This window comes from Ipomoea nil, unplaced genomic scaffold (genome assembly GCF_001879475.1).
Source record: "Ipomoea nil cultivar Tokyo-kokei standard unplaced genomic scaffold, Asagao_1.1 scaffold0755, whole genome shotgun sequence".
NCBI lineage: Eukaryota > Viridiplantae > Streptophyta > Magnoliopsida > Solanales > Convolvulaceae > Ipomoea > Ipomoea nil.
The window spans coordinates 1,519,712-1,591,800 of NW_017617183.1; the positions used below are offsets into that span (position 1 = coordinate 1,519,712).

A 72,089-nucleotide genomic window follows, 5' to 3' on the forward strand; every position below is an offset into this window, starting at 1 on the left:
TATGTGGGCTAGGTAGAATCGTTCCCGCAGTCGTGTTTTCAGACATTCCCAGTTGAATCCTGGTTCTTGCCTATAAGTGGGTCCCTCGTGGATCCACCAAAGGTCTACCTCGTGTCCGAAGTAAAATGAGGCTACCTCTACACGACGTTCCCCTGGGCATTCTACTAGTCCCAGAATTTTGTCGAAGGTCCGAATCCATTCCTCAAGGATGGCGGGATCTTCTTCTCCTGAGAAGGTGAGTGGTCTATGGTTTGAAACTTGTCGGGCAATTTCTGAGCTTGTATTTGGTGGAGGTGGTGGTGGTCGGTTGTTGCGGAGAGCTATGTCGCTTAGTGCTTGGGCGACTTGGGTTAGTTGTTGTAGGGTCTGAGCCAGGGGGTCTTGTGTAGCGGGTTCCGGAGTCCTTGATTGTCTTCTGGTTGGTGCCATGATGCTGATCTATAGAGCCAATGTTTATAGTAACGTTTGAGTTAGAGTGTTGTACCCTTACCTTGGTGTGATAAGCGAAGGGGAGTCTTTTAAATTAATGAGGGGTACAGTGAGGAGAGGTTACGTGATGATAGGTGGGCTCACAATCTCACCGCGCGTCCTATGATTCCCTAAATCCTATCTTACTGAACTTTTAATGTTTTAAGCCTATTGTCCTAGGGTCTTGGTCTTAAGAGTCTTATCCTAGGGTCAAACTTAGGCTCTGATACCAACTGTAATACCCCGAAATTTTTCAACTTTTAAGACTTATATAATAAAGGTAAATTCTCATTAAATCCCAAAACATAATAAAAGAGTACGGGGTGATATGCCACACCTGAGCTAGAGAACTCAGGTGCACAGGCTAACTAACTAATATTCTCAATAATGTCAATACATAAGCATGGCACGCAGGCCGAAAGGGAACTATCTACTCTACACTTCAATCTCTAGCGCGCTCCAGTGTCTACTCCTCTGTGCCTGAAAGCGAAATATATCTGTTCAGCGAGAGATGATGGTAACCCACTCCAACGCGTTGAAATACAGTATAGATAGATATATATAGATATACAAAAATCATTTCGAAGCAGGAAGATATATACTTAAGAGACACTAGTTTTAAAACCAGGAATAGACTCAGCAAATAGGGATAAGCACATCGGACAACAATAAACAGTTAAGTAGAAATAACATTATAAGGAATACGCATTTACGGTCACAAGCCACTTCTCAATTCCAAACCACATCATCATCCAATCATCATTCATATCACATAATCATTGATGGCGCCACGGGACCAATCGCATGCCCCGAACATGAGGGTTAATGCTTATAGCATTAACACGGCCCCGCAGCACCATACCTCAGTACCGCGGTACGAGGGGAGTTGATCGCAACCAACCCTTTGAGAACCGCTGACGAACTCCCCGTCGAACCACGATCCGGCACACCGCTGACGCGCCCAGTCGGTGGACCGCGATCCCCGTTACAAGGGGGGACTTACGACCCTACACACCGCTGATGCGCACAATCGGTGGACCGTAGCGGATCAAGCCCGACACACCGCTGAGCTAAACTCTGTCGGTGGGCAAAGATCCTCGGAGACTACGGCCCTACATACCGATGTCCCATCACTCGGTGGATCGCAGCCAGCCGTAGCCCTACACACCGCCTGATTACTCAGGTCGGTAGACTACAGCCTTCCTCAGCTTGTTGTCCCTACACACCGCCTGGCGCGACCAGGTCGGTGGGTCATATCACCGAGGCCCATGTGGACCTTCACTCCTATACATAATCTTTATATACCTGACCGGACTCTACCAACCTGGTTAACAATTGGGATGGTTCTTAGCCGATTCAACTGCCAGTATAGTGGACCTCAGTCCTATATAATATTTATATACCTGACCGATCTTAACCGGCCTGGTTAACAGTTGGGATGGTTCTCATCCCATTCAACTGCCCATATAGCCCACTTTGATCATAATCAAGTTGGGGTCATGCATCACGTAACACACAATAGCACATAATAGCACATAGGGAAGGGGGAAACATATAATTAAGCTTACGTGTGATCATTCACATACTAAGAATCGCCCTAAGGGGTTCATACGACTTTCACCTAGGTCGACGGATTACCGATTCGACTAGCATGCAATTCCTAAGACTCTTTTATCCTACGAACGGTACCCGAATGTTAAACTAGACTCAAGCACGACAAACGGGGTCCGTTGGGACACCACAGGGAATGGGGGACATCAAACGGGGAAGCCGGGGACCCGGGAGGGGTCCCGAACCAGCGGGTAGCCGGTGGGTGAAGGATCACCCGCCGGCTGCCCGCCGGAGATCACTGCCCGGCAGCGGGTTGCCGGCGGGCGGACGCCTGCCCGGCGCCTGCCCGCTGCCCGGCGGTGATCTTCGGGCAGCGGGTAGGTGGCGGGTACCCCTACCCCCCACTGACTCATTCATCAATATTTCGTCCCGGGATCCTTTCTGGAACCCGAAATCATGCTTAGACACTTTTAAACGCAATTAACGACACCACGTAGTCAATTAACGGATCAAAAGCAAGAATCACATATAGCTCATCCTATCACGGTTTTTAAATATAAGCAACACCCGAACATGTGAATTTCCCCCCAAATATAAATCAAGAACATTATAACACAAATTCCCAATTCATCCTAGGGCTCTAATCCCTCCCAAATCATCAAAATCCCAATTTTATCAAGAAATATCCAGATTTGTCAAGAATCGTTATATCAACATCAAGAATCTCTTTTCATCATCAAGATCATCAAGAATATCAAGAATACACACAAATCATCCTATCAATCATCAAGAATATATCATAATTAACATGGAGGAATTGCTCAAGACACACACATATATAGAAGGAGGCCAAGGAAGGAGATTATAGCGAAGAAAATAGGTTTTGTTGAGACATGGGTTACCTCTTAGCCTTAATTAATTTCCTTGGCTATGAAGGGTCTTTCTTTAAGATTTCTCCTTTCTTGATTTCTCCTAAGGGAATTCTTGGGACTTCTTGTGTGGTGATTGATTATTTGTGGTGTCAATTCTAGGTGCCTCCTATGCCCCTATTTATATAATTAAGAGTCCTAATTAGGGTCTAGGTGACATGGGTTTACTAATTCTATTTCTTATAGGACTAAGGGGTTGTCTTTAGGGATAAAGGCCCACGGACCATGGTGGACCCCCTTTTAGCTAATTAGTGGATTTTAACTCCCTTTTTGGGCTGAGTAATTAATTAATTAATTTGGTTTTAGGGGTCGTAACACGGGGTGTTACACAGCCGGCGGGTGGTCCTCCACCCGCCGGCCACCCGCTGGTTTTTCCCTACTTCGGGATGGTGGTTTCCCCGTTTGATGTTTCCCCGACCCTCGTGGTGTCCCAACGGACTCTGTTTATCGTGCCTGAGTCTAGTTCGATGTTTCGGGTACCGTTCGTAGGTTAAAAGAATCTTGTATATTGCATGCTAGTGAATTGGTACCCCATTGGCCTAGGTAAAAGAAGTATGAACCCCTTAGGATTATTCCTAGTATGTAGATGACCACACATAGGTTTCATTATACGTTTTCTCCCCTTTCCCAATGTGTTAATGTGGGTTACATGTGCTTGCTATGTGTTATGTGTGCATGACTCCCCAATATTGGCTGCGGTCAAATTGGTTTTACATGAGCTGCAGTTCATAAGCTGGCTACGGTCAGAAATACACTTTTGGGTTGCGGTCCACCGTTTGGCTCGCAAACGATTTACATGAGCTGCGGTTCATTTTCCTGGCTGCGGTCAGAGATTCACTTTTGGGCTGCGGTCCACCGTTTGGCTCACAAACGGTTTGATGAGCTGCGGTTCATCGGTTGGCTACGGTCAACCGCTTCATGCTGCGGTATGAGGCAGGGTGCTGCAAGGCCGTGTTAGCGCTATATGCGCTGACCCTCATGTATGGGCATGCGATTGGTCCTGTGGCGCCACCAAAGTGTGTTTATGTGATAAAGATATTGATTAAAAGATGATATGAATAATGCGAAATTAACCTGTGACCGTAGGATATGTGATAACGTCTTTATATGCTTGTTTATAACTGTTGAATGTGCTTATTCCTACTTGTCGAGTCTATTCCTGGTTTTAAAAGCTAGTGTCTCCTAAGTATATATCTTCCTGCTTCAAAATAGTTTTCCTATATCTCTATATAAATATATATACCTATATTGTATTTTAACACGTTGGAGTGGGTTACCAGCATCATTCGCTGAACAGATATATTTGGCTTTCAGACACAGATGATTAGCTACCGGAGCGCGCTAGAGGACCAAAGGCTTAGATAGTTAGATTTCCTTTCGACCTGCGTGCCTTGATGATGTAATGACGTTGTTTAAAGTTAATTAGTTAGTATAGCATGTGCATCTGAGTTCTCCAGCTCAGGTGTGGCATAACACCCCAGACCCTTATGTTTAGAATGCTCTGTTTGGGATTAATTAATAGAATTGCTTTCCTATTATAAGATTAAAAATTTTTAAAAATTTCGGGGTGTTACACCATACCATAAGGCAAATATTTCCTATTTCTTGTCTTCGAGTAGGACATGTGCTTAAGCATAAAAACTAGATAATTTATCTCAATTGAGTCAATTCCAAACCTGATAAAATAAGCCATGGTACAAGCCCAACTACCAACCTCATTAGAATTGTTCTTGCAAGGAAATAAACATTCTTCTATTAGTAAGACTAGAATTTTCTTCTCACCGTTCAAGGTGGATCTCTCGGGCCTAAACTCTTTGGGAAACTCCTCCCTTCTTCCCGTCATATACCTTAAATATTCAACATACCCCACTCTCTCATGGAAAATCCAATCATCCCTATCATATGTATCTATTCCCTTCAAAGGAAAATCAAACCAATTTGATAACTTTTGCGGGGTTAACTCCACTTTAGTGCCTCTAACATTGGAAGTAAGTACAGTAATTCCCTTCTTTAACTTGGTACACAAATTCTCATAAAATTCGATAATCAAATCGGGATAAATCTCTTCTTGAGTTCTTAGAAATTTTCTTAGAAATTTTCTTAAAAACCCTTGATTTTCCAACAAGTGATTAGTTGCTTCAGAAAAATGCTCAGGGAAGTAAGTTTTACCTCCAATGACCGAGTAGTTTGAGCCCTCATGGCTACTTTCTCCTACTTGTTGCTTCCCTTTTGCCATTTACAATCTCAAACTTCTTGACTTGAACTTGGTTAGAATGAGGTGGATGACTCAAGTAGTATTTTTCTTGCACTTAGAAGAGGTTGTAGAATGCAACTTTGAATTTTCTAGGAGTAGAGATGGAGTTTTGAAGAAGTTGAATTTTTCTTTGAGGGAGACAGTGTTCCACCAAGAATGAAGGAAAGAAGAAGAAGGGTTTCAGCATTTTGATTTTGGGGAAAAACTTGTGAAAAGTCCAAATTATCCTTGGTGGGGCTGTCACGGCACTCCATGCGCTCTGTCTCCCTGCTCCGCTGTCAGCCTCTCTGCTACGGTTCCAGGTCACGGACGGATGTGTGGTCCGTGACCACGTTCCGTCTCACGGAACGGACTCCGTTCCGTTCCGTGGGCGAGGTCCGACCATAGCTCGGGTCCTCAGGTCGAACTTTCCCATCAACCCCAAATTCAATTGGTCTTCCAACTTTGTTCCTTCTTCAATTAGATTCAAAATCAAGAATGGTCCTTGACTTTGCAAAATTCCAAATCTTAATCAAACCCTTGACTTTCCAATTTCTTTTCGGGATCGCTTGGTCCAACTTAAATTTTGAATTAAATTCTTGTCTATTTCTTTCCCGTCACTTCTTACTCTTTCTCGTTTCCACTTTAACCTTGAGGATCTAATCACTATCCTCCATAAACCAACTCTTCTAATTAAACTTTTAATGGTTCTTTAACAATTTCACTTTCACTTGTATCTAACTCATTTTTATAAGGTTTTACTTACTTGTTCTTGGCACTCTTTGTCGATACTTTCTCAAAAGTATATCTAATCCAACGTCTTAATTCTCAAAGTCTTAAACAAATCACAACTTGCACCCAATTTTCAAGCCCATACAATAGAACATGAATCTACACAAGAATCAATAACACTTATTCCAAATTAGAGTGTTACCTTTCTCAAGATTGCGCCCCTCAGCCTGCGTCTTTCCATGACCTTGATCCTCCTTGATCCGGCTCCTCCCGGATGTCCCTACTGAGATCCCCCGCGTCCCTGGTTTCCATTTCTGTGCGGGCCTCCACCTGACTGATTCCCACGATCCATTCCTCGGTTTGGTGCCTGGTTGAACTGGCCTTGTAACACCTCCGATTTTTCAACATTTTTAAAACTTAATTTCAAAGGTAAACATCTAATCATCAAGATAAACAATAGCAGAAACTTAATTAAAATCGGAGAGATGTTATGCCACACCTATATCAAACATAGGTGCACAGGCGGAAACTAGCAAATCATCAAACAATAAACATCTAGGCACACAGGCCACTAGTCTAGGCACACAGGCCGCTAATCTAGGCACACAGGCCAACAAAAGGTAACGTTTAAACATGGGAGCTACTCTATCTAGCGTTCCACATCTAGCGCGCTCAGCATCAACTCAAAACCTGTAAAACATAGGGACAACACCCGGTCAGCTAATAATGCTGGTAACCCATCAATACGCGTTAAATAGCATAGTATAGATAGATATAATCAAAACCATTTGGAACGGGAATAAAATATATATAATTTCAAAACCAAGGAGAGAAGTCAACATCAAAGACCATCACACTCTCAATAACAACGAGGACCATCAACCTCACAACAAAGACTAGACCATAACCAGCATAGACAACACAACTCAGGATGCGTCCTACCATTCACAAGGAAGAACACATCTAGACATGCTCATATGCAAGGAAATCACATTCACACAGTGATAACTACATGTCACAAGTTTCATAGTTCCAACCTTATGCCCTGTTCCAACCTTATGGCTACCCCCGGCCTTATCACAGTTCCAACCGTTACCTCCTAGTGCCACCCTGTACTTCTGAGTCCAACCTTTTGCCTCCTGGGACCGTCGTCCCCCACCAACACTCCTATTCACCGCCGATCTCTCAGTACACGAGGGTACCATTAAATATCATAAACACAAAACCGCCAATCTCGTGAGCAAAGCTCAAGTAACAAACCACCAATCTCAATCATAGTCATACAAGGTCATCATCATCATCATTACCAAGAAGACTAAGGCTCAACAATAGCCTCAATCAAGTATCAACAAAGGGTACAACGATTTGCATACGACCACATCATAGGAATCAATCAAGAGATCACAATAAAGACATGAGACCATACTCAACAACAAAGGATTACAATCCAACACCAAATGATTGCCAACACAAGTTGTCAATCCCCAATACGAAGGAACAAACCACACATACTAGCATATCACACTCAAACTAGAATGCTTATCAACGGGTAAACCAAAATTAGTTCCAAAGAACATTCAAGACTCATATTAGCCCAATAAATCAACATCGGGAGGTCAAAACATCAAAACCAAAAAGAAAGAATCACGAGGAACAAATCCCCGGCCATCACCAATATGGTACCCCGTGGGTGGGGCCACGGGTGGACCTCCACCCGCGGTTCCGCCCGCGGGTACATACCCACTAGGTCACCACTCACCACGTACCCCACGGGTGGGGCGGCAGGTAGGCCTCTACCCGCCGTTCCGCCCACGGGTACAACCTGTACTCCAAATTTCCCTTCGGGGAAAATCAACAATAAGGCCAAGTTCGAGTCCAAAACACCCAAAATCTCACACACAACAATAATATGACTTGAACCCAAGAAATAGCCAAGCAATGGCCTTCAAGAACCATAAGAACAAGCTCTAAACATGCATCACCACAAGATCATGCATCAAATCTAATAAATCATCACAAGAATAACAAGTAGAAGCCAAGAATCATCATATAAGTAAGAAAATAGGTTTTGTATAGCATGGGTTACCTTTGTAGCCTAACAACTTCCTCTTTTCACCCTTAAAGCCTTTCTTAGAGCTCCTCTTCCACACCAACTTCTTACACAAATCAAAACACAACAAAGATCCTAACATTAGATAAAGACACCTAAAAGAAGGTTAAAAACACCAAAAAGCTAAGGATCATACCCTTTCCTATGCTCAAGAAGGAGAAAGTAGGAATCTTGGAAGAAAATCTTGCAACGCTTGAAAGTTCAATTTCTTGCTTGAAGAAGAAGCTAGACTATCTTAGAGAGAAGTTAGAGTGTTTAGGTTTTTGGTTGAAAAGATGAATGAAATGAGAGAGTATTGCTAGGTTAGCTTGAATCACAATTCATAGGTGAAAAGACATATTTACCCTTACTAATGTTGGAAAGACAAGGGAACAAGGGCACAACTCAAGAAGCACAAGGTACAACCTTTTGACTTAACTGACAAGTCAAAATCTAGTCCCTCGACTATCAAATTTCAGGATTTTTAGAAATGGATTGGCAAGGAAACTTAGATTAATTCTTCAATTAATCCTTGATTAGTGTTTAGATTTATGGGTGTCACAAGCCTCTAGACGGCTGACTCTGGGTAGTATCATGGGATTTCTCCATCTTTGGATACCAACAAACGGCGGCTCTGTGCCCTGGCTTCCCGTAATTGAAACATGTGACGGGTCCTCCTCCACAAGTAGCCCGAGGGTGATCCTTGCCACACCTCGTGCAAACCACGCTCCGCACACTCGATAATCCTCCAGCTCCAGCTCCCTATCCTATAACCGGATTCCTTATTTCTCCATTTCAGTTGTCATTTCTCGCAACAGGATTGAATATATGCCCCTTACTTGACTGTGAGTCGTTCCCCTCACTCTTCTTCTTCGGTCCATGTATGGAAATCCGATGTAGTTTTTGAATCCTGGAATGACCGGCATCTGCGTCATAAGCTTCGTTCAAAGTGGCAAATTTGCCGCAGTAAATAACTTCTGAGCATCATAGTGCAATCCACGGACGAACTTCCGGGCTTTGCTAGCCTCATCCGGTGCTATGGTAGAAGCAAAATGAGACAGCACCACAAAGCGGGCGTGATACTCCTGTACTAACATGTTTCCTTGCTCCAGATGCAAGAATTCCTCATACTTAGCAGCCTTGACATGCTCGGGGTAGAATCTTTCTCTCATCACGACCTTGAACATTTCCCAATCGAAGCCTTCTTTTTTCCTTAAGGGTCGGTCCTTCCATCACCCACCAATGGTTAGCTTCTTCTTGAAGATAGTACACAGCGGTCTCCACTCGCTAGTCTGATGGACAGTTGACTACGTCGAACAATTTGTCGAACATACGGATCCAACTCTCAAGGATCTCAGGGTCCTCCTGGCCCAAGTAACTTGGTGGGTTGCGTCCCGTAATCTTCCTCGACACATCTCCGCTACTATTGTTCCCATTCAGTACGACGGCTCCGATGGTCTGGCTCAACTGGGTCAGCTGACGCAAACTCTCTGTCAGATCGGTGGAAGATGAGGCTCCAGGTCTTGAGGAACGAGGAGTCTTTTCCCTGAATCTTTTTGGTGGCATTGCCTTAGCCCTTTAACATGATCAGAACAGATCATCAAGGTTAGATCCTCTAAGATTGACTACCACTAACTTTTCCTTTCTTAAAGCAAGGCTTACAAAAGTAAAGCACGCAAACAAACATAAGTATAACCTCTTATACTTCTTACTTTAACAACTTTCACAAAGTTTTTCTTTCAAACTTTAACTTTCGAAGTCTTGACTTCTAGCTTTTCTTTCAACTTTCAACCTTTAGCTTTTCACTTTCAATTTTCAACTCTTAACTTTCACTTTCACCTTTAACTTTTAACTCTCAGCTTTTACTTCTACTTTCAACTTTTAACTTTTAAATTCTCCACTTTTACTTTCAAAAGATAAGCAAGCTGCACTTTAAACACATTGATAAAACACATAAACAGTTAAGCAAACGTAAGGAAACTCACAACCACATCGCGTTCCTAACTGATACTTAGATTACTTCTTAACTTGGATTCTTACGCTTAGCCACTGAACTTAGAGTCTTTCTCATCTTAGATCTCATAACTTAGAGTTCTTTTCTTAACTTTTCCATCCTAGGACTTCAACATAGAGTTTCTATACTCAATCCTAAGGGTCAATCTACCTAAGTTCCCGCGGTTCGTACCGCTCTGATACCAACTTGTGACACCCCACTTTTCTTAAACCTTAATTACAAGAATTAACTTAAAAGGGAAACTAAACAGTAATAAGATAGCATTAAAAGCTTAACAGTCAAACTACAAGAGGTGTCACCGCCACAATCACCATGCACGATGATTGCACAAGCAAGGAAAAGTTCTAAACAAAGTTAAACTTAAACAACTTCAAGCAAACTTGGGGAAACTCCCCGGTGTCCAACACCATAAAAAACAGCTAGAAAAACTAACTTGCATAGTTTTAACAAACAACTGATAAAGAGTTTAGACTACAACTCGCTCTCTAAGCTAAGCTAGTCTAACTCGATCGCGCTCAGGAACTGGGCCCACCTAAAAGAGGTTAACAACAAGCAAGTAGAAAAACAACTCGTTAGCACGAAGCTAAGTATAACGCCACTCAACCCTGTAAAGTACTATAGAATATACTTTTGGAAAACATTTGCCACGTACACTTAGATCAAGTAAACTTAATAACTTTAAGCAACAATTAAACATACTCAACAATAAGTTCTAGATGCTTGCAACCTAATCATTAAATAGGCATGCCTTCTCAAACATTTAATTCATCAACAAACTCATGCTTTCACAGATATAACTTATCCTGGCGAAATACACTACTCAAGCTCAAACTGATGGATAAAGATATACTTAAATTTTTAACAAGCAATCTCATGCTATCAAGATAATCAATAAATGACAATATAAAGTCATGCTTCTTCTCATACTTTCATGCAACACGTGAAAATCATATAATCATGCAATAAGATGAACATGATGCTTTAGTATAAGTATAAATAGATATACATATACACTCTTTCTTTTGTAACAAGGAACACTTGTTCTGTGGAGGTTTCTATAGAGTCACAATGACTCGCTTTTCTCTTCTTTCACATGAGTCTCTTGACTCGCTTTCTTTCTTTCTTTCTTTCTTTTACTCATGGGCGAGGTAGGAACTTCACCATAATATGAACAGACCTATTTGGGCTCGGCATCTAGCCGGCCTAATACTCATCTCGCCCACAGAACCACTCTCTTGGTTCTTTTCTCAAACTCTATGGAATCAGGTATCGTACTTGTCAGTGTGCACACCCCCTGACCGGGATTCCAAGCCCGGCGGGTAGTATCCAACCTAGTAACTCGGGAATATCGACCTCGTTACTTCACATTGGATCGCAATGTCCGTTTCTTTCTTAACTATCTTTCTTTCTTTTTCTTCCGAAAGGACATAGTCCTAACGGGCCTCCAAAACCTCAGATTACTCACACTAGATACATATAGATATAACTCATGCACTTCTTTCTTATGCAACAAATCTATTTGTACAATCTCATGCACATGGTTTCTCAATAATTCTCTTTTCTCACAAATTGGAAATCAAATATCATGCAACTAGATAATGATTTTCCAAAATAGATATAGATTTTTGAAATGGATCTTAGGCTTACTTAAAGCCACGAATGCACTTTAGTTCATGATATGCTAAACATGTTCTCTACTGTAAAGAATGCTTTAACTTCTCTTTCACTGTGATTTAAGCCAACAAAGTGCTACTTCATGCTTATCACTTAATACTTAGCAAAACTTCTTAGCAAATACTTGACAAGTATTGATCATGCTCTTTGAACTCAAAAATAAACTTAATGCTCTTGTATTTCACTTCATTGTAAATAATTAAGTTCATGTACTGTACAAACCAAATATCTTATATTCTTGACAAAATTCTCAATAACTCACAATGGATATTTAGACATGTTATTCAAGCAAAACTTAACAAACAATGATCATGCTTTTCATTCAGATAGCTAAGCTCAAACTCTTCAACTTTTCTTCACTGTAAATCATTTACATAATACTTCAAATACACTTATCAACACAAAAACTACTTTAAAACAAGCATTTCAACTCCAAAATCAACGAAATCAACTTCTACTAGTGCGTCGTAACGAACCCGAGTGTCCGAGCCTCAAGGGCCCACTAGTCCCGGTCCGATCGACACGTAGCTGAGCCACAGAGGGCCCGACCAAACTTCTTTTTGGCCTGGCGGAGTTTGGTGGCGGGGCTTGAGGAGCCCCGCCACTTGGCTCCGCCAAGTGGCGGCCTTGGGCAACGGTTCTAGCTGAGAACCGTGCCCAAGGGCCGGCTCTCCACGGGACTAGCCAGCGGTCCCTTACTAGAGCCGTTGGCTAGTTCCGTGAACCTGTCTGGTGCATAAAAAGTGTGCACCATAGGGTTTCTTCTTCACCTACAACAACCTTTGAGCAATCCAACACTCCCAAATCCTAAACTCACCATCATAGATCAATAATAGCTCACTATTTGCTCAACAAAAACAATAATCTAGAATTTCTAAGCATTTACACTTCAATCTAGACTTCACAGAGTCAAAATAAAGCTAGTTGGGAGTCCATGGGTTATACCTTTGTTGTCTCCTCTTCTTGTTGGGATTCCTCCTTCTTCCCAACTCAGCCACTACCCCCTTCACCACCTAAATACCTCAAACAGGCCACACAAAAATCCGTAAGAACAAGAATCTTAGAGATGGAAAGCTAAGGAATGGAAGCTAGATGGAAAATGGATGAATGGATGAGATTAAGCCTAAGAACTTACTGTTTTCTTCTTTGTGTTCTTGCAGAGCTCTTGGTAGGGAAGACAAGGATGGAATCAAGAGGAAAATTTCTGATAACTATTCATTTTATATTGGCTCAAACCCCTAGGGAGATCAAAAATGATTGGTGGAAGGCAAAATGATAATTTGGTTGATTCTCTAAAATATCAGGCAAAGGCATTGGAAGCTTGTGGTTCACCATGCAACATGAACCAAAGTCTAGGAAAGTGTTCCTAAATACTTTGGGGGTCAAAATACATTTTTCCAAAAATACTTTCTAGATAACCACTTGGTTTAGGTTTCTCATATTTTTCCCGATTTCACTCAGATTGACTTTTGGGTCAAAAACTTGGCACGCAATGTACCCGAGAATTTAGGATTTCATAAATAGAATAAGTCCCGGTGTTGAATTTATTTAAAATGTAGCTCAAAATAATTAATTCAAACATTGTTTTCATCATAAAACTTTTGTTAGAGTGAAAAATGGCTATTTTGGAATTTCTTAAAACAGAATTTAGAAAATTAAATTTTGGGTTGTTACAACTATGTTCTCCGAACCGAAGAGGCAAAGATATCCCTGTTTGTGATCAGAAGATCGGAAAATTAATGGTCTCCGGACCAGTGAGGCAAAGATATCCTCGTCTGCAATGAATCTATCTCGCTTCTCAGCGATGCCATTCAATAGTGATGCCGCTTTTCTGCGATGAATCTATCCCGCTTCTCAGTGATGTCCCTTTTCAGCGATGAATCTATTTTGCTTCTCGACGATGAATATATCCCACTTCTCATCGATGAATAGATCCCGCTTCTCAGCGATGAATTTATCTCGTTTCTCAGCGATAAATATATCCCGCTCCTCAGTAATGAATCTATCCCGCTTCTTAGTGATGAATATATCCTGCTTCTCAGCGATGCCTCTTCTCAACAATGCCGCTTTTCATCAATGAATGTATCTCGCTTCTCAGCGGTGAATGTATGTCGATTCTCAGCGATGCCACTTTTCAGTGATGAATCTATCCTACTTCTAAGTGGTGCCACTTTTTAGCATGCCGCTTCTCAACGATGAACATATCCCACTTCTTAATGGTGATTGGTATTCTTTATCACTAGATCACACTAAAAATCCAATCTCTTGATTGGTAAAATTCGACCGTAGATCATGAGTAAATCTAATCGCTTGATTGGTAAAATTCGATCCCTATATTGCGAATAAATCCATTCCCTTGATTGGTAAAATCGGGTCTCTAGATCACGGGTAAGTCGATCTCCCGATCGTAACTAAAAATCCAATCCCTAGATCGGTAAAATTCAGACAAACCCCTTATAGTCCAAAAGATTGCACTTATGGTTGTACTCTTTTTCCCTTAGCTAAGTTTTTCCCACTGAGTTTTTCTTAGTTTAAGGTTTTTAACGAGGCAACCAGCGTAAATCACGGACTGTAATTGGATTTTCAGCTCGAACCCTTCCTCATTAGCTCGACGTCAGGGCATGGTCTGGGAGGACTATTTGATAGGGATTATCCTCCGGGTATATCCATATTTTATTCCTGAAAAGTCAAGGTATGCACCTATATAAGGGCCCCTAACCCTTCATTGGAGGGGGGATCCCATCCCCACAATCCATTACACAATTCTTCTCTACTCTCTCTATAACATTGAATGAGAAAGCCTCTTTGAGCAAATTTTCTCTAATCTTCATATATTTTCATACACATTCTATGCATACAAAATACAGTAAATGACTACTTAACAAGAATTTATTCTATATTTTCCTATTGTGATTAACAATCATCTGATTTCTAACTTTTTGCCTAAAGCCAGAACCACAACTTCTATCTTCTTAGCATAGAAATAATCAAGCACTCAAGCAACATGCATATTTTTATAATTTCACTTGAAAATATTGGAATAAGAGTACCCCACATAAATAATCCCTTCTATATGTAGTTAATCTCAGAGTTAATTCCTTTTTTAGTTCTTCCTGGTAGCAATATTTAATTCTGATATTTTAGTTTAGACTATTATTAGTCATTATTATTTGAATTAGTTAATAATGTTTTTAGTCTTCATATTATTATTATTATTATTTTAAAACAGTCTTCATATTAATACTAGTCTTCATGCACGTGGGAACTTGATCCTACTTTTCAGTATATTATCATTGGTCTTTAATCTATATAAAGACATTACTGTAAATAAGTATTCAATAGATAATATAAGAGTTATCTTATCCTCTGCTATAGTATTCTTAGTCTCATGCATTAAGTGTCTTATTACTTCATTTCACACCTAACATTTGGTATCAGAGCCATGAATAATACAACTCAACTTTCAGTTCCTATCTTGGATGGGAAAAATTATAATCGATGGAGTGTCTAATGAAGGTACTATTCGATTACCATGAGTTGCTTGATGTTGTAGAGAATGGGCCAGTCGAGTTAGCTGACAACGCAACTAAAACACATAGAGTTGCCCATCATGAGATGAAGAAAAAGGACAAGAAGGCACTATATTACATCCATCAAGGGATGAGTGATGAGACTTTTGAGTAGATTGAAGGAGCAACTACATCAAATAAAGCGTGGAATGTTTTGCTGACTTCATACAAAGGTGGCGACAAAATTAAAAAAGTGCGGCTCCAAACCTTAATACGTCAATATGAGCTTTTGCATATGGAGCCTTCTGAACCAGTTGATGCCTATGTCAATCGCGTCCTTGCTTTGACAAATGATATGAAAGGAAATGGAGAGGCTTGTACAGAATAAGTGAAGGTAGAAAAAAATTCTAAGATCTTTGAGTCCTAGATTTGAGCATATTGTAGCAGCAATCGAAGAAGCCAATGATGTGTCCAAAATGACAGTCAAACAATTATCTAGTTCCTTGCGAGCCCATGAGCAACGTATGAATGAAAACAATATTGAAAAGCCAATTGAGCAGGCTCTTCAAGCTCAAGTCTCCATTGTTGATACAAGCCGAAAGTCTGGTAGTTCCCGTGATAGAGGATGATGACGTGGTGGTAATCGCTCCAATAGAAATTCTGGAGGCCATAATAGCAATCATGATGCACATGGTGGTAATGATCAAGAAAAATCAAACCATCAACAAAATTCAAGAGGGCGAGGTCGTGGACGCGGTAGAGGAAAATATGACAAGTCTAATATTGAGTGTTGTTGTCACAAGTGTGGCCATTATGCAAGAAAATATTGGTATAAAAAATGGTACACTTGAAGCCCATTGTGTACAAGAAGAGGATAACAATAAGGATGATGATAGTGGTCATGTTCTTTAATGGTCGTAGCAACAACTGAAACATCAAGTTACCACATATGTTTCTTGATACAGGATGTACTAATCACATGTGTGGCAAAAGGGAGTTTTTTTTCTGATATTGATGAATCATTCCGCACTAGCGTCAAGTTCGGTGATGGGAGGACTATACCGGTGATAGGAAAAGGGCAGATTCTTATGAATCTAAAAGGTGGAGACCATATGTACATTTCTGATGTGTTTTATGTACCAGATATGAAAAGTAATCCGCTTAGTGTTGGTCAATTAGCAGAGAAGGGATATACCATGAGTCCATGACTATTCACGATAGTCAACTCTCAATTCTTGATAAAAAACAAAAAACAAAAAAAAAAAACAAAAAAAAAAAAAAAAAAGGCACACTTATTCTCAAGTATTGCTTATCAAAAAATCACATGATTCCTATTGATATAGAGTAAATACCAGCCAAGGTCCCTCAATTTTGATGGTTTCGCCATCTATAGTCCCTAACTTTCATATTTACCATCCGTGGTCCTCCGAGTTGCGAAATCTGACCTGCTACCATCCTTCCGTTAGTTCATTCTGTCTTTGCCGTCAAAAGTAGGGGTAAATAAGTCATATGTCATTGTTTTCAGCTGTGGCTTCAAGCCTTCAACCTTCAATTCCAGGGGGGAGGCCCATTGCCGGAATTGCACCCAGCCAATGCAAAATAACAATTGTAATACTAATATTAAGCAAAATTTTATTTTACTTAGTAGATTAAATCCTTTGATTTGACCATACAAATTTGAATAGACCATGAAGATTTTAGAATGAGTCCCAAAAGACCGCTTTTGAGTTATTGCTGTCAACAGTAGTAAGACTAGAGCAAAACGGAAGAAAAAAAAGTCAAGCACAAATCAAGACGAGGTAGCACAAAACCGGCAAGACTAGGGCAGTGTTTGGGGAAGGTAATCTGAGAGGGTACAAAAAGATCCTCGTCCTGTACACCAACTATGCGGCAGGCAAAGGAAACCGGAGAAGACAAACTGGAGAAAGATGGAGAGTTGGTGATGTCCAAAGTGTTCTACCAAACGCAGCCCAAACAGTGTGGATCCTCCTCGTCATCAAGCTCAAAACAACCGCAGTGTTCTACTATAATCCTCCTTTCATTTCCTCGTACCATATCGGAAGCCATAACCCAGATACCCAATTAACCTCATCAGCTAATCCCCACTTCGGTTGTTCATGCTGATACTTCATCCTTCATTAATCTCTCTTAAAATTCAAGTAAAGACAAATGAAAAAGAAAAATTACTTTATAGGGTGGTGATGGCTTGGTGACTTGTTGTGTGCCATAGTAGCTTTAGCTTACACAAGAAATTCAAGAAACAGAGGAGGTGGAAGTGGCGTATGTTGGGCAGAGGCATGTTGAGAGAATGAGAGGTGCAGCAGACTTTCTTGTCAAGCCCGTAAGGAAGCCGTTTCGATCTGCAACACCGGTGTCGGAAAAACCTCACCGGTGCGAGCAATGGGCCAGTAAAGCTGAGGGAGGCTAGAATCGCTCAAATCAGAACCGGACGGGCTCTCGGAGCTCACATAAAACCCGGGTAGAATCGCTCAAATCGCTTAATATTTTAGCTTCGGGTAAGACCAAAGATTGAAATTGAGCTTAAAAATGCAAAAATTAGCTCTGAAACTAAATCTTGCCGGTGGACGTGCAGTGAACTACCATGCGCAAGCCCGAACCCGAACTCGAAGTGCGGAAATTGAGATTTGAGAGAATCGTAGGCGAATTTGGTGTGGAATTGAAACGCATCGAAAGTGGAGGACAAGCAACGAGTTGAGGAGGAAGAAGCATTGAATGCCTTCCAGTCCGGCGATTGACTGATCGCCGAGGGGAGAGTGCAATAACGGTGGCCATTGTTGGAGCTTTCGGGAGGAAGAAGCATTTAATTTTTGAATGTTTTATTTTATTTTATTTTATTTTATGGACAAATGACAATTTTATCCTTGCTTTAGACGGCTTAGACGGAAGGAATTAACGGAGGGATGGCAACAGGTCCGATTTCGCAACTCGGAGGACCACGGATGGTAAATATGAAAGTTAGGGACTATAGATGGCGAAACCATCAAAATCGAGGGACCTTGGCTGGTATTTACTCTATTGATATATCTAAGGGTGAATATAAATGTCTTAATGTTATTGTGGATGACGAGTCTTGGAATTGGCATTTCCGTTATGGACATTTAAATTTTCGGAGTTTGAAAATACTTGCCAAAGAAAATATAGTGAAAGGCTTGCCAAATATTCAACACCCAGAACAATTATGTGAAGCCTGCATATTGGGTAAGAGTCACAGATTGCCTTTTGTAGGAGAACAAAGACGTGCAACACATCCATTAGAAATTATTCATTCTGATGTTTGTTGCCCTATGAATGTTGTCTCAAATGGTAGCAACAAGAATTTTTTGACTTTTATTGATGACTTTACTAGGAAAATTTGGGTGTATCTTTTGAAATTAAAGTCTGAAGTCTTTGACTATTTTAAAAGGTTTAAAGTGCTTGTTGAGAAACAGATTGGTGGTTCCGTCAAAATCCCTCGAAGCGATGGAGGTGGAGAATACAATTCTAATGAATTCAATGAATATTTAGGTGCGCAAGGAATCCAACATGATGTTAGGTTTCCTTATACTCCGCTAAATAATGGAGTTGCAGAGAGGAAAAATAGAACCATATTGGATATGGCATGAAGCATGCTAAAAGCAAAAGGTATGCCTAAGGGTGTGTTTGGTTCATGGGTTTAGCTATTAGGAATGGGAATCAAAGTCATTGTTATTGTTTGGTTGACAGGTTTCTAGAACACTATTATGGGATTTAATTACCCCCTTAACTAGAAAACCCATTCCCTAATAAAATAAGGGTTTCATTCCATTATTTCCCCTCTTAATTGATAATTTGATTTTTAAGTTTGGATTAGTGCTTTTAGATTTTTTTTTAATTTTTTTTATTCATATTAGTGCTTTGGATGTCTTTATATTAGAATAAATTGTCTTGATTTGTTGTTCTTTTATTTTTAAATCTTTATTCCCATTATAGGATCATGCATAACCAAACAGCAATATTGGTTATCATTCCAATTCCACCCTACTACCAAACGTGCAAAATACTTTCACCAAAACTCATTACCATTATCAAGTATTTGATTCCCATTTCGGTTCCCATTCCGATTCCTATGTGCGAACCAAACACACCCTAATTCTTTCTAGGGTGAAGCTATCGCATGTGATGTCTATTTGTTGAACATGTCTCTAACAAAGAGTGTACCAAATATCACCCCTATTGGAGCTTGGAGTGGTTTTAAGACAAACGTGCACCATCTTAAAGTGTTTGGCTCTATTGCTTATGCTCATATTCCAGCAATAACAAGAACAAAACTAGACGACCGAGCAGAAAAATGTGTGCTTATTGGGTATAAACAAGGGGATACAAATTGTTTAATCTTGTCACAAAGAGGGTGATCATTAGTCGAGATGTAACATTTGCTGAGAAAGAAGCTTGGAATTGGGATGTAGCTAATCATGAGGATTCTCGAAAACATGTTATACATGCTCTTGAAGAAGAATTAATTCATGTTAACAGTGAAGTTCCATCATCAAGTTCTTGTGAGCTGACTTTTTTTGCTTCAAGCTTCTACAGAGTTACATGTTCACTTGCAAGACTATGAGGTAATTTCTTATAATCAAATTGATAATGATGCGGATATGGTCCATTTCGCATTTTTAGCAGATGTTGAACCTGTCACATTTGATGAGGCAATCCAAGATCCTAAATGGGTAAATGCAATGAATGAAGAAATTTCAGCAATTGAAAAAAATAATATGTGGGAACTTACTGATATCCCACAGGGACAAAAGGTTATTGACGTGAAGTGGGTTTTTAAGATAAAGGTAAAATCCAATGGTGAGATTGAAAGATACAAAGAAAGATTAGTTGCAAGGGGATTTGAACAGAGATCGGGTTATGATTACCACAAAGTGTTTTCACCAGTGGCTCGGATGGAAACGGTTAGACTTCTAATTGCTTTAGTTGCGCAAAAGCAATGGAAAATCCATCAAATAGATGTTAAATCTGCTTTTCTCAATGGTCCCCTGGAGGAAGAAGTGTTTGTGAAGCAACTATTGGGTTTTATCAAGAAAAGAAGTGAAGGGAAAGCGTATAGATTGAAAAAGGCATTATATGACCTTAAACAAGCACCGCACGCATGGAATAGGCACATTGACTCATTTCTTCATGCAACTGGATTAAAAAATACCCATCTGAACATGGATTATATGCCATGATTAATCATTCTGGTGATATATTGCTATTATCTGTATATGTTGATGACTTAATATTTTCAAGCAATAATCCTAGAATGATTTAAGAGTTTAAAAAAATCCATGATGAAAGAGTTTGAAATGAAGGATCTTTGTCTCATGTCATACTTCATTGGCATTGAAGTAGATCAAAGAGATAATTGGATTTTTATCTGTCAAAAGAGATATGCCATTGAGTTTTTGAAAAAGTTTAATATGTACGATTATAATCCTACAAGAACTCATATGGAGGTTGGTACAAAACTGTCTAAAGATAGTGGTGATCAATATGTTGATCCTACTTATTTCAAGCAGATTGTGGAGAGTTTAAGGTACTTAACATGTACTAGGCCTGACATTGTTATAGTGTTGGTCCTGTCAGCAGATTTAAGGAGTCGCCTCGGCAATCACATTTGCAGGCAACAAAAAGAATCATGCGTTATTTGAAGGGTACCTATGGTCATGGATGATTTTACTCATCATCTGAAAATTATGTTCTTACAAGATATTCTAATAGTGATTAGGGCGGAGATATAGATGACCGGATAAGCACTTCCGATTATTGTTTTATGCTTGGTACTATAGCTTGTTCTTGGTCCTTGAAAAACAATCAATTGCTGCACTTTCAACTTGTGAAGCAAAGTATGTAGCAGCAACTTCGGGTGCATGTCAAGCAATATGGTTGAACAATGTGTTGAACCAAATTTATGTTCATGTCCAGTGTCCATGGAAGATCTATGTCGATAATGTTTCTTCAATTAACTTATCCAAGAATCTAGTCACACATGGTAGAAGCAAGCACATTGACATGCGTTATCATTTTTTGAGAGATCAAGTTGACAAGAAAGTAATTGAGTTAAAATATTACAAGTCTGAAGAGCAAGTAGCCGACATACTCACTAAATCCTTGAAGTATGAAGCCTTTATCAAGTTAAAGCGTATGCTTAGGGTGGTAGAAAATCAGAATTAAGAGAGGATGTTAGCAATATTTAATTATGATATTTTAGTTTAGACTATTATTAGTATTTATTATTTGAATTAGTTAATAATGTTTTTAGTCTTCCAATTATTAATGCTAGGCTTCATACGTGGGAACTTGATCATACTTTTCAGTATATTATCGTTGGTCTTTAATCTATGTAAAGACATTACTGTAAACAAGTATTCCATAGATAACATATGAGTTATCTTCTCCTTTGCTATAGTATTCTTAGTCTCATACATTAAGTGTCTTATTAGTTCATTTCACACCCAACACTTCCCTTAATTCTTTTTTTTAGTTCTAATATTATTGGGGGTTATTCACTTTTAATCCGTCATAAAATTTTTGCACTTTTTGACTACTTTTATTTTGACGGTATCACTTTTAAATTTTTAATTTTCCGTCCATTTACCTCTCTAGTTGAATATTGGATGGCATTTTGTCATTCCATTTTGTCTACAATATTAGTTTAGTATATAAAAAATAATGTTCATGAATTATGAATATATATAATTATAATATAATAATTACTATTAACTAGTATTTGTCCCGTGCGATGCACGAAAAATATGTTATAAAAATATACACTATATGAGGTTTATTCATATATAAAATTTTTGTTATTTAATAATTATTATGTGTGGATTCCTATGATAAAATTATGAACATAAATATATTTACAATTAAAATAATATTTAAGGTGGGTGATTACTACAAATCTTAAACTATATTAAAAATTTAGTACATAGTATTTAATATTATAAAATTTTAAGAACTTAGTAAACTACAATAGTAATTGAATTCCAATTTTAGAGTCACCACGGATCAAAATTTTTAGACCTTTGAGATTTCTAACTCTAGATGTAGCAACATGCAATTGACCTTTAAAGACCAAAATCACAATCTTAGTTAGAACATTGATTTTTTTCTTCCAAATACTATCGAATTAAGTGTATAATCAATAAAAGATGAGAACTAATAATTCGAGAATATAATCTTAATGTTACTAAGCCTACTTCACGTCAATTAAGTTGGAGAGTGTTGGTGGATAGTATCCGATGAATCCACGAATAACGCATCTTTGTCTCCGTAGTCCTCAATATGCACATCAACAATCTTAAATATTAAGCCACATAGCTATGCTATATATTAATTTCAAACTTATGGACTTTGGGGTTGCATGCATACTTCTTAAGATGTGAAAATTACTTTAAGATGTGAAAATTAAATGCAACATTTAATTTTCACATCTTAAAGCCCATTTAATTTTCACAAGACTTTCACATCTTAAAGTCATATGGTCTTGTGAAAATTAAATGCAATATTCAATTTTCACAAGACCATATAGCTTTATTATATATAGGATAATTAACTGGATGTCCGAAAGCATATAAATTAAACAATTTTGTATTTAATAGATTTTTATATTAAATATATATATAAAGAAAATTATAATTTATACCCTTCATAAATATATCAATTATCAATGTCACCTCTCAATTATTAGTGGTGTAAATATTGCCCATCAATTTTCAATGACATATTGCCCCTACCCTAATAAGAAGAAAGAGAAATATGGTTCTCGGTGGAAGAGAACAAACGAAGAAAGAAAAATAGAGGAAAAAACGTGGTGTTCAAATATAGAAAACGATGGGTAACCACATTTACACTACTAATAATTTAGGGGAATGACACTATATGCCACGTTTTAAAAATTGAGGGGCAACATTTACACTACTCATAATTCAGGGGTGACATTGATAATTGACATATTTGTGAGCAGTATAAATTACAATTTTCCCATAAATAAATATTTAGAATTATAACTTAATTATTTATATATTTACAATAATGTCCTAATATTGTTTAGAAAAAATTGCACTTTTTCTCCCTGAATTATATGTTTATAGCACATTTCCTTCTTGAATTATTCTGATTATCACATATAAGTATATATGACCGCGATTTGGTTTTGATTTTGAACCGCCGGGTCACGGTGCCAGATCAGTTTGAACTACTGGTTCAAACTTTATTTTAAAATTTTATTTTATATTTTTAAGATATTCTAAATTCAACAATAAATGTATTTTTCTTTTTTTCAGTTCGGAACATGAACTGATCGTTCCGTTCATGATTTTAATAAACTCTAAATATCGGGTTTCGATTCTAAATTGTAATCGGAATATTTCAGTTTTGTTGCTATAGTGTCTGTTCGATTTGAACTAAATCGTGGTCATAATTTGTTGGAAAAGGAAAATAAATGGAATATTTATTTTAAGGATAAATATGTCCATTTAACATTTCAGGGGGAAAACTGCCGCTTAAATAATTTAGGGGGAGAAAATGTTATAAGTATATAACTTAGGGGGAAAACTACTATTTTCCTTATTATTTAATAAAAATCCTGCCAAACCGCGTCTTAGATTTCGGACGAGAGATGAGAGAGTGCCGCCGTTCAAATCTACTCAGTCGTCGCTTCGTCCGCGTTCAATCACAAGGTTAAAAGCACTATATTTTCGTCGCACACGTAGATCTGCGCAGTGTTCTTAACAAATAGGTAAAAAGTTCGATCATATCTTTTGATTTACTTGCAAATATGCTGTTCTGTCTATGTTTCTCTTCCTTTTTTTTTTTTCAATGAATTTGGAATTTGACTATTGGGGTGGGGGGTGGGGGGGTTGTGTGTTATGTGAATTGGAGGTTCTCATCTGACTGTTTGTTTGGGAGACTTATAACTGAAATGAGTTTAAGCTCTGTTGAATGTGCAAATAAGGAATTTTTGTTTTTTTCCTGGCGATGTGTCTATGCACCAAATTTAATTACTTGAATTTGTTGTTATGTGCTTTCTTTTTACATAGGTTCAAAAATTATATAATTTTATACTAGAATAGACATAATTGTATACATTAATGTACATAATTGTATAACAAAATATACATACTTTTTTTTAAAAAGATAATACATATAATCTAAGAGCAAATACCAATTTTGGTCCCACGAGTATTAGCAAAATGACAATTTTAGTCCACATGTTTAATTCCTACCAATTTTCATCCTCGACTATTACTTTAGTACCAATTTTCATCCACGACTATTGTTTTAGTGCCAAAATTCATCACGCCAGTCACACATTTGTTTAAAACATGTCGAAATATGAAATTATTAAGGGTATTTTCGTCTTTTTACAATTAAGATTCCAATTTGAGCATGAATAAAAAGATTTAAGCCCTAAGATCTATCACGATTCACAAATTTTCTCCATAAATTAAAGTAGGATGATGAGGAGAACTGCCAATTAGGATTGATCTTAGGGCTTACATCCCTTTATTCATGCTCAAATTAGAGTCTTAAGTTGAAAATGACGAAAATGCCCTTAAAATTTTTAGATTTCGACATGTCTTGGATGGAGGGGTGACCGACGTGATGAATTTTGGTACTAAAATAATAGTCGTGGATGAAAATTGGTACTAAAACAATAGTCGTGGGATGAAAATTGGTAGAAATTAAACATGTGGATCAAAATCGTCATTTTGTTAATACTCGTGGGACCAAAAGTGGTATTTGCTCTATAATCTAACATAATACATAATATACATAAACTTTTAACATAATAAACATCAACTCTTAACATAATACACATAAGTTTCCTGTTTCGGATGTACATAATTGTACCAAAAAAAATGTACATGATTGTATAAAAAATGTACATAATTGTATAAACAAATAAACATAATTGTATAAAAAATACACATAATCACGTCAACTCCCAACATAACTTACCAAAACGACGTCGTTTTGGGAGGCGCGGGACGCACAGTGTTGTGCGCGCCGTGGTCCAGGGTATAACGATCCATTATAGCTCTATCTCTATCTCTATATATATATTAAAGCATAATGAAGTATGGAAAAAATTTATTGTGTTCAAATTTATTGATAAAGTTTTATATTTAAACCTCAATAATAATTAATTTGACTTCACATATATAAAGAGGAGAAATTAAATATAAAATAAATATAGTTATTACAATAAACTTTAAAATCAACATAATAATAGCATAATTAAACTTTTAAAAATATTAAATATTACATTGTATAGTTATACTTACATTTTTAATCAAACTAATTCTGAGCTCAAGAACTCAAGTACGTTTTTCTATTTTCACAACCATTACTTTCTTTGCTAATTCAGAGGATGTCAAAAATTTAATTAGTAAATTTGTTAAATTAATAATAGTTCGTGCATCGCACGGGACAATTACTAGTAGATGTATATGGTGGATTTAATTAACCCGGGTGGTCCGAATTAACAAATCCGATAAACAAGAGAAATAGCAAATGGACAAGGTAACGGGATAAAAATGTGTCACGGAGACAATATTGTATTAATAACCAGTTGGTAAATGAATTACAACGGATGTAATGTCATTACATTGATAGTTTAGGACAAAGGATAGAAAAGTATGGTAAGAGATGTCCTAAAGGGACAAAATGAGCGCCATTTATACCTAAGAGACCTGTAACTGCCTCCTCTAAAGAGGAGGGGACGGTTACCACCGTCTTTGACCGCACCCGGTGCCCGGGTAGATCGGCAGAGACCCCGACCGAGAGGTCAGCCGAATGGGTCAAACGATGGGGACTGCTCGACCAGGGGGTCGGCCGAGGAGGTCACCCGCGGAGATGACCTAGGAGGTCAATTGCCAAGATGACCTGGAAGGTCAACTGCCGAGATGACCTGGGAGGTCAACCACTGATAGGGGTGAGCATCGGTCTGTTTCGGTCGATTTTCAGTTAATAACCGAAATTATTTTTGGAATCCCATAACCAATCGAAACCGACCAAGAAGTATAAGGAAATTGACATAACCGAAACTGGCGGTTATGGGTCGGTCAAAATTAATCGAGCGTAACTGGTGACGGAGCTTGAAAAAATGGCGAAGGAGGGGACATAACTAAAGGGAACGGTGAACGGTTGTTCGTGAAGTAATTTGATTCATAAGTAAATGTTGAATCTTGAAGTAATTTGATTTAGAAGCTTGAATTTCACTATAATGCATGAAAAAATGGCACTTGATGATTTGCGGAGACGATGACACGTTCTTCTTCTCATCTCTCCACCGTCGACCACCCCTATTCTCTTGTCCTTCTTCATCTCTTTCTGGTCTAGTAATCTCTAGCTTTTGCAAATAGCACCAATGTAAACAACAGTGCTAACAGAGCCACCCTTTTATTTTTTTTAATGGAATGATTTTATGTGGGCTCATTAACTTTGTTATTTAAAAAATATTTTTCCTCTAAAAATATTCTTTTTTTTCCTCTTATATCAAAGTCCGAAAGTATATTTCAAAATTACTAATTTTTTTTATTTGTTTAAGCCTCGATTTTTCGGTCGGTCATTGAATTTTTTTAAGAAAATCGATAACCGACCGATTAACCGAAATAATCAAAAAATTTTGAACTAAAAAATTGATAACTGAACTTTTCGGGCGGTTCGATTATCGGTTAACGGTTTTTCGGTCGGCCGCCGTGGAGATGACCTGGGAGGTCAACCGCCGAGATGACCCGGGTCACGCGCGAGGTTTGATCTCGGGGCCCCGGGTCATCGATGCTTCATTCCTTCGGGTCGGTTCATTCCATTTCCAATATGTCCATCATCAGTCCCCCATCATCCGAGCTGCGAGAAGTCGTCAGCGAAGGGGAGTAGACGCTCCGAGCCGCACCTTGAACATTTTCGACTTCACAAAGTCTTACCTCGCCTCGCGAATCCCGACTCCCGCCTTCGTCTCGGATCCAATAACTTAATGCGATAAAAATATTATATCGCGATAACAGTAGAGTTCTATCGCAAATACGACTCTTTCATCTGTTAGAACTCAAAAAAATAGTGGTAGACTCTTAATAGGTCTCATTCCCCTTCTTTATACCCCCTTATTTCCCCTCTTTTTTGCTTTATGTTTTTTGCATGTACTCTCCCATTAGTTCTCTAGACAATTTTTTGGATTCCATAAATATCTGGGACCTCCTTATGGATTTGGATGATAACACTCCCCCCTGGTGAATTTCCGACCCCTTCCACCGAGGTCACCACACCACACCACACCACACAAATACCTCTTGGATGACCCCCCACCCCTCCTCTCCTGGCCGACCTCGATTCCACCCCCTTGACAACCCCTCCTTATACACCGAGCTAGAAACGCTCATTCTTTGCTCCCGGTTCGAGAGCTCCGAGCGAGACCTCAATGAAGCTCAGGGCTACACGGGGTCGGCTGTCGAGGTCTGTCTACCTCCCTCAGGGGGTATGTCACAGCACCCCTCGATGACCACTTTTTTGGCATCCACGTGCAATCCTTGAACATTGGCTTTCACTTCTCCATCCAACCATTCGTGATACGAGTCCTTAACCAATATGGCGTAGGCCGGGGCAATTGGTCCCCAACGCCCATGACATGCTTATTGCTTTCCTCCTACGATGTTATACCATCCACGTAAAACCCTACCTAGAGCTCTTCCAATATCTTTTCTAGGTCACCCGGTCTTCGGCTATCGCATGCAAGGGTATGTGGCTATCTCGGCCTGCCCTAATATGAAGGTGTTTCCCGACATTAACCAGTCCAATAGGACTTGGAAACCTTACGTCGTTTTCATTTCTACTAGCCCTTCTCGCTCCTTCCTTTCTTGGAACACTCATTTCTTGCGACATAAAGTTCCTCGTAGGACGACTTCTTTGCTTCGAGATGTCAACAAATTTTGGGGCTCCGGAGAGGATATCATCATTGGGGACATGATCACCGCGGTGAATAGGCAGAGCTTAGGCTTCGCCGGGGCCTCCACTGCCGCCCTACATCCGAACATCACGTTGCTATTTAAAATACTTGTGTATGTTTAACTTGATTTGATTTGTTTGCAGGGAAATCATCCGGTATGACCTCATTTCGAGAGCGTCTTGAACGTGCTGTGGAGCGTCGCTCGGCGGCCAAGAGACAAAGAGTTGTTGGGTGGAGCCGAGCCCCCCCTGTTGAGCCGCGGATACAGTCTAGCCGGCCTACGGTTACGGTGGTGCCTGCCCCGCATAGCTGACAGCGCTCGCGAAATGCTTCGACGATTTCAAGCTTCCCTTGAGGTACTTTCTCTCTCTGTTATGCCCCTCAATTTCAATTTTCATACCCCAAGACTAGGTGTTTAACGACCGCCTGCTGTCACCTGCAGGACTGGGCCGCCACGGTTGATGCCCGTGTTGATGAGGCTACTAGCCATGCTGCCGATGTCCTTCGAGCCCTTGATGGCGAAAAAAGACGGGCTGATGACACGCTCAACGCCCTGGAGGCAGAGAAGAGGCGCGCTGATGATGTGTTCAAGGCCCTAGAGGCCGAGAAGAAGCGCGCTGATGATGCGCTCACGGCCTTGGTGGTAGAGAAGAGAGCCGCAGCGGACGAGAGGAAGAGTCACGCTGAGGAGCTTGCACGTGCCGTCCCCACCTACAAGAGATCTGGAGGCTTCGCCCGGGACGCTGAGGCATATGCCCAGAAGCACATCGATAATCTAGTGACCACCTAGCTGGCTACCGAGGCGGGAAAGGAAAGGTTGGCAGAAGAGGGCGCGGTGGCCTATCAACTAGGCAAGTATGTGATGCAACAGGACCTCTACACCAATCTGCGCCAGAAGGGTGACATTTTTGACCCGGTGGCTTTAGGGCTGCCAGCTGAGATGAAGAACCCAGATCCGGAGGTGCACGAGCAGACGACTGATGCCCCGGAGGGTGGAGAGGCCGCCGCCACTGCTCCTTTCTCCTTGTTTCCTTTGGATCGCTCTAATGAGCCAGTTGTGACCGTCCCATCTTCTGGAGCTATTTCGCCCACCTTGCTGAATCTTAGCTTCCCCGAGACCATGGACGAGGTAGATGAGGTGACCCTAGCCGCATCCATCACCATCGAGCTCAAGCCCACTGTTGCACCTGATTTGAACGAGTAGACTTAGGGCAACATAGCTTTTGATTCCTTCCTTTATTATGTACTTGACCCTGGTCACTTGCTGAATGTTGAACTCTATCTTTCTCGCTTTGATTTATACTTATTTAACACCTGTGTTAAATTTTTGTTCGACCGAACGGGGGTAATAGGACCAAATTAAATGTTGACCCCCCCCCCCCCCTCATCCGCTACGCACCTATTAGGCCAACTGCCTCGAGAAAGGGGGTAGGCACGAGATGAGACCTCAGCCGGTCAATGAGAGACCTCGACCAAGGTAGTTGACACAAGGATGAGGCTTTGGCTGAGAGGTCAACGAGAGACCTCGACCAAGGAAGTCAGCACGAGGTCTCGGCACATTGCCGAATCCGAGGTCGTGGTTGGCCACGCCTCCGCTTAGTGATCTTGCTCGCTGACTTTGAGCTCGAGACTTGAGCTTTATTTTGGGGTCGAATCCCCGCGCCATGGAATAACTTTGGTGTGTTTCTTTGTTTGATTTTTTTTTAATATGCGTAGTTATATGGCTAAGGGTACCCCTTAGGTCCACAAACTCTTTCCTCGGGATGCGAGTAGTGAGGTCGGACTTCGTGTCCCCCTTAGGGTGATAGCCCTCGGACTAAGGTCATTTGACCTCGGACCGTTGAGCTCTTTCGTAAGGGGTGGTGCGCGAGGTCGAACCTCATGCCCCCCGACCCAGGCCATTTGACCCCGGGCCGTTGAGCTCTTCTGTCGGGGGCGGTGCGCGAGGTCAGACCTCGTGCCCCCCTTAGATTGATGATAGCTTAAACCATTAAGCTCTTCCGTTGGTGACAAGCGAGGTCGGTCCTCGTGCCTCCCCTTAGGGTGGTAGCCCTTTGACCCGGGGCCGTTGACCTCTTTCGTCGGGGGTGGTGCGAGAAGTCGGACCATGCGCCCCCCTTAGGTTACGGTTGGAGGGGTCGTGCGGATACCTTCCTCCCCCTAAAAAAGTAGTGAATATGAGTCCGTGACGAAATTTTGCTAATTTTATTGATATGAAGGGAACGGACCACCTTCTCAAGTAAATCATTGAAAATACTTCAATAAGTGCTTGGCATTCCATACTCTAGCTACCACCTTTCCCTTCGGGGTCTTGAGTTTGTAGCCACCTGGCGGACTACGACTGTCACTATGTAGGGGCCCTCCTACTTCTTAGCGAGCTTACCCCCGGCTTGAGGTTGGTTCGCCTCCCGCCTTTGAAGCACATATCCCCAACGTGGAAGTAGAGGGGGCGGAACTGTTTATCGTGGTACGTTTTAACCTGTCGTTGGTAGTTTTTGGCTCGGACCATAGCGGTTTCTCATCTCTTGTCTACCAAGTGGAGGTCCACCTAGTGGTGCTCGTCGCTGAGGTTCGGGTCATACTCCTGGACTCGGCGAGATAGTATGACCACCTCCGCGGGGGCGTGGGCCTCGAAACTATAGGATAGTGAGAAGGGGGTCTCACCGGCGGCTCGTCGAGGGTGGTACCATATGCCCATAAGATGGCGTCTAACTCCTCCACCCAAGCCCCACTTTCTGATTCGAGCTTCTTCTTGAGGTCGTCCACGATGGTGTGATTGTCATTCTCCACCTGGCCATTAGCCTGCGGATAAGTCACGACCGCACAGCTGTGCGTGATGTGCCACTCTATGCAAAACTTCTCGAACTCCTGCCCCTCAAACTAGCGTTCATTGTCAGTGATGAGTTGCATCGGGATCTTGAAACGGCACAAAATATTTTTGTAGACAAACTGTTTGCACCAGGTGCTGGTGATGCTTGCCAGCAGTTCCGCCTCCACCCATTTGGTGAAGTAGTCCACTACCACTGTTAGATATTTTCTCTTGCCCGACCCCATCGGTAGGGCTCCCATTTTGTCGATTCCCCACCTTGAGAAGAGGATCACCGAGCTGATAGAGGTTAAATTTGTGATTGGCCGTCCCGGTCTGTTCTGGTATTACTGGCACGTCTTACAGCTCTTTGCGTAATCGGAGCACTCCTGGGCCATGTGATAAGTGACAAAAGTGTATCATTTTAGAAGGAATTTAGAGTTACATTTGTGTATGTTCAAGTTTGCGTTTTATGGGAAATGAGGCAAATGGGTGCAATTTACTAAGTTTCGAGTATGCCAAGTAGGGGGAAACATATTGTGACTTTTTGCAAAAATTTAAGGGGAAGACAAGTGAAGGAAAGGAGAAGAGAACATGGTGCAATAGGAGGACATATCCACGAGTTCCAGCCCATGTGTGTGGCCACCTCATGGATGCGAAATAGAAAGGTTCACGAGACCAATCGACGTGCGTGGGCGTCTCGTGGTCAAGGAGCAGGAAATCTCGACGAAGGCGGCAAGCACATAAGTTCCCAAACCACGAGCCCGATCCACACTCGTGGTCGGCTCGTGGATTAGGAAGATTTCAGGGCGCGGAAAAGGAGTATAAAAGGGGGAAACTTCCAACATTTTATGGGGGATCCACACTTTAGTTAACATCTGAAATTGTAGAGAGTTCTTGAAGAACCCTAGAGTGAAAAAGTGAGGAATTGCATTTATTTGAAGGGACAACTAGCCTAGAGATTTAAGGTTGCTCCATTCTCAAAGTCAAGGATCGAACCCTTGACCTTTAGTTAAGGATGAATGAGTCCCTTCCACTCAACCACACGAATAAGTGTCAAAAACACCTGTTTTGTAGGTCCTTTTAAAGGCCATTTTGAGTAAGGTTTGCTCGGTAATGCTTAGATTTGATATCTTTTAAGCTTGTTTTTGCTTTAAGTTACAAATAGAGCACCACACTTTGGAATTGATGTATTTGTAGTTGAATTCAGGCAAAAAGGAAAAAAAGTGGCGCATACCGGAATCAAGCGGAACAAAGAGTCAAAGTGGTAGCCAGCCAACGGAGGGAGCATCGTGCGTTGCGCAGACGTTGCGGGAAGAAAGGATAGCCCAGAATTCCAGAAAGTTCAACGCCCGTTACAACGTGCGTTGTAAAGAACAAAGGTAGAACAGGATTTCCAGAAAGTTCAACGCACGCTACAACGTGCGTTGCAAAACGCGACAACGCATGTTGTGCGTGGCGTTGACGAATCACTTACGCGATTTTAGGTTTAAAAAGAGGATTTTTCAGATGTAAAGGGGACACACTTTTATTTTTCAGATTTACACTTTTAGGTTAGGAGATGAGAGGGTAAAGAGGAGGAGGAAGGAGCACGTGGATTGAAGATCTTGTAGTTTGAAGCTTTGATTTGCTTTTAATTGGTACTATTTTTTCTTAATCTCTTTATCATTCTTTGATATCCTTGTTTCTTTATTGCCTTGCAATTGATCCACGATAGATTTAGGGTTTATTGTTAAAATGATGCATTGTAGTTAGATTAGATTGGTTGAGTTGGAATCTAGGTTCTATGATCTTAGGTTTGTTGCTTTGTTGAAGTGGTTGTTGAGATGAATGAGATCTTATGTGCTGAATTTGCTTTGCTTAGACTTTGTTTAATTGATGGCCACAATTAGGCATAGTCTTAGGTTGGAGATTAGAGCAAGAGATTGCCCAATCTCCATAGCCCAAAGGTTTAGCATCCCCGCCCTACGATCCGAGAGGACTAGGTCCGGGAGGGGCGGTAGACAAGGTGTTCGATGAAATGCCTCCCCCGACGTAGGTAGACGGAGAGACTAGCTTGTCGTAGCTAAGTATCGTGTCGTGCACCCCTGTAAGAACCCCTTTCGTTTCGGCAACCCGGTTGCTCTTGTGGAGTAGTGTATCCTAAGGTCGTGGAACCAACGAGACCAACTCAACCTCGTTTCGCCCTTTGTGCGTTTCTTTTAATTTCCCTTCTTGTTGTTCATCATGCTTGCTAAAACTCCGGTCCTTGTATCCTCCCTTGTAGAATTTCAAGAGTAGAGTAAGCTAAGCAACCCCAATTTGTCATCCCTTGAGAACGACAATCCGGGAAATTTCATTTCCCAACCACCTTTCCACCCCACGCATACTACAAGCGTGTCAAAATGGCGTCGTTACCGGGGATGGCGGTCGGCTTTGATTAGTTTTTGGTCTCTTTTGTAATTCTCTAGGTATGGAACTAGGATTTGTTTGATTTCTTTATCTTTGATTCGTGTTCATTGCTTTGTCATTCCGTTGAGTTTGTCGTTTGTGTTGCACTTTAAGAACCTCTACTTTTAGTTGTTTTCCTTCCCTTGTTGTTTTGGTTACTCTTGAAGGGAGCTATGAATCCCGAACATCACTTACCTCATTGGCTCCTTGTCATGTACCGCCACCAAAAGTGTATCCATCCCATGGTGAAGAACCATGGAGACACTCCCCCCACCCCCCCCCCCCCCCCTCTCCCCACATCTTATCATCATACTTCATACTACCCCCTCCACCACATCCCTACATATATAGCTACCCCCCCCCCCCACCAACCCATCTATCATTACCCACCCCCTTCCATATTGCTATGAACCTTGCTATGCTGCACATCACCATACGAATTCGCAAGGTTCATACTCTAGAAATCCATCACATGAAACCCCCAACCTTTGTTGTGGGAAAATGAGCTCAATAGAGGGGTAAACCAGAAACTTCAACGCGCGTTGTGGGGATGCGTTGCTGGAGAACCGACACTTCCATGCAGGGCACAAAGCACGTTGGCCATGCGTGGACAGTCTAGTCCAATCTTCATCCGTTGTTTCTCCGCTTGAACAAAAACTTCAAGACTTCATTTGTGAACCCAAAGAGGAAATATAAAATTTATGAATGTCAATGAAGTTGGAACTTGAGAAAGAACTAGGCCTTTTCAAACAAGAGGCGTGTCAACCACTTAGGAAAATGGAAGACAATGTAACCGCTCTAATTGCAGGACTCACCAAGAAACTTGAAGCCGAAGCTCATGCTGTAACTCTTAGAAGCGGGAAAGCTCTTCCGGAAATCAATCCTCCAATCCCACTACCTACCCCTACTCCCATCCCATATTCTCCAACTGTCAATAAGCCAATTGATAAAAATTCAATTCCAACCACCGAAAGTTCTCCCAATGTTTCTCAGCCGAAGAAGAACCATCTCGCATTCCTAAATCCTCAAGAAAGGGAAAGAGAAAGCAGATGTCCTACCCACAATCCCGAAGGACAAATTACCATTTCCTCAAAGATTCCGAAGTGACATTGACAATGCAAAATATGCAAAGTCCTTGCAAATACTCAAGCAATTACATGTGGACATGCCATTCATTGACGCTCTCGGAGAAATGCCGAGGTATGCTAAGTTTCTAAAGGACTTGCTTTCTAACAAAAAGAAGTTAGAAGAAACCACCACAATCGTGTTAGGAGAAGAATGTTCCGCCATTGTGCATCGGGATATGTCCCGGAAGTTGAAAGACCCCGGGAGTTTTACCATTACATGCAATATTGGAGGAGCATCTTTCAACAAAGCATTGGCCGATTTAGGCGCAAGTATCAATTTAATGTCGTACACTCTCTATAAGAAACTGAACTTAGGAGACCTCAAACCCACTCGAATATGCATTCAACTTGCTGATCGATCCACGATATATCCGCGAGGTATTGTCGAGGATGTCTTAGTCCGGGTAGACAAGTTCATATTCCCTGTAGACTTCGTCATTTCGGACATGAATACCGATGGCGAGGTGCCACTCATTTTGGGACGGCCATTCTTGGCCACATCCCGCGCTCTCATTGATGTCGGATATGGGAAACTTGTCATTCGAGTCGGAGAGGAATCCACCAGTTTTAATGTGGCGAAATTGATTAAATACCCGGCTGAGGAAGACAATGATTGTTTTTACATTGAGTCGATGCATGAAGAAGTTGACTATTTGCATGATTTGATTCCTAAAGCTAAGATGGGAGAGATCTTGACAAATAACAAAGGTGAAATTGACACCACATTGCATGCATATTCGAATAATGCTTTCGAATTTCGCAACAATGTTCTACAAGACGAATTGCATACTCATGATACAGATGGAAAAAAGGAGAATGGGAACAACAAGAATGGAGAGGAGAAAGAAGAGCATGATGAAGATGAAAGGAGGACCACAAAAAGAAGTTTGGAAGAAGAAGGGATAAAATTCAATGAATTGAAGCCGAAAAGAAAGAGTTGAAATCACTGCCGGATCATTTAGAATATGCTTATTTAGGAGATAACAGGGACCGCCCTGTGGTGATCTCAGCTCGTTTGACTTCAGAAGAGAAAAGAAAACTGACAACAATGTTGCATAGCAATAAAAAGGCTATCGGTTTGAAGTTGGCCGATCTTAAGGGTATAAGCCCAGCCGTTTGTACGCACAAAATCCTATTGGAAGATGGTGCTAAGGCAGTAGCACAACCTCATAGGAGGCTGAACCCCGACACATTCGAAGTCGTCAAGAATGAAGTAATCAAGCTTCTAGACGTGGGGATGATCAACCCCATCTCAGACAGTCCATGGGTGAGTCCCACTCATGTGGTACCCAAAAAAGGAGGGATAACTGTCGTTGAGAATGAGAAGCATGAATTGATTCCAACTCGGGAAGTCAACGGATGGCGTGTGTGTATTAACTACCGAAGGTTGAATGACGCCACCAGGAAAGACCATTTCTCGTTACTGTTCATCGATCAAACCATTGAACAGGTGTCTGGGTACGGTTTTTATTGTTTTCTAGACGGCCTGAGCGGATATTTTGAAATACCAGTCGCACTAGAAGATCAAGAAAAAACTGCTTTTACATGCCCGTTTGGAACATTTGCGTACCGTAGAATGCCGTTTGGGCTTTGTAATGCAACAGCAACCTTCATGAGATCCATGATCACGATATTCGAAGATTTTATCGCGATATCATGGAGGTGTTCATGGATGATTTTACCGTATTCGACCATACATTTGATGAGTGTTTAAGCAATTTGGAAAAGGTGCTTAAATGATGCCAAAAGGTAAATCTTGCTCTCTCTTTGGAAAAATGCTACTACATGGTCAAGGAATGAATAGTCTTGGGACACAAATTATCCAGAAGGGGTATTGAGGTCGATAGAGCAAAAACATCAGTGATTGAAACATTGCCTTTGCCCCATAATATTACCTCTTTAAGAAGTTTCTTAGGCCATGTAGAATTTTACAGACGTTTCATAAGAGACTTTTCAAAGATTGCAAGACCCCTGACACAACTGCTAGAGAAGGATGCCCCGTTTGAAATGACAAAAGAAAGAGTTAAAGCTTTTAACAAGTTGAAGAACGCTATGACCAGCACACCCATACTGGTGGGTCCTGATTGGAGTAGGCCGTTCGAGCTTATGTAACGCGAGTAATTACGTTGTATCCTTGTTTCTTTATTGCCTTGCAATTGATCCATGATAGATTTAGGGTTCATTGTCAAAATGATGCATTGTAGTTAGATTAGATTGGTTGAGTTGGAATCTAGGTTCTATGATCTTAGGATTGTTGCTTTGTTGAAGTGGTTGTTGAGATGAATGAGATCTTATGTGTTGAATTTGCTTTGCTTAGACTTTGTTTAATTGATGGCTACAATTAGGCATAGGCTTAGGTTGGAGATTGGAGCAAGAGATTGCCCTATCTCCATAGCCCAAGGGTTTAGCATCCCCACCCTACGATCCGAAAGGGCTAGGTCCAGGAGGGGCGGTAAACAAGGTGTTCGATGAAATGCCTCCACCGACGTAGGTAGACGGAGAGACTAGCTTGTCGTAGCTTAGTATCGTGTCGTGCACCCCCGTAAGAATCCCTTTCGTTTCGGCAACCCGATTGCTCTTGTGGAGTAGTATATCCTAAGGTCCAGGAACCAACGAGACCAACTCAACCCCATTTCGCCCTTTATGCGTTTCTTTTAATTTCCCTTCTTGTTGTTCATCATGTTTGCTAAAACTCCGGTCCTTGTATCCTCCCTTGTAGAATTTCAAGAGTAGAGTAAGCTAAGCAACCCCAATTTGTCATCCCTTGAGAACGACAATCCGGGAAATTCCATTTCCCAACCTCCTTTCCACCCCACGCATACTACAAGCGTGTCACACACCCTCCAGGTTAGATCCTACTTGTTTCTCTTGAATAGATTTGGTGCTTGAATGGAATTGCTTTGTTATGTGCATTCTTTGAGTTGATCCTATCTTGGTGGTGGCCACAATAGGGTAGGAGTGTAGGATTGAGAGGTTGATAAGAGATTGTAACCTCTTGATAGTCGTGCTTGTGCATAATCCCCGCCCTACGATCCGAGAAGGCTAGGCCCAGGAAGAGTGGTAGACCAAGTGGCTCGACAAAATGCCTTAGCTAACTTAGGACCTGAGAGACTAAGTTCTACGTGACTTAGTGTCGGTGCCTTGATACTGCCTTAGTAACCGCTCATGTACCACATCGATTCATCCCTTGGAAAGCGAATGCAATGCTTAGGGAAGCCAATCCAATCCAATCATTTATTCTTTATTGTTGTTTCTTGCTTAATTCGTATACTTGCACTCTTGAATCAACAAAATGATGCTTCCATGCCTAGTTAGTACTTGCCATTGTATTGCTTGCACACTCGCTCTAATCTCTCCAATTTGACATCCGCGAGAAAACGATATAAACCCAAGTGTAAGCTCGCCAATTTGCAAACTTTTGACGCAAATGAACATTTGTCACCATGTTAGGCCAGAAGTACCCTTGTAGGATGGCTCTTCAGGCCGTAGTGTAGGCCTCCTGGTGAGCTGAGCAGGTCCCCTCGTGTATCTCTTCCATGACCGACCTCGCCTCCTCGGGATATAGGCAGCGTAACAGGGCGCCGTTGTAGGACCTCTTGTAGAGGGTATCATCGAGGACCAGGTAGGTAGGGGCTCGTCTTTTCATGAGCTTGGCCTCGACCTCGTCTTTTCACTAGCTTGGCCTCGACCTCGTCTTGGGGTAGCGTACTTGTTTTCTTGTACTCCTTGAGGTGGTCCAACCAACGAGGGGTCGGATTTGCACGGGGAAGACCAGGTATGCCTCCAAACTTGACCTCTTGAGGACTTCGACCCCGGCTATCTTGGTGATATGCTCCGGGGCCCCTTGGTTGAGCTTAGATAACATGTCTGCGTCTACGTTCTGCTCTAGGGGTACCTGCAAAACTTTGTAATAGATCAACTGCCCCAGCAACTGTAGCACCACGTCCCAGTACCTCTTCATTCTTTCTTCGTTGGCCTCGAACTCGCCCTGACCTGCCCCACCACGAGCCGGGAGTCACACTTGATTTTTAACTTCTCGGCCTTCATGTTCAGCACGAGTTCGACTCCCCCTAGGAGCGGCTCATACTTGGTCTGCACCACGGGTTCGGGCCGTGATCGGCCCTCTTCCTCCTGCAGTGCCATCTCAGCTATGGTGTGGACTTGCAGGTCTGTTTTACCTATTTGACAGCACACCCGTAGGTAGCAGCTACAACTCGCCTTCTAGTCCCCTGGGTGACTCCGACCCGTGTTGGTGTTGGGAACTTGAGTCACAGGTGCTCTATGGAGATCACGCACTTGAGGTCCTCCAAGGCGAGTCACCAGTGGAGGAGGTAGACGTGATCTTATGGGCATATCGCACCACCCCTCAACGAGCCACCGGTGAGACCCCCTTCTCACTATCCTACAGTTTCGAGGCCCGCACCCCCGCGGAGGTGGTCATACACTCTCACCGAGCCTAGGAGTATGATCCGGACCTCAATGACAAACACTACCGGGTGGACCTCGACTTGGTAGACGAGAGACGAGAAGTCGTTATGGTCCGAGTCGAAAACTACCAACAATAGGCTAAAACGTACCACGACAAACGGGTCCGCTCCCGCTACTTCCACGTTGGGGATAAGTGCTTCGAAGGCGGGAGGTGAGCCAACCTCAAGCCAGGGGTAAACTCGCCAAGAAGTAGGAGGGCCCCTACATAGTGACAACCGTAGTCCGCCTAGGTAGCTACAAACTCAAGACCCCAAAGGGGAAGGTGGTAGCTAGAGTATGGAATGCCGAGCACTTATTGAAGTATTTTCAATGATTTACTTGTTAGATGGTGGTCCATTCCCTTCATATCAATAAAATTTGCAAAAATTTTGTCATGGACTCATTTTCACTACTTCTTTTGGGCGAAAGGGAGGTACTCGCCCGACCCCTCCAACCATACCCTAAGGGGGCGCATGGTCCGACCTCGCGCACTACCCCCGACGGAAGTGCTTAACGGCCCCGGGTCAAAGCGACCTAGGTCGGAGGGCTATCACCCATTGGGGGGCACGAGGTCCGACCTCGCGCACTGTCGCAAACGGAAGAGCTCAACTGCCCGGGGTCAAATGACTTGGTTCGGGGGGTTATCACCCTAAGGGGGGCGCGAGGTCCGACCTCACGCACCACCCCCAACAGAAGAGTGCAACGGCCCGGCGTCAAATGACCTTAGTTGGAGGGCTATCACGCTAAGGGGGGCACGAGGTCCGACCTCGGTCGCCACCCGACGGAAGATCTTAACGGTGTAAGCTATCAATCTGAGGGGGCACGAGGTCCAACCTCGCGCACCGCCCCCGACGGAAGAGCTCAACGGCCCGAGGTCAAACAACCTTGGTCGGGGGTCTATCAACCTATGGGGGGCACGAGGTTCGATCTCGTGCACCACCCCGACGGAAGAGCTCAACGGCCCAGGGTCAAATGACCTTAGTTCGAGGGCTATCACCCTAAAGGGGGAACGATGTTCGACCTCACTACTTGCCACCCGACGGAAGAGTTTGTCGACCTAAGGGGTACCCTTGGCCATATATATATATATATATATATATATATATATATATATATATATATATATATATATATATATATATATATATATATATATATATATATATATATATATATATATATAAACAAAAAAAAAAAATCAAACAAACAAACACTCTAAAGCTATTCCATGGCGCGGGGTCCGACCCCCAAATAAAGTTCAAGACCCGAGCTTGAAGTCAGCCAGCGAGATTACCAAGCGAAGGCGTGGCCGACTATGACTTCGGATTCGGCAATGAGCCGAGACCTTGTGCCGACCCCTCGGCCGAGGTCTTGTGCTAACCTCCTTAGTCGAGGTCTCTCGTTGACCTCTCGGCCAAGGCCTCATCCTCGTGCCGATCACCTTCGTTGAGGTCTCTCGTTGACCTCTTGGCCGAGGCCTCATCCCCTACCGACCCCCTTTCTTGAGGCGGTTGGCCTAACAGGTGCGTAGCGGATGGTGGGGTCGACATTTGGTCCTATTACCCCTATCCGGTCGAACAAAAATTTAAAGCAGGTGTTAAATAAGTATAAATTAAAGCGAGGAAGATAGAGTTCAACATTCAGCAAGTGACCAGGTTCAAGTACATAATAAAGGAAGGAATCAAAAGCTAAATTGCCATAAGTCTACTCATTCAGACAAGGTGCGACGGCGGGGTTGAACTCGATGGTGGCGGATGCGACTAGGGTCACCTCATCTACCTCGTCTTTGGTCTCGGGGAAGCTAAGATTCAGCAAGGTGGGGGAATAGCTCCAGAAGATGGGACGGTCACAACCGGCTCATCAGAGCGATCCAAAGGAAACAAGAAGAAAGGAGCAGTGGCGGCGGCCTCTCCACTCTCTGGGGCGTCAGTCGTCTGCTCGTGCACCTCTGGGTCTGTGTTCTCCATCTCAGCTGGCAGCCCCAAAGTCGCTGGGTCAAAAGTGTCGCCCTTCTTGCACAGTTTGGTCTAGAGGTCCTACTGCATCATGTACTTGCCTAATTGATAGGCCACTGCGCCCTCCTCTGCCAACCTTTCCTTTCCCGCTTCGGTAGCCAGCCAGGTGGTCACCAAATCGTCGATGTGCTCTTGGGCCCTCAGCGTCCCAGGCAAAACCTCCAGATCTCTTGTAGATGGGGACGGCACGTGCAAGTTCCTTAGCGTGACTCTTCCGCTCGTCCGCCGCGGCTCTCTTCTCCGCCTCCAAGGACATGAGCGCATCATCAGCGCGCCTCTTCTCTGCGTCCAGGGCCTTGAGTGCGTCATCAGCCGTCTTTTTTCGTCCTCCAAGGCTCGAATGACCTTTGCGGCACGGCTAGTAGCCTCCTCAAAACGGGCATCAACCGTGGCGGCCCAGTCTTGCAAGTGACACCGGGGGGTCGTCAAACACCTAATCTTGGGGTATGAAAATTGAAATTGAGGGGCATAAGGAAGAGAGAAAGTACCTCAAGGGAAGCTTGAAATCCTCGAACCATGTCGCGGGCGCTATCAGCTATGCGGGGCACGGGTGGAACCGGCGGAGGTGGGGGAAACACCACCGTAGTCGGAGGTCGGCTCGGCTCCGCCCAGCAACTCTTTGTCTCTTGGATGCCGGGCCACGCTCCACAACGCGGTCAAAACGCTCTCGAAGTGAGGTCATACCGGATGATCTCCCTTCAAACAAATCAAATCAAGGTAAACATACGCAAGTATTCTAAATAACTCGTGGGCCAAGTCTTCTTTACATAGCAACATATGTTTGGAAAAGAAAATAGATGTATATATGGTGAATTAAATTCCAGAAGGTGATGAGCTTATTAATATGGTGAATGAATTAATTCAGTACCTTAATTAACTTAACACCGAGTTTATATTGCATTTAGTTCTTCATATTTCATGGAGTATTATGATTATGATTGCCCTACCAGTCTTCTAGTCCTAATTGCTGTATATCAATGCCAATATCATGTAATTCAACACCTCATTATTACTAAGTTCATATTGTATATAACTCGTCTAATTTCATGGAGTATTACAGTTACCTTTCCAAACTGCTAGTCTTCCTTGTATTGCACAACTACAAATTGCGTGATTATATAGGAATTTGGGTTCTAACAAAAGGTTTCAAGAGTTTGCCATGTGGCTCTCACAGTGTACTTACCATGACAACTAAGTCATGCTTTGCACTAGTTTCAAATTCTACAAGATGTCAAGATATGGATTATGACCTGCTTGTGAGTTCAACAGAGTTATTACCTTTTAGGCTCAGAAACAAAACTTCAAATTTGACTTTTTAATACAGTTTGCCTGAGTCCTGAGAAGTTTACTTATTTTTTGCATGTTGGCCCTTAGACACAACCATGCAATTTGGCTCCATAGTTCCATGCTGATTAGTTAGGGGTCAGCAAAAATATCATATCAATAAAAAAAACCGACATTTGATAATCGTATTGCTTAAAAATTTTGGCTATCGGTTGGTTATCAGTTTTATAATATATATATATATATTTTTTTTTTTATTTTTCGTTATTTGATTGTTTTGAAAAATATACTGAACCAACTGGAAAACTGAACAAATATTTAAACCCAAGCTCAAATGAAATACACGTTACAATTATTAGGATACAAGCATAATTCACCCATACACAGTTATACTCAAAAGTAAAAAATAATGCTATCACCCTTGTAATTTTCCTTCTTAACATGACACTATTTGATTGGATACTTTAACTTTTAATAATTTTCCTTCTTAACATGACACTATTTGATTGGATACTTTAACTTTTAATTACAAGCTAAGTTAGGCACTCAATAATTATAAGTCACATTAGCAGGAAAAACTTTAGGAGGGGTAAGAAGCATTTATGAAAGTAAAATCCCCTCAAACCCAGCCCTGTTATTAGCCTGTAACCTATTCTCTTCATCGTCACATGCTGTTTGACCGTTTTCACTGCTCGGAGTTAAAACATCGCCGTGGGATGAAGGTTTTGTGAGGAATATGTGCCAACTTTTCTTAATAAGCTTATTGCGCTCTCACTGCTTCAGATTCAGATTTACCCCCAATCTCAATTCTCACTGCATAGATCTTAGTGAATTGAATTTCTGCCCAGTGATTTTACATCACAAATAGGGTAATTTTCTGATTGAATTTATCAATTCTGGATTTGTGGGAAATCATGTAAGTGCGGCTAATTTTCTTAAAATTTTAGTTTTAATTTATCTCCAATATCAGTTTTTTTTTTTTTAAATCATATGAAGGATTTTAAATTCCAGATAGTTGCCATTATGAAATTAAGGACTGGCCTTTGCTCTCTTGAGAATTCTCTGATTAATCATCTCGATCTCACCTACGGGAGAGTCAATAGCGCCTCCTCAAACCCATAACCTCTCATGTCAGAGTTTAACTTTGTATCATTGGACCACAAGGTTCTTGGTGATTTAATTCCTGTTTTGGTCCTAGTATTATTAGAGATTGTTCACTTTTCGTATTCCTGTTTTAGTCCTAGTATTATTAGAAGTTGTTCACTTTTCGTTTAACATACAAAATTTTGCTACATTTTGACCACTTTTATTCTGACTGTTCCACTTTTAGTCCTTCGTTCATTTACACGTCTGTGGACCCTCAATTTGGAGGGCATTATTGTCATTCCATTTTGGCTTCTTCACCTTCCAAGAAAAAAAAAAAAAGAATTAACCTAATAGCAATTATCAACCCTAGTGAAGCCAGAATCTCCGATCAATTTCTTACGTATCTGTGGTGGCAATTCCTTCTGGTACCATTTTCGCTGGCTGCCTAGCTATCTGCCCTCAGCTGTGAAGGTCAGTCTATCTCTCTCTGTTTTTTTTTTTTTGCTTGTTTTCCATTTCCGTTTAAGGAGTAGAGAATTCTAAAAAGCTATGCTTTCATATAGTTCGAAATGCAATTATTTTTTCAAACTTTCCGTGGTGCAGTTTTGAACTCAAAAGTATTTGTATTCTCAAAGTTTTTCTCAGTAAAAATGCCATATTTCTGGTGGAAATGCTATATATTGAAGATATCTGTTTGAGTGTTGACGAATTAAAATTTTGTGTCCCAAGTGCAATATATAGAAGATTTTATTCTTATTTCCATCTAGCTATTCCTTTGGCATGCATATTGTATTTGTTTGAACTTGAAGTGAGTTTCCTAGTAACTGATTTTGTGCATCTGTATGTAATACAACTTAAATGTGCTACTCACCCACAGATAAAAGACAGTTGTTATATGAATTACCATTCTTTGCTGAAGATGCATAGGCATTACCATTCTTTGCTGAAGATGCATATAGGCATTACCATCGTGCTTCCTCCCTTCGTAATTGCATTCTACAATCAGTGATTGAGTTTCAATTGCTTTTTCCAATTTATTCGAATTTGGTAGGATTTGCTCAACTTCAATGACTGTTGGTAATTGCTATTAGGTAAATTCTTTTTTTTTTTTCTTCTTCTTCTTCCTAGTCCTAGAAGATAAAGGCCGGAGAATAAGACAAAATGGAATGACAAAAATGCCCACCAAATTGACGGTGTTAATGGACGGAGGACTAAATGTTGAATTGTCAGAATAAAAGTAGTCAAAGTGTGGCAAAATGTTTTTATGGTGGACAACCCTCAATAATACTAGGACTAAAAAAGGAATTAACTCTCAGATTAACTACATATAGAAGGGATTATTTATGTGGGATACTCTTATTCCAATATTTGGAAGCAAAATTATAAAAATATTCATGCTGCTTGAGTGCTTGATTATTTCTATGCTAGGAAGACAGAAGTTGCGGTTCTGGCTCTTGGTAAAAACTCAGAAATCAGATGATTGTTAAACACAGTAGGAAAAATATTCGTATTCTAATACTCTAAGTCTCCAACACATAATACTCTAATAGTCTCCAACACATAATTCTATTTATAGTCTAAGAAAGGTTACTTTTATTTAACCTATTGTTGATGATGAATCCAAAGTTACTGAAAGATTGCTCCTTAGCCCAAAAACCTTTAAAACTGCACCCAAGGAACCACTGGAAAAAGTTTTCCTTAAATTTGAGGAAAATTAGATTTTTCTCCGTTTGGTTCATGGAAAACTTTTTCCACTCCTCCCCCTTGGTATTTTGTTTTCCATGGAAAATTAATAGGACAATTTTGCCCTCTAGAACTTTCTTAATTACCCTTATTATTATTATTATTATTATGTAGGGGTATATTGGTCTTTATACTCATTATTCCTTACAATTCCGAACCCAACCAAACAATGGAATCAATATTTCAAGTAATTTCTTTTCTACCAACCAAACAATGTAATTAATATAATAAATTCTTTTCCATGGAATTTCAATTCCATTCCTCAAATATTTTCCGCGAACCAAACGAGCTGAATATAAGGAATAAGGAATTATGTGCAGTGGCTTCCCCTTTTTCTTTTGGAAGAAAACAATGATGAATGGGATTGATGCCATTAGGCTGCAATTTTATAATTGTGGAAAATTACTAAACTACTGTGGACATAAGAGCATGAAACACTTAAGTGTACCATAGGACATAAGGATCTCTGATACTTGATTCTTTGTGCAGTGCTTTCTCTGGGTTATTTTTTCTAAATAATTAGTGAAAGTGTTTGAATTCTCAGAGTATGGTGGTGCTGAAGAGGTATGTGTTGCGATTGTTCATATCTTTGAAGTACATAACTGCAAATGTAGTAGATAGGAATAATGGTCGGATAGTTGCAACATCATCTAGTGTTGAACAATCACTGAAGAACTCATTTGAATGTGGGCGGACCTGCAATGCCAAGGCTGCAGCAGTTGTGGGAGAAGTATTGGCGATGCGCCTTAAAGTGGATGGCCTTGATCAAGGAGGGGGAAACGGGATCCATGTCAACGTAAACAAGGAGGTTGAGAAGAAGGGTTTCAAGAACCGAACAAAGGTGTGGGCTATAGTAAATGGCCTTAAGAACAACGGAGTTAAACTTGTCTTGGATGATGATGCTTTTCATGAAGTTTCCGGCCCAAGCAACTGATGAAGCTGAGGAACGTTAACCCCAAACTTGTGTTTCTACATTGATGATGTTTTGGGATCTTAGAGAGTTGACCCCAATAATGCCTAACCCCACTGCTTACTTTTAAGTAATGATGAGCAAAAGAAAATCCTTTTTCACAAAGTGAAAGTAAGCACTGCTAGTCAAAGAGATCATAAAAGCTATATAGCAGCCCACAGCCATGTTGCACATTTCCTTTCCTTTTTCTGTTAATGTTTCAGCCTCAAAAGTGAAGCTACTTAAAGTTGAAATATACAGTCCCTTCTTTATCTTGTTGCTGATTTAGCATTTTTAATGCCTAAGTGAAACTGGCACCATAAAGACAGGCTCTAAAATTTTGTGGCAATGTATAAAGCTGAGTTGCTTTTGGAGTAGCTAAGTGGAGAAGCTGAATCACAAACTGCCCTCAAAACTGTATCCCATGTTCTGTACTGTTTAACTACAGCTCTGGGATTGATTACATATATAAGATAAGACTAGAATTCAAGCTCAAGATTTATTTTTTTTTTTTTAATTTTTTTAAAGAAATATAAGTTAAACCCTACCCATTATACCCCACTTGCTAATTGTGACAAACTCCACTTATTGTATGTTGTTCAGCTCGCATGAGTTGTCAAATAGTAGCAGTTGATCAATTAATAAGTTTTTAATATCTATTTAATTAAATTCTTATATTTGCCTAGTCAAGATGACACCATTGTTGTAAAAATCGCCTAGGTGCTAAGTGGCTCTAGGTTCTCACCCAAGACTCACCTCTGTGTTCTCTTAAATTAAAGATAGCAATTAAGCTTTATGAAAAATAAAGCATTAATAAGTTTTTAGCTTATGTGGAAGACAGAGGTAAGAGGAGAAAAAAGAAAATCTAGGAAAAAAATAAAATATAAGAGGAGAAAAAAGAAAATCTAGAAAAAAAATAAAATAAAATTGACGTTGTCGGTGTGCATTGGGCGCATAAAATGCCTAAGAAACTTTTTTTTTTTGAATTTTTTATTTTTTGCATCTCTTTTTTTTTTCCTTTTTCCCCTCGACTTTTCTCCTACATAGCATCTCAAAATTTGAAAAAATAATAATAATAATAATAAAATCAAAGCGTTGTGGTTGCTTAAGTTGGGCGCTTAGGTTCCCTAGGCGCTAAAGACCCATCAAACGACCGTGGTTGCCTACCAATGTCTACAAGATAGGATGACACAAAGTTCTTTGTTTTAGTTGATGGTTTGTGTTTAAATGTCTTTGGACATTATACTATTGTCTCTTTGTATTAGGTACAATTATATACGGAGTTTTTTATTTAAATTGTATCGAAATATGTGTACTGGTCAACACTTTCAACAAATCTTAAATATAGATATGTTTGGTTGGCGTTTTGTACTTGACTTGACGGTAATGTTCAACTCTGAAATTGTTATAATAATTAAAATTAAGAGTACGTTTGTAATTATTGATTGTATAACTACCGTTTCACTGAAAAAAATCTATTGAATTGAATGTGAAGTATTTATTACTACAATCTACTCCTTCTGATCGTTCATTAATTACAAAAGTCCCTAAAAATATGTCTTTCATTTTCTTTGGAAAAATTCTATTCACACCACCTATTTTACTATTTGCACCACCTATTGAATAGGTCAAACCACTTTATGGGTAATGCTAATTAAAAAAAATGCTATTTGCATCACCATCATTTAATGTGGTCAAAGACAAATATTTATTTTATATATATATATTTTTACAATCAAATTATTAATTTAAAAAAAAAAAAAGTTAAACGCCTCACCTTCTCCAGTGAGAAGGCGAGGGACTGCCTTCTCACCGGAGAAGGCAGCCCAGGGGTCGCCTTCTCACTGGAGAAGGCAACCCAGGTGGGTTGGCTGCCTTCTCACCGGAGAAGGCATGTCCATGGCCTTCTCCGGGGGAGAAGGCGATGGTTTTTTTTTTTTTTTTTTTTAATATTTTAATGAATTAAATTTTGAATTAATTAATTATTACTTAAATTTAATAAATGCAATTTTACTAAGGTGGTGTAAATAGCATTTTGACCACCCATTATGCTATTTGCACCACCTATGTATTTATTATAAATTATCACCTTTTTATATTTTCAATGTACTTTATACTCCATTTTAGTCAAAGGGTGGTGCAAATAGCTACACCCCTTTCTTTGTTCCCAAAAGGTTGAATCCCCAACTTCAAGGGTCACATATCTCAGCCAGACAGAGCATCTAGGAGGATATAAATTATGGTAACTCAGCAGAATACAGAGTTTTTATCTTTGCTTACTGCACTTTGAGAGGTTGCTCCTACCCTATCGCTAGTGTCTGGTGAGACTTGATCATGGATCATTGTTCTCAAACTTCACTACTGTGACTAATTGAACTACCCATGCAGACATATCCTTCCATTTTCTTGTTTTTGTGTCGAAAAGAAATAAATTTTAATTAGAATTATAAGGACGGAAGAATCCTAAGCAAATGTAATTAATAAAACTTTAATAACACTAATGACTTGGTATTCGAGTGATATACTTCAATGACACTAATGACCTAATAGTTGAGTTCTCCAATACTCCGTAATATTTTTAAAGAAACAAGAATGAAACAGCAAGTCCCTATTTGGTAAAATAGTTAGCTTAACACCTAATCTTAATTTATTTGGTCACTATTAATTGTTTGATTTGGGTTAAAAAATTAATATAAGTGTTTGGATAATTAGCTTTTTGTAACTCTAAAATGCTAAAATTCAAAAAGCTACTCAAAGCAACTTTTTCAATTAACTTTTTGAGAAAAGAAAGTATATCAAACAGTTATCAACTAACAGCTAATTTACCAAACACCTCTCTACAATCAGCTAATGTAATCAACTAGTTTTACCCTCTAATTAAACCAATCTGTTAATAGCCAATTACCAAACAGGGCCTAAAACAAATTACAGGTAGGGGTTTGTCTTATTAATATATAGGTAGATAGGTAAACTATGAATTATTGTATTACTACAAGGTGACTAAGGAGATTGTTGACTAGAGATGGTCATGCTTGCTCTGAAGTTAGTACAAATGATACAAAGAAGTAGAAGATGGCTCACATGAACAACTCAATTGATTTTGGGTAGTAGATTTTGGACAAGGACATAAGATCAAGTCCTAGTAGTTGTAGTGTGAGAGTCACACCCAATGCGGTGGACACCATGCATTGATCATTCTACTTAATGGGCCGTTGGGTCACTATAATTTAATTATCCACTATCCTGTTAGGCCGGGGTCTGAAAATTCTGAGACGAAGGAATTTCGCCTTTTGTGGGCAAGAGAAACATGTGAGCTTGACATCACAACTTTTGATTAGTTGACATGGTTAGTTGGTTGATCAGAAATTATTACTGTCGTCTAGTTGGTTTGTCGGTGTTGTGATCTCTTAAGTCGATCTAATCTTTTGTGACTATTATTTGATTTATTGGACTAATTGAATTACTCTATAACCCATCATATTGATATTTAAATCAAAATTATTTTTAGTAAAAATCGACTCTCAATTACAAGTAAGAAAATGAAAGTTAAGTTTATGATATTGGATGATCTTATTGTCAATACGTTTGTGGGATTATTTATGATCATATCAAAATAAATTGCATTAAATGACAAGACAAATTGTCATTTGTACGTGCCAAGTGTTATGCTAAAACTGTGCTCGATCAGCTCACTACAATGGACTAAACTTCAATAATGGTGGGTTTCCGCAATAATGGTTTTGCCATAAGAAAAAAAAAACAAAAAAAAAAAACAAAAAAACAAAAAAAAAAAACAAGTGGGGAAATCAGCTTTCAAAAGTCGTCTTTTCTAAATGGTCATTTCATGGCGTTTCTTTTGTATATAATAACACACACAATTAAAGAGGTGCAACCCCACATGCTACATCGCAATTATTTGATTATTGAAGATTTTCTTTCTTTCTTTCTTCTTCTTTCTTCTTCTGTTATACAAGTCAATCCTTGCCCATGTAGCAAAATTTCTCGTCTCGACGGCCTCCACATTCGTGCCTAACAGAAAGATCGAGAGGTAAATTATAGTGATTGGCCTCTTAAGTGAATGGGTTAGTGTTTGGTGATCATAATGAACTCGATCATCACATTGCATGTAAGTAATGTAACTCTCACAATACGACTATCAAAATTTCGATTTTGGTCATGCCCACAATCTACAATTTGCGTACTAACTGAGCTACTCGTACCGGACATTCATTCCTACTTACGACTTTTTTTTTAATACTCATAATTCTTTACAAGGTAATAATATTATTCTATATTATTCTAATGCAATGATAACTTTGGATAGTGCCTATGAATTCGGATGAAACATATTTGGTATTTTATTTTTAAATCAATTCATATTCAGGAGGACGAGTGTTGAGACATGGATCTCGAGTTGGGCCAAGACACGAGGCAAATTATATTATGGATCATGATTTACGTATTTTGTATTCTGAACTTTAATTCAAAATAATATATATTCATATTTTGTATCAGTAATTAACATATTATGAGTTGTAATTAATATATTATGTATTTTTAATTTATTTATACACATAATTTTTTAATAGAGTTTACAATGTAATTAAGGTGTACTGCTATGATCCATAGTATAACAATTGAAGACGCAAACTATGGGCTAAGCAACATGGCAATGGTACGTGGTAGGGGAAGGAGGCCAGGGAGAGAGTATTCAATTCTAACTGGGAAGGAGGGAATTCAAGAGATCTAGCTAAACCTATAAATAGGAATCTCATTTCCCTAGTTTGTATCACATCCTTCACCATTGATATGATTACTAATTAAGCAATAACACTCCTCCATTAGTGTTGTTAGGATTATACATTTATTGCTCGCACGGGCTCATCTCACTAGTTCAGTAGGCAGTATTTGGGAGGCCGGAGAGACCAATGTTCGAACTTTTACAGCAGCAACGTGAGGATCATACCTAAAGTGGACAGATCTCTTGTTCACATGGGCAAATAAGCCCTATCTGCTGAGTCTTTGAGTCACCGTGATTTACATCCTCCCAAATATTTTGTCGGGCCGGAGTGTAAGGGGCTCTTAGGATTGGAGATTCAACCTTTATTTTGAAAGAAGTAGGATTAAATATTTACCACTATACTAAAAGTTATGCCTAGTAATGAAGAAGCAGATTAAAGAAATTTGACCAAATTATATTTTAAGCTCTAGTTTTAATGATCAAAAGCATAAGTTGGAACAAACTATGGAGTATATAATATACATATAATCCTATATATAATAAAGTCATATGGTCTTGTGAAAATTAAATGGTGATAATCAACGTTTAATTTTCACAAGACCATAATAATATTGTTAATTATAATAACAATAACAATAACAATAATAATTGCAATAATAATAATGACAATAATTTCCACTGATAGTTTCTAATATATATATATATATATATATATATATATATATATATATATATATATATATATATTTGTTTGTTTGTTTATTTATTTATTTATTTATATTTCAATTTCTACTGGCAAATTATTGTGTGAACGATGGTCCACATAATTGTATGGATCATGAATATCAAATACATTTTTAATATATTAAAAATACATTATTTTTATATTGAAAGTACCTTACATACATATATAATGTACCCTTAGTATATTTAAAATATACTTTTCATTGCATGCAACCCCAAAGTTCATAAGTTTGAAATTAATATATGGCATAGCTAGGCGGCCTAATATTTAAGATTGTTGATGTGCATATTGAGGACTACGGAGACAAAGATGCGTTATTCGTGGATTCATCGGATACTATCTAACAACACTCTCCAACTTAATTGACGTGAAGTAGACTTAGTAACATTAAGATTATATTCTCGAATTATTAGTTCTCATCTTTTATTGATTACACCCTTAATTCGATAGTATTTGGAAGAAAAAATCAATGTTCGAACTAAGATTGTGATTTTGGTCTTTAAAGGTCAATTGTATATTGCTATATCTAGAGTTAGAAATCTCAAAGGTCTAAAAATTTTGATCCGTGGTGACTCTAAACTTGTAATTCAATTACTATTATGGTTTATTAAATTCTTAAAAATTTGTAATATTAAATACTATGTACTAAATTTTTAATATAGTTTAAGATTTGTAGTAATCACCCACCTTAAATATTATTTTAATTGTAAATATATTTATGTTCATAATTTTATCATAGGAATTCAAACATAATAATTATTAAATAACAAAAATTTTATATATGAATAAACCTCATATAGGGTATATTTTTATAACATATTTTTCGTGCATCGCACGGTTCAAATACTAGTAAGATTAAAATCAGACCAACCTATCTTGATCTCATATATAAAGAAAAAAAAAATCTTTCAGAAAAGGGTTATGGCCGTGATCGTGTATTTAAATTTTCTTTTATTCCTAATTAATGTCAAAACTTATGTTATGAATATCTTCATTATTCTACTATCACTTAAATACTATTATAGTATACTAGTAGTGCATGATCCAATATTAAATTGTTGAACATACATGCATAGCATATCATATCATATAATAATATAAGTTACAAAAATATTCCAAGATTGCAAACTTGATATGGACTAAACATTTAACATAAAAATAAGGTCTCAAATTCTCCTTAAACTAGATTTTCAATTTAAACTTGGTGAATTAAACAACATATGCATGATACTGAGCGAATTTCTCCAATTAAGTTTTGACTAAAAATTGAGTTTGAAAATATTATTGCTAAAAATACAATTAATTTAGGGCAATTAACAAAGCTAATTAATTGAACATATGTACATATTCTTATATATATATATATATATATATATATATATATATAGAACAGGTACACATTCTTAATTGACTTGACTTTGCATATCTTGAAAGCCCCAGCCCCCACATGGGGCTTGGTTTCAGGTAATCATCACCACTAAAGAGCACCACATGGATTTGGAATCTAACCACATACTCTCTTCTAAAACCTTTTCAGCATGCTTTCATATCAATAGCAGTATCAATATTCAATAACCAATCTAATGATTCTAGCTCGTACCAAAAAATATTACGACCTTGTTTGGTAAAATAATTAATTTATAGATCAATTTTGACTTATTTAATCACTATTAACTATTTGACTTTGTTAAAAATCAATATTTTTTTTTGAATGCTACTGGTTCTATTACATTGTAGTATCATTTCACTAAGACTCAAACTTACAATCTTCCAAATGGAAGTCCAACCCGGGTACCATTAGACCACATAGTCCAATCACTATAAGTGTTTAGTTAAAAATCAATATAAGTGTTTAGTTAATTAGCTTTTTGTTACTCCAAAAATGCTAAAATTCAAAAAGTTGTTAATTAACTCAATCAGCTAACAGCTATCAACTAATAACTATTACCAAACAGGGCCAATGAATATATTTCTTAACAACACTCTTTTAATTGAGTCTGTCGCACAAGGTCTTTCCGTGCAATTTACATCTCCTATGTAGTTTGTCAGTTATTACATAGATATGAGATTTATCCACTGTATAGTACACCCTTAGATTATGGTCATGTATTTTTCCCATTATGTAGTTTGTTTCAAAGAATTAATCTCAAAGAAAAAAGAAGAGAATAACGATTATATTGTATTACTTTGTTTCACAATATGTAGTTGTTCCAAAATGTTATTTTGATAATCAATATACGAAATTAAAATTAAATAGGTAGTTGCCATCTGCCCATGCCATCTAGACATCTAGTCTCTTAATCAAATTTATAAAGTTGAGTGATCAAATCAACTGCGTACGTAAAAGAAAATTGTTCATAAAATTTAAAAAAAAAAAGACAAAAAAATCAGACAAAACTTTCACTTCCACAACAATCAATGACGGAGCATGAAACTTCTAGTAAAGAATTAATAAATTATTAAATTTTGTACAATATTATTTTTTAAATAATTATATTTAAATAAGAAATTGTACAATATCTTTTATTATATTGTTGTGTTTTTTGTCCAAAATATATACTCCATCCGTCTCATTTTATCTATTCTACTTACTATATATTCATTGGTCACACAAATTCTTTCTTCTTCATTTATTTTCTTTAATATTTTTTTTTACTTATTTTTAATTTTTTTTGTATGGCTTTTAGTGTAATTTCTAAATATATAAATTTTGTATACTAATACTATTTTTTTAAGGAAAATTTTGTATACTAATATTAAACTTAATATTATATAAAATTGAATTAAAAATAACTTTAGTCAAGCTTCATTAATTAATCGAACCAAACATATAAAATGGGACGTATGGAGTAATATTTTAGTCATATATATCAACTGTCATAAGAGGAAAAAAAAAGAAAAAGAAAAAGAAAAAAGGAGCTTGCCACAAAAATGGCACATCTTTTCAAGAAATATTATGTGTACTTCTACTTTTTACTCTTAATTTTTACTCCCTTCCACACATAAAATCTTGATTTAGACATTTATATTGAGACCCACATAAAAAAATAATTTATTAATATTAATTACATCAGAGAGTAAAATTTAAGAGTTCATGTAGTAGAACTCTATGGGGGCGTTTACTAACAGAAAATTTTCAAGAATTTTTAGAAATTGAAAATTGAAAATAGTCTAAGTGTTTTCCTATTTCCAAAATTGAGAACTATTCCTCTTTTTTCATGAAATTTGGAACACAATTAAAAGTTATTTTCAAAACAGAGAAACACGCGTGAACAGTAGATCTACCCATCGAATCCGCCAGCCTTATTTCTTCTTTATTTTCTTCTTTTCGATCTGCTGCTGCTTTTCTTCTTATACGATCACCGGAAACCCACCCAGAATCTCCCCACCGTCCATGGCAGTCTCTTCTCCAACCACCAAACCATTACCAACGCCCAGCCTACTCTAAAATCCGCCCGTGGCAGCCTCTTCTCCAACCGCCAGACCATTACCACGCCCAGCCTACTCTAAAATCACACCGCCTCCCGCAGTCCGCTCTCCCCTGCGGATCTGCGCACTTAAAATCGGAATCATTCAAAATTTACAGTTCAAAGACCAAAGACGAGAGCACTTGAACGAATACAAAGCCACGAAGGTAGTCCTCCGATTCTTGATTTTTTTTTTGAACTGTTTCTGTCTTTGAATGTTGAATTCGATTTCCTTGATGCTTGAACATTGAAGTTGGCGAATTTTTGAACATCGAATTTGGCAATGGAAGTTTTGAACATTGAAGCCGAGTTAAGCACTGAAAATTTATTCCTAACTCAATATTCTGCTCACACCTTTGGCTGCATCTTTCCCAACTCTACACCAATTTGTGAATATGTTGATGTTATCCTGTATATGTCAGGCTTCTTAATATATTGTTGTTGATGAAGCAGAATGTACACGTGGTGGAAGGCATGAAAACGTGGAGGAATGCCAGGCAATGCACTTCTTGTGTACATGCAGAAAAAAAAAAAAAAACAAATTAAATTATGGGATGTAACTTTAGTTCCCTCTTGTATTAAAGATAAACTTCAATTTAACAAAAATATGTTTAATTTTCTTAATGTAATGTTAATTAGAAGTTAGAAAAATTTTTGAAAACAGGGAATTGAAAACAGAGAATAGAAAACAGGGAATTGAAAACAGAGAATAGAAAACAGAAAATTAAAAACAAAAAATAATTTTCTGTTAGTAAACGGGCCCTATATTTTCTAACAAAAAATTAAACATTGTAGAAACTCTTTATTTAAATAGAGCTATATTGTTTCAAAAAAAAATAGAGCTATATATTAAAGAAGTACCGAATAAATAAAAATGATTTTAAATAAGCATTTTTTAAAGCAATACTATGATGAGATTTCCCATTTACCTATTACGTGATTATTTTTTTTTTATTATTTTTTTTGGGGCATATTGCACTATTATTTGAATTCCGTAGGTTATGACTAATCATGAGTCCCAATCGAACCTCATTCGAGGACAAATTTCTCAAATAGAGCTCAATCAAGACTTTGATGAATCAATAGTTGATAATGTAAATTGACTCGGGTTAACCTATATTTTAGATACGAATAATAGAAAAGGTATACAAGACAATACATTTTACGTGGAAACTAGAAAGGAAAAAAATTACAAACCTTTTTGGGTTGGCGCTGAAATTCACTATTATTGTGGAATAGTACATGTTTCGACCTACAATACTTAATACTATTGAAATATAAATTAATTATGAGGAATGAGGTTGGGAAGATATTAAGGGTGCATAATGTGACTGGGAAACTAACTAAAGACCCGACCCTACGAGGTTGGGAATCTCTTGGTTTGAGTGGTGTAAGTTGTTGGAAGTAGAAGCCTCCTGACCCCCTCACACTAGGCATTGTGCTCTATTTATACGAACTGGCAAGTGTTAGTAATATTTATGTTTACATTTATATTGTATGATTTATTGTTATTATTATTAGATGTAGACTAGTCAATTATTCTATCCTGAATAACAGGAGAGTATTGTGTTAACTCTCCTATAGGACTCTCTGCATTGTCTGCTCAACAATCTGATCAATTATTTGAATTTGAACAGAACATCGTCTCATCTGGTATCAGTTGCGATAGGATTGCGATCCTCTTTTCGATCTAATTTCCGCTTTCGCTTTCTCTCTCTCTTTTACGATGGCTTCGAATTCAAACACTAACACTACGATCATCCCCGCCGCACCCACTGTGCCGGCGACGCCAAATCCTCTCTCAGCCGCGCATCACTTCGTATCCATGAAGCTTACCACGCGCAATTACCTATTCTGGAGGACACAGCTCCTTCCCTTTCTCCGTGGCCAAGGCCTACTGGGTTTTATTGATGGCAGTCTCCCGTGCCCTCTGGAGACCATCTCCGTCACGTTAGCTTCCGATGGTGCTGCGGCAACAACCTCCACAACGACGCCTAATCCCGCGCACACCGCCTGGGTCCAGCAGGACCAATCTATTTTGTCCTTACTAATCTCGTCCTTCTCGGATGAGGTTATGCACCACGCTCTCGGCAGGCACACCGCCAAGGAAGTCTGGGATTCCGTCACCACAGCACTGGCGTCGACCACTCGCGCACGTTGCCTCAGTCTCCTCGGCCAATTCCAGAATTTGCGTCAGGGAAGCAGCTCACCGGCAGATTATTTGGGCAAGGCGCAGACCATTGTTGAAGCCCTAGCTCTCGCAGCTCGCCCCCTCTCGCCGGACGAACAACTGTTATATGTGTTGCGCGGTCTCCGGCCTGAATTCCGGGCAATGGCGAGTTCGATCACCGTCTCCGGCAACCCCATCACGCTGTCACAACTTGCTGATCATCTGCAAGCCCAGGAATTTATACACGCAGATGATTTTGCAGTGGACTCCGGCACTGGTGGCTCCCCGTCGGCCTTCTTCGCTGGTCGCGGCAGTAGCACTGGTGAGCAGGCGCGGCAGAATGGTGGTGGACGGCAGAGTGGTGGAGGGCGTGGACGGCAAGGCCGTGGAAGGGGCAACAATGGCCGTGGCCGCGGTGGCACACCCCGCTGCCAGATTTGTCGATCACACGGCCATACGGCCGTGTACTGCTTCAAGAGATACGATCGTCCGCAATCCCACGGTGGACAGGCTCACGTTGCTACGTCTAATGAGTCTCAGGCTCCGGATGCGTGGTACCCGGACACGGGCGCGTCTTCTCATGCGACCCCGGATGATCAGATGATGCAACATTCCGAAGCATACAGTGGTGGTGACGTGCTCAAAGTGGGCAACGGCGCAGGTTTGGATGTTTCTCGTGTGGGTCATGCGGTTATCCCATCCCGGTCAAAAATGTTACACATGTCAAATATTCTGCACGTTCCTAATTTAACGTTACCATTACTGTCTGTTTACCGTTTTACTAACGAGAACAATGTTTATTTCGAGTTTCATAAAAACTTGTTTCTTGTGAAGGATTCCAACACTCAAACGGTTCTGCTTAAAGGGTCAACATCGGGCGGATTATACAAGCTCTTGGTCCCGCAAACTCATTTTGCGTTCCTGTCCGCCCGTGCGTCATCTCAGGTGTGGCATCAACGGTTGGGTCACCCACACCATGAAGTCCTCCAGCGTGTCTTATAGAATTGTTTGGTTCTGCCCAATAAGGCTAGTTCGTCAAAAATGTGCACCGCATGTCAACTCGGAAAATCAGCACGTTTTCCATTAGATAGAGTTCCAAACACTAGCCGTAATGTATTAGATTTATTATACACGGACATTTGGGGTCCGTCTTCTGTCATTAGTGATTCGGGTTTTCGTTACTTTGTTCTCTTTGTAGACGATTACTCGCGGTTTTGCTGGTTTTACCCGCTCAGATTAAAATCAGATATTTATAAAATCTTTAATTTATTTCGGGCCAAGGTAGAGCGGCAGTTTTCCCGTTCTATCAAAGCCATCCAGTCCGACTTAGGGGGTGAATACCGCCGTTTACATACTGTCTTTGAATCCTTAGGCATAACTCACAGGCAATCTTGTGCCTATACACACGAACAAAACGGTCGTGTTGAGCGTCGGAATAGACATATTGTCGAAACCGGCTTAGCTTTATTAGCTGAAAGTTCAACTCCCCTTCAATATTGGGACTATGCCTTTGAAACGGCTACCCATTTAATAAATTATTTACCCTCATCAGCCATACAGTTCCAATCCCCATATTACCGTCTATATAAAACTCACCCGACATATAACTTCTTTCGAGTCTTCGGGTGTCGCTGTTATCCCTATCTGCGGCCTTACAATCGCCACAAGATGGAATATCGGTCGGCACCGTGTGTCTTCCTAGGTTACCCAGTCTCTTATAGGGGATACCGCTGTTATGACTTAAACACGGGGAAAATCTTCATCTGCCGTCATGTCCGGTTTGATGAGTCCGTTTTCCCCTTTGCTATGCAGGCTTCTTTACAGGTTGCTCCTGTGCAGAGTGCTTCAATACCGTGGGGATCATGCCCCATAGTGGTCAACTCCCAGTCTACATCACAGTCAATTGAGACACCCTTGGCACAGGATCCCCCACCTTTGGCCTTAGAGCCCGCGCCGGCTCCTACCCGGAGACGTCGTAGGGTTACACCTCGGCCTACTACAGGTGATACTCATGTTATGCGTACTCGCCGCAAGACACGGGGAACGGATGAGCAGTTTCAAGCACTTACCGCTACTGTAGATCCAACATGTTATTCTCAAGCCGTTGGCCATCCGCAATGGCGGGATGCTATGGACCAGGAATTCAATGCACTATTGCATAATAACACCTGGAACTTAGTCCCGGCAACACCGGCTATGAATGTGATTGGCTGCAAATGGGTGTTTCGCACCAAACGCAAAGCCGATGGATCTATTGAGCGTTACAAGGCCCGTCTGGTTGCTAAAGGGTTTAACCAAGTAGCCGGCGAGGACTTTTTTGACACATTCAGTCCAGTGGTCAAACCGACCACCGTACGTATTTTACTTTCTCTTGCAGTGTCTCACAGGTGGACTCTACGTCAGCTAGACGTTCACAACGCCTTCCTAAACGGGCACCTATCTGAGACAGTATACATGAAACAACCACCGGGGTACGAGGACCCCACTCATCCCGATCACGTGTGTCACTTACAACGCTCTCTTTATGGTCTCAAGCAGGCACCCAGGGCATGGTTTAAACGGTTACATGAATTCTTAATCTCAACAGGGTTTATGGCTTCCAAAACGGATGTGTCTTTATTTCACTACACTGACGGCAGTTCACGTGTTTTTTTAATGGTTTATGTCGACGATATTATTATGTTGGGCAGTGATTCAGCGTTAATTGACTCTCTACTTAAGCGTTTATCTTCTACCTTCAAAATCAGGGATCTAGGCAAACCTACGTTCTTTTTGGGCATTGAGATGCTATCGGACGGGGATAGCTTTATCTTGTCACAGCGTCGGTACATGGTTGATATATTGTCTCGTGCCGGTATGACAGACTGCAAAGCATTGGCTACACCAGCTTCAGTTACACAACCGGCTACACCGACTCTAGATCCGTTTGATAATCCGACGCAATACCGCAGAATTGTTGGGGCTCTACAATATCTCACTATCACTCGCCCCGATTTGTCTTATTCAGTCAATAGGCTCTGTCAATTCATGCATTCTCCAAGACAGGATCACTGGGGACTACTTAAGCGTGTCCTATGATATGTCAAGGGCACTCTGGATTATGGGCTTCGTCTGACTCCCTCGCTAGCTTCCGATCTGCATGCATATTCAGATTCTGACTGGGCTGGATGCCCGGTTGACCGGAAATCTACTAGTGGCTATGCGGTTTTCCTAGGGACTAATCTTATATCGTGGCTGTCACGGAAACAGCGCACTGTAGCACGCTCTTCGACAGAAGCTGAGTATAAGGGCCTTGCTGATGTAGCCGCCGAGGTAACCTGGGTTGTTTCCCTACTTCGGGAGCTGGGCCTACACTCTGGTACTCCTGCGACGTTGTGGTGTGATAATCTGGGCGCCACTTACTTAGCAGCAAATCCGGTATTCCACGCCAGGACAAAACATGTTGAGATAGATTTTCAATTCGTCCGTGATAAAGTAGCTGCCGGGGATTTCATTGTCAACTTCGTCTCCACCAAAGACCAGCTAGCGGATACCTTCACCAAACCATTACCAGCTCCGCGTTTTCAGACTCTCAGGGACAAGCTCAATGTTGTCTGCATCCACCCTTGTGCTTGAGGGGGTGTGTTAGTAATATTTATGTTTACATTTATATTGTATGATTTATTGTTATTATTATTAGATGTAGACTAGTCAATTATTCTATCCTGAATAACAGGAGAGTATTGTGTTAACTCTCCTATAGGACTCTCTGCATTGTCTGCTCAACAATCTGATCAATTATTTGAATTTGAACAGAACATCGTCTCATCGCAAGGAGGGGACATAATAATGGTCAATTACTAACATAGCTAATGTGACATCCATTGATTGAGCACTCAGGTCGATCATGACACGTGTAAGGTATTGAGGTGATGACAAAGTTGACATATGTAGCTATGATGACCGGGAAATGTTGGTTTTTGGTGCTTGAACAATGTCTGTAAATCTTGAAAGGAAATGAGTGTTAAGGGATATTCAGCACTGTGTCGTGTTCGTAGGAACACCCCCTTAAAAGCAATTACCGACGTCCCACGGTTACTTTCGACCGGTAACACAGGCACACGAGGTTGCGCTTGGGCAAAGCTACTAACAGAGCTCAGACGGATGAGATTGACAGCAAAGGAAGGTGTATTTGGCGTGTTCAATGATGTCCAGAGAAAAGGTTTATATACTGGAAAAAGTTAACAAACTTCCACGTGCATTATTGCGTTAATGACAAAGTGGCGCAAAGGAAGGATCATGAACGCGCAAGCTTGAGAATTATTCTGCGGACAAGAAGGAAAATAGGAAACCAAGAAGGAAAATATGAAACAAAATAATACGCTGAAAAGAAAATGTTTCCACACCACGCGTGCCGAGCAGGCGGCCGGCAGCGGCACACGCGTGGTGTTCCCTATTTTCCCTTCCATAAGCTTTCAAGGCCCTCAAAGGACTTCTAGTATATAAGAAAGGAAAGAAGTACTTTCACAAGCAATGTGAGACAACATTCAAAAGGAAAAAGACACTTTTCTATTAATGTCTTCCAACAATCCCCCACACATTTATACAAAAGGCTAAAACAACTCCGTCTGAGTAACACACAAAGTTGATCTTAATGTCAGTGATTTAAAATCTTGAACTGACACGTAGTGACACTGAGTAATTTTCCTCCTGAGAGTGGAACAAGTCTTGAACTCTTCATTTGGGCAAATTTTGAACTCAAATGCACACACCAACTTTTATTTAACACACGTGAGTCAATGCTTTGACCACTGAATCTCACTCTGTCAAGTCTACCTCAACACAGACCACTCTTTTAGAGCTACAGAGTTATTAGGACTAATATCATTTCACTTATGTGCGTCTTTCAACGACCTCGTCATGAATTTTCATCACCTCACCGAACTCACAGCCATTTCCCTTGACATCTCAAGGATGGTTTTTCGGTTTAGCCCTTTGGTAAGAGGATTTGCAATAGTCCTCTCGGACTTCACATATTCCATAGTGATTACTTCGTTCGTAATTAACTATCGTACAGACTCATGTCTGACTCTTATATGCCTTCTTTGCCCATTATAGGCACTATTTTTCGCAACACAAATGGTTGTTTGTGAATCACAATGCAACGGCACAGACGGTGTTGGACACCCCCACAATGGTATGTCTGCCAAAAAGTTCCTCAACCATTCTGCTTCTTGGCTTGCTAGATCAAGAGCCATGAACACTACTTCCATAGTTGATCTAGCTATACACGACTGTTTAGTCGATTTCCGATCCATGACACCGCTGCTCCACACATAGTAAACACGTATCCGCTAGTGGAGCTAGCATCGTCACCTTCATTGATCCAGTTAGCATCACAGAACCCTTCCATCACCGCTGGGAATCCTACATAGTCAAGACCTCAGTCCAGAGTGCCTCTGAGGTACCGTAGTACCCTGTTCAATGCATCCCAATGTGCACTACCTGGGTTGTGAGTATAGCGACTGAGTCTATTCACTGCAAAGGCAATATCAGGCCTAGTATAAATCATTAGGAACATTAAACTTTCGATAATTTTGGCATAATCTCCTTGAGATATGCCTTCCTCCATGTTTTTAAACAGTTTGATACTTGGATCATAAGGGGTTTTAGCCGGGGTCACATAAAAACTATTGAACTTTTTTAACAGTTTTTCAGTATAATGGTTTTGATCCAGATGATAACCCTTAGTGGTTTTTGTAACTTTTACCCCAAGAATCACGTCGGCTTCCCCTAGATCCTTCATATCAAACTTGGTACTCAAGACCCTTTTAGTTTCACTGATCGTGTCAATATTTGAACTAAATATCAACATATCATCTACATAGAAACAGATAATCACTATTGTAGACTCAATATCTTTCGAATATAAGAAAGCATCTAACTGGTTAGCAGAGTAACCTAAGCCTAATAAGGTATTATAGAACTTTTCGTACCACTGTTTAGGGGCTTGCTTCAAGCCATATAAAGACTTTTTGCGTCTACATACCTTTTATTCTTGGCCAGGTTCGGCACACCAAGGAGGTTGTTCCATATAGATTTCTTCTTCTAAGTCAGCATTAAGAAACGCAGTTTTACGTCCATCTGGTGGACTAACAACCTGTGCATTGAGGCTAAGGAAAACAAAACACGAATGGTAACGACTTTTATTACAGGTGAATAGGTATCGAAGTAATCTTCACCAAACCTCTGAGTATAGCCTTTAACTACAAGTCTGGCTTTGAATCTTTCAATAGACCCATCTGGTCTTAATTTTCTTTTAAAGATCCACTTGCAACCCACTGGTTTACACCCTTTTGGGAGATGTACTAACTCCCAAGTGAGATTTGACTTAATTGAGTCTAACTCACTTTTGATAGCTTCTTTCCACAATGTGCAATCAACAGATCGCATGGCCTCGTCAATGGTTTTCGGCTCTTCTTCTAAAACTAACTAACAAATGAAATGATCACATATTTCATTTATATCTTGCAACTCAGTCATGTAAGTAATGAAATCAGAACCAAAGCTTTTCTCAGTTCTTGACCTTTTACTTCTTCTAGGTTCACAAGAATCATCTAAAGCACTATTAAAAGGAAGACATGCAGGTTCACCAAATTAATGGCTATTGTTAGTTAGGTTGTGAGCATTTTTCAAAGGAAATATGTGTTCGAAGAAAACAGCATCTCTTGACTCACATATAGAACGATACTTAAAACACATAAATCAGTAAGCAGCACTGTTTTCAGCATAGCCCACAAGAATGAAATCTAAAGTTTTAGACCCTATTTGGGTCTTTTGAAGGACGAAAGTCCTACTTTGGCTAGGCACCCCCACACCTTGAAGTAATTTAGGTTGGGGGCATGCCCTTTCCACAACTCATAGGTGGTTTCTCAAACCCTTTATGGGGAACCCTGTTTAGAATGTGATTAGCTGTTAACACAGCTTCTCCCCACAAGGAGTCTGGAGCACCTGCACTGATTAGCATTCCATTGAGCATTTCTTTCAAGTTCTGTTTTCCCTTTCTGCTATTCCATTTTGTTGTGGGGTATATGGAGCAGTTACTTCATGAATGATTTCATACTTTTCACACAGGTTTTTCAAAACTTTGTTTCATATTCACCTCCCCTATTATCAGAACGAAGCCTTTTGATCTTCTTATCTAGTTGATTTTCTACTTCTGATTTAAAAATCAAGAATTTATGTTCGGCTTCGTCTTTTGTTATTAACAAAAACACTTTTTTAAAGCGGGAAAAATCATCAATAAAGGTTATATAATAAAGCTTTCCACCTCTACTTTCACTGTCTTTCAGTACTCTTAAAGTCAGCCAAATCATAATGAATTAATTCTTGAACTGAAGTAGAACGAGAGTTTATAGTAGAAAATGATTTTCTAGCAAACTTAGCTTCAGCACATACTTCACATTGAGAATATGAATCAGTAGACAGGTTTGGTAATAAATCCATACTTTTCAGTTTATTTAAGCAGTTTAAGCCAACATAACCTAATCTACCATGTCAAATATTTACTGAGACAGAAAAATAAGCAGAAGAGGCATTATTATTATTTGGGCTATGCCAATTAACAACATTATAACTTGGTTCAGACCTAACTACGTTTACATCCAACACAAAAAAACCCATTGCGTAGATATCCCTTCCCAAGGTATTTTCCCCCTCGAGTCATGACCAGAAGGTTAGACTCAAAAACTAACTTAATCCCAGCCTTATTCAACAAGGCTCTAGAGATTAAGTTTCTACGAAGGGTAGGAACAAACAACACATTTTGTAAGAGCAATTTCTTCCCAGAGAATAACATAATTTCTACTGTTTCACTACCCCTTACCTCATAATTACTAGAGTTCCCCATGAACACTTGTTCTCCTTCAGTTGATACAAACTCTTTGAACATGTCTCTATTTGTGCAGAAGTGACGGGAGGCTCCAGTATCTACTACCCATTCTTCTTGATTTTGTACTATGTTAACCTTAGTGATAATAGCTGCAATTACTTCTGTGTTTTCATCATTCTCAAGTAAATTAGTTTGACTTCTTGATTCAACATTGTTCGCCTTCTGGGAATTCTGATTGTGAATCCCTTTGCGATGATAGTATTGTGATGCACGATACCCCTGTTTCCCGCAAACGATGAACGCACCACTTTTCCCTTTTTCTGGATTTTGTCATTTATGAAACAGTTGTCATTGTTGTTGGGCTTGTTGTTCTTTTTATTATGATTATTTTTGTTTTGACCTCCAAGTTTCACCCTGTTCTGATTGAAACTAGATTCAACGTACAATATTAGCTTTAAAGTTTGTAGGATAAGTAACCGACCTATTTTCAAGAATTGAGGCTTCAATATTGATGGATTTCACTAACTCCTCCAACGTAGTTGCCTTTGAATTATGCTTCATTTTGTTTTGGAAACTTTCCCATGATTTAGGTAATTTCTCTATTAAAGCATCACACAGAAATGTATCATTTACCTGGGTACCTTCTGATAGCATATCTTAACCAGATTTTCGTATTCATAGACTTGCTCCAACATTGGTTTCGAGTCTGTCATTTTGAAGTTAAGTCATCGTGCAACAGCATATTTGAGATGCCCGGCATCATCAGAACCATACTTATTCTGTAGGAGATCCCAGATTGTTTTTGCATACCTTTGTTTGGAGTAGATGTCAAAGATAGAATCTACCATATTTTGCAGCAGAGTTGCACGCACATATTTGTTGTCCTTGTCGTATTTGTTGTCAATTTCTTCAGTGATTGCAGTTTCTTTTGTAGAAAATGCGCCAGCAGCAACCTGCGAATATGAGGTCTAAAGGAGAGTGGACATGTACTGCTACGTTGAAGTTAATGGAGGCTAAGCGAGATATATAGCAGAGTCCTGGAGCAGTACGTAGTCCGTTTTAGTCTGCTCGAAATGCATGAATATCTTTGCAGACCATCTGCGAAAATTCAATCCATTGAGTGGCTCAAGCCTAGCGAGATCAACAACGGGTTTGGAGATGAGTGAAAACATTGTCATAGGAATTGCTTTTAACTGTTGGTTTTTTGTGCTTGAACAATGTCTGTAAATCTGGAAAGGAAGAGAGTGTTAAGGGATATTTAGAACTGTGTCGTGTTCGTAGGAACACTCCCTTAAAAGCAATTACCGACTTCCCGCAGTTGCTTTCGACGGGTAACACATGCACATGAGCTTGCGCTTGGGCAAAGCTACTAACAGAGGTCAGATGGATGAGAGTAACAACAAAGGAAGGTGTATTTGGCGTGTTCAATGATGTCCAGAGACAAGGTTTATATACTGGAGAAAGTTAACAAACTTCCACCTGCATTATTGCGTTAATGGACAAAGTTGCGCAAAAGATGGATCATGAACGCGCAAGCTTGAAAATTATTCTATGGAAGAGAAGTAGTCTATTCCGCGAAAATAAAATGTTGTCACACCACATCTTGCACGTGTGCCGAGCGGGCGGGCGGCGACGACGCGCGTGGTCTTCCCCATTTTCCCTTCCATAAGCTTTCAAGATCGTCAAAGGACTTCTAGTATATACGAAAGGAAAGAAGTACTTTCACAAGCAATGTGGGACAACATTCAAAAGGAAAATACACTTTTTTATTAATGTCTTCCAACAAGAAATACACTGATGTTTAGGTCGGTTAGTTTACTAACATAGAGGTCATTCAGTCAATTGACATGGAGGTTAATAAGTCTTGACATGGAGATCGGTAAGTCTACTAATATGGAGGTCGGTAAGTTTACTAACATAGATGACCAACAAGTAAACATACACTTTTCGGGTCGGAAAGTACACCCGGATTGCATCTAGAAGGACTCACTAGGTCGAGAATTGCACATGTAGACCCTCTGGGGTCGGGAAGTGTACAGGTAAACTTTCGAGGTCTGCACATTTGGACTCTCCAAAGGTCGGAAAGTGCACATTTAGACCCTCCGATCCATAGGCCGGTTGGGAACTGCACATGTAAATCCTCTAGATGTTGGGAATTACACATACATTTAGATCCTTCGGAGGTCAAAAAGTTCACATTTGGACCATCCAAAGGTCGTGAAGTGCACATTTAGACCACGTAGACCATGTAGACACGAGAAGTATCCTAAGTCATATACTACTTCACACTATCGATCATTTATACTACTCTTGTATTATGAAATAATTGAAACAATACAATCCCTCTTAACCAATCTAACTCTCAATATCACCTTTTAGCTAGCCTAGCTAGCTTCTAACAATACATTACCCTTATCCCCAATTTTTTTTTTAGAGTTTTAGTATATGTATTCTCAAATCTTACTTCCTGATGTGACGGAAGTTGATAGGTCATTTTCCTCATGTGGACCCTTGTAAAAATTTTTACATCAAAATTTTAAGTGTGGGAGTAAAATTTAGTAGAAAAAAAATAATGTATTGCAACTTTATAACTCTCTGCCAACAATCTAATTAATTAATTTAATTAGGGACTTAGGGTATCGTGAAGTAGTACAGTGTGAAAATTAGGGTAGAGGTTGCATGGCATTGAAGTTGAATTGAAGGATGCATGATATGATGGTGAAGATGAAGATGCATGTGAGATGTAATGATGTACATCGCAGTTAAATTGAGGTGAGGTTGTAGTGTTGTACAATGTACATGCATATGCAGATATGATGATAAATAGGACGATAGGAGTAAATTAAATAGAATAGAGTACACTATTTCATACGTGCGCACTTCCACGTCCGTAATGACTCTCATCAAACTTTTGTTGAATATATATAATGTCATATCATTGTCATTACTGTACTCTGCACCTTTTATTATTATTATTATTATTATTATTATTATTATTATTATTATTATTATTATTATTATAGATTTCTCGACCAAACTAATTCTAAGTCTACAGAACCCCTGCCCAAGAATCGTTATAGGAAGTAGATCGTGAGTCGTCCAAACAATTTCTTAGTCAGTCCCTATTATTAATTACTCTCTGTACAAGGGATTCATCTTCACACTATCGCCAACTTAAAGAGCACATTCTCTAATCTAGGGAGTTCAAGGCGCCCAAACTCTAACCTGAGGAGTCCGACTGTTGGTGGGAGTTGAACCCCATCCTACCTAATAATTGAAATAATAGGCCTAGTTTCTTAAGTTTAGACATTAACATTCTAAAGGATTAACCAAACTTAACTGATTGAGACAATTAGTCGGGCAACTTGGACTATATATGTGTAGACAATTAAGCTAGGTGACTTATGCCTGCAAAACCTGTGTCGTAAGCCATTATAGTTGTCTAGTAGACTGATAGACTGACTAATCGATTGCTCATAATTGTCAATCAGAAGATGCCAATATGAATTCACTTACAAAATGTAATAATATCATAGATAAATTGATATATGGTATAAACAGTCCTTTAGACCTATGTTTTGGAGCATCCGATATCTCACTTCAATAATCTTACTAGCTAGTATGTATTATTATCAATTTAATTATTGATCATAACTCATTAATAATAAAATATATTTTTGATCTCTAAATCTTACTTACTCCGATTTAATTTGAAATATAATATAACTCTCTTATATTGTTAATAAATAAATGATGAAAATATATTTAAATATAAATTATTCCTTGAATATTACAACTTGATATATACTGCTGAATCTCAAGGTAAAAAAAAAAAATATATATATATATATATATATACTGGAAAAAATTGTAGTCAGAGTTTTGAGAGAAATTGCCAAATTGGACCCAAATAAGCATTCCAAAATAGTTATAATTCTCTTAATAACTTCACACGGACCCTGATAACTTTTTTTGCCAGTAGCACTTGTACACTTGTTACTGTTTTACAGTTTAGGAGTTTAACCTAGCTATAGACCTCTGCCTCCTGCATGTCCTTTTAATCATATTAAAAAAATTTCCTTTTTTTTATATTTTATTTTCCTTGACAAGATCGGACGTATATTTTCAGTCAGAAGTATTGTCAATGGACAGAACAATAAAGATAAAGACTTAGATAGTGTGCATGATTTTTCAACCAGAGATAGTCTGATCTTGTCTACGTTTGGCCAGATCATCAAAGATTTGAAAGAAGTTTTAAGTCCCTTTACGGATCCCAGCTTCCAAATTGTAAAACGGTCTGCGAATCAAGTTTTCAATAGCTTAGTTAGGAAAGTTATTTCTGTGTCAGACTGTATCGAATGATTTATTATTCCACTGACCTTTGATGTAAACATTTCTAACTATGATTAATGAATTTGCTTTTATAAAAAAATAAAAAAATAAATAAATATTATTTTTTGAAAAATGTAAAATTAAAATATTATATGAATTTTGTACTAATATGATTGCTAAACATGTTTATTAGCTATACAATTTCACTACACATACATCACTATTAAGTAAGACAATTATAGTAAAGGCTGCATGCCAAGGGAGGAGCAAGGTGTGGGGTGTGATTTAGGATTCAATAGAGCTTGAGTGCATAGTTCTACCAAAAGGCTCCAACTTCGATCCGGCAGAGTATTTAGGAGGATGTAAAATTGACACAATATGAAGAGCCAAATATCATATGCACATAAGATCTGTCCATATTGGGCATAATCTCTACACTGCCACTGTCGAGATTCAAACCTTAATCTTTTATCTCAAATACTGCCTACTGAATTAGTTAATTAAACCGGTGGGAGCTCGAGTGGAACTACTTGTTCAAGGGGATGAATGAAAAAACAATAGGGGGAATACATACAAAATTGACAGATAGATATAAAGAATGAACAGGGATGGAATGAGAATATTAAAAACCCAAAAAAAAAAAAAAAAAGAAAAAAAAAAAAAGAAAAGTGTATGGTCAATCATGAATGAAAGGAAGGCAGGTAGGTATCAGTCTCTCAAGGATTCACAACAAAATATTTCTTTGGCATGGGACCATTGAGAACTGTAATTTCACTCACTCATTCATTTCCATGGCCGAATTATTAGATGATTGACCGGTCAAACTTAGGAAATTGGTAAAATTTCATCATTGCTTCAGGTAATACGCTGCATTTATACTGCACATCTCTCCACACTATTCTTCCTGTGTCCTGCCTGCTTCACCTAAACCTTCATCTTCAATTTTTAATTAAAAAATTTTATATTTACAACTAATAAAATAATAAGTTTAGTCCTTAATTATTTAAGATGCGAATTTAATTATTTATCAAAGTGGTGAATTTAATAATTTAATAATTTAATTATCAAATTAGTCACTTTATATTTTAGTAGCATAAACAGTTTTTGATGAACTAAATTTGGCCCACTTGATTATAATTGAAAGACTAAATTATTATTTTTAAAAAAATAAATAAAGAATCAAAATCGTTTGAAAGACTAAATTATTATTTTTGAAAAAATAAATAAAGAATCAAGATCGTTTTGAATGTGTTTAATTTAAAAATATTATATATCAGTAAAATAACCTAACACAAGATTTTATTATTTTATAATAAAGAGATCAAAATATTTAGTGTAATTATTTTTTCTAGCTAACTAAGAATTTAGAAACCAAAAAGTGTGCTACTACGCAATTTATTTACAACTGTAACAACGCATTCTAGAACATGCCGTGGTGTCATATTACATAACGCTACAAGCATTAGGGTTCTCGTCACTGAACATCTGAGGGGCATGAGGGTAATTGTAGTACATCTGGTCTTGTACATAACCCGGCCCATACATATACGGGTACGGACCCTGATACGGGTACCCCACTTGCACTTGCATTTTGTTTGCTGCCTCTTCTTTATTCTTCTCCCCGCCGTCACCACCACCACCGCCACCGGCTTCCTTCTTTCCGCCGCCCTTTCCCTTGTCATTTCCCTTCTCATTCCCGCCGCCCTTCTCCTTCTTCTCGCCGCCGCCTTCCTTCTTCGGCGGCACGATCTCCACGTCCCGTTTCAGGTGCTTCTTCAGGTTCTCCGCTAACGCCTTCATGTCCATTGCTCCCGTTACCGTCACCACCTCCTTCTGCCTGTCCAGTTTCATTTCGTGATATCCTGTAACGCCGTTAAGCGTTTTATGAAACGACAAAAGACACCGTTAGCCACCGAATAACCGTATAGGATAGAATTTTCCTAAATCAAAAAAAAGTTTTTAACCTTTGGTTTTGCTGACGATCTTGTAAATCTTCTGGATACAACCTTCGCAGTGGAGATTCATCTTGAACACCGCCGTCGTCACCGCCGGCTGCCGGGAAATTTAAAGGTACACGGTTAACAAGAATTTTACCGTATACGATGTGATTAATGTGCATTTACTAAAACGTCCTATACACGCAATTAATGACTGAATGAATGTGAATATCACAGTAACTGTCAACTTTATTCACACTCCCATCTTCAAATTGATTTGAAAATCTGAGAAGAACTGGTGATGTGAAATGTCGGAAAAACGATGGGAATGGCGGAAACTGCTAACGTGCGCACATGGCTTTCACCGCCGCCGCCCCTTCCCGGACAGGTAGTTTCAACATCAATCAAAGTTCATGAAATCTGACGGGTAAAAATATCACCGGAAAGGTCGTTTTCTCGGCGGTGATTGAGGAATTTCAGAATCGGATAAAAACAACAAGATACGATCGCGAATCTCAAATTTAAATTTAAATTCAAATTAAGAAAGTTTGGGTCAAAGAGAGAGAGAGAGAGAGAGAGGGGGAGGGAGTAAAATATTGAAGGCGTGAAATGGAATGTGCTAGGATGCAGACAAAGAGAGAGTGCAGCAGATTGGGGGAACAGTGGGAGGAATACGACGGCGCATATTGGGGGAGAGACAAACTGGCAGTGGCAAAGAGACAAAGGTTTCCAGAGTACAATACCTCTT

At 39.6% G+C, this 72,089-nt stretch overlaps 3 protein-coding genes and 1 long non-coding RNA gene across 5 annotated transcripts in view; 3 read left to right on the forward strand and 1 right to left on the reverse strand.

Moving 5' to 3' along the window:
* The first annotated feature begins 16,870 nt into the window (after positions 1–16,870).
* On the forward strand, positions 16,871–33,702 carry LOC109176785. Its single transcript, XR_002053452.1, has 3 exons — positions 16,871–17,678; positions 20,231–20,232; positions 33,670–33,702. It is a non-coding gene; the product is annotated as an uncharacterized LOC109176785 (long non-coding RNA).
* Positions 23,810–29,507, forward strand: LOC109176784. The gene is made up of 3 exons (XM_019326180.1): positions 23,810–23,966; positions 28,316–28,528; positions 28,615–29,507. The coding sequence occupies exons 2-3, from the start codon at positions 28,499–28,501 to the stop codon at positions 28,960–28,962; spliced, it is 378 nt and encodes a 125-aa protein (XP_019181725.1). The 5' UTR covers positions 23,810–23,966; positions 28,316–28,498; the 3' UTR covers positions 28,963–29,507.
* A 10,056-nt stretch (positions 33,703–43,758) lies between the features above and the next one.
* LOC109176783 lies at positions 43,759–46,351 on the forward strand. Of its 2 annotated transcripts, none has more exons than XM_019326177.1 (2): positions 43,759–43,858; positions 45,675–46,351. In XM_019326177.1, the coding sequence occupies exon 2, from the start codon at positions 45,678–45,680 to the stop codon at positions 46,062–46,064; it is 387 nt and encodes a 128-aa protein (XP_019181722.1). In that variant the 5' UTR covers positions 43,759–43,858; positions 45,675–45,677; the 3' UTR covers positions 46,065–46,351. The 2 variants fall into 2 exon arrangements, with proteins under 2 accessions (XP_019181722.1, XP_019181723.1); XM_019326178.1 differs by having other exon boundaries at positions 43,773–43,858; positions 45,620–46,351.
* Positions 46,352–70,767: 24,416 nt separating this feature from the next.
* The window catches only part of LOC109176782 (heavy metal-associated isoprenylated plant protein 3-like), a 2,310-nt gene continuing 988 nt past the window's right edge, over positions 70,768–72,089 (reverse strand). The window contains exons 3-5 of the mRNA XM_019326176.1: positions 72,085–72,089; positions 71,369–71,456; positions 70,768–71,266 (exon numbers count right to left, since the gene is read on the reverse strand). The exon at positions 72,085–72,089 is cut by the window's right edge and continues 273 nt beyond it. Of these exons, the coding sequence (XP_019181721.1) occupies positions 70,848–71,266; positions 71,369–71,456; positions 72,085–72,089 (512 nt within the window). The 3' untranslated portion in view covers positions 70,768–70,847. The remainder of the gene's footprint in view (positions 71,267–71,368; positions 71,457–72,084) is intronic.

Coding starts and splice junctions, on each gene's coding strand:
- LOC109176783 (XM_019326177.1), top strand. CDS start 45,678: ATGGTGGTGCTGAAGAGGTATGTGTTGCGATTGTTCATATCTTTGAAG.
- LOC109176784 (XM_019326180.1), top strand. CDS start 28,499: ATGCTTCGACGATTTCAAGCTTCCCTTGAG. Junction 28,529..28,614: donor GATTTCAAGCTTCCCTTGAG/GTACTTTCTCTC, acceptor TGTCACCTGCAG/GACTGGGCCGCCACGGTTGA.